Source organism: Stegostoma tigrinum, chromosome 6 (assembly GCF_030684315.1).
Source record: "Stegostoma tigrinum isolate sSteTig4 chromosome 6, sSteTig4.hap1, whole genome shotgun sequence".
Taxonomy (NCBI): domain Eukaryota; kingdom Metazoa; phylum Chordata; class Chondrichthyes; order Orectolobiformes; family Stegostomatidae; genus Stegostoma; species Stegostoma tigrinum.
Window position 1 is genome coordinate 25,669,657 of NC_081359.1, and position 60,948 is coordinate 25,730,604.

The following is a 60,948-nucleotide window of genomic DNA, read 5'->3' on the forward strand; positions in this document are numbered from 1 at the left end:
AACTAACAGGAATATCTTTTGTTCTACAGTTCTTACGTTTTTATCTAATCATTTGGAGATAAGAGATCGTAATAAACATTTTCATAGATATGAGCACAAAGTATTCTTGCTTTCAATCCTTCATATTTTAACATATGACATTACAAAGCAGTTAACGCACAAAGATTGATAAATTTTGTCCATGTATTTTCTGAGCAGATACTGTTAAATCAGGGCTTGAGCAGTAGAATAGTTTACTGATTAGCTGTTTAAACTGTAAATTGTCAATAAATTGTTTAACGAAAGTTCTCTTGACAGATTTTAAACAGTTGAAAAGAAAGAAAGATTTGCATTTTTAGGCCATAAGAATTTATAGGTCATTTTCTGAAGGGTCCTGACTTGAAACGTCAACTTTCTTGCTCCTCTGATGCCACCTGGCCTGCTGTGCTCCTGCAGTTCCACAGTGTTCTCTGACCCCAGCATCTGCTGTTCTTGCTATCTCCCTTTGCATTTTTCTGGCCTCTTTGATGACTACAGTGCCTCCCAATGTACTTTACAGATAACTATTTACTTTTGTAGTTACTGTTGTAATGGAGAAAGCAAGGCAGACAATTTCACATTGCAAGATTGCACAAATGGCATTGTGACAATGGCTTAATAATTTGTCTTTCTTAAGGTTGAGGAACCGGTGTTAATCAGGACAGCAGGAGAAGTCTCCTGTACCTTGCTGAAGATTTAATTGTGGGAGCTTTTATAATCAGCTAGCAGTTTCAATGATGCCTTTAATGTCATGTCATATCTGAAAGATAGCATCTCCAAGCCTACAGCAGTTTCCCCCAATACTGCATTGGAGTGTCAACTGATATGACTGTTTTCGTTTCTGGAATAAGGCTTGAACCCACAATCTTCCAAATGAAAGGCAAAATTGCTACCCCTGAGTTTGACATAGTCATACGATTGTTACAGAGATAGTAGGAACTGCTGATGCTGGAAAATCTTAGAAAACAAGGTGTAGTGCTGAATGAACACAGCAGGCCAAGCAGCATCAGAGGAACAGGGTCCTGACTCGAGATGTTAACTTTCTTGCTCCTCTGACGCCACCTGGCCTGCTGTGTTCCTCCAGTTCCTCTGATGCTGCTTGGCTTGCTGTGTTCATCCAGCTCTACACCTTGTTATCTCGTAGTCATATGATGTTCTGTTCAGAATGTCAATTTCTTTTTTCCACACTCATCCTCAATCTCTCCCACTTGTGAGAAAGCAAAAAATAATCCCAAAAGTTAAGAATGCTCTACAGGTTTTGTGTAATGCTGTACAAGAAAGAAAAAATAAGATGGTGGTAGAGATTTTTGGTAAGTCTCTCACTGACTTAATTAATTGGATCATAGGTCATCCTTCACTTGCTTTTCAGCTACTGACATGTCAGTCACACCATTTGAAACTTCTGATCATCTGCAAAGGCTTGTTATTCAGCCTGTCAACACTCCACTCACACCATTTGTACGATCTTTTGACACTCTCAATTACATAGAATTATCTTGCAATGATCTCTTCGCCTATAAATTCTGTGCCTGTGCGCTTCACCCCACCGATGGAGAAATGCTCCAAAATTTGTGATTACAAATAAACCTGTTGGACTATAACCTGGTGTCATGTGACTTCTGACTTTGTCCACCCCAGTCCAACACCAGCACCTCCACATCACGTCTATAAGATAAACTGCAGAAGTTCACCAAGGATCCTTAGATAGCACTTTCCTAACCCATGACCACTACCTCTAGAAGGGCAAGAACACCAGGTACATGGAAACAACACCATTTGCAATTTCACTTCAAAGCCACTCACTGTCCAGACTTGAAAGATATCATCATTCCTTTAGGTCAAAATGCTCAATTCCCTCACTAATGGCATTATGGGTGTACTAAACTACAATAGGTCTAAACCAAATGGACTGCAGCATTTCAGTAAGGCAGCTCCCCACCACCTTCTCAAGGGCATCTTCTGATGAGCAATTAATGCTGGCTTAGCTAACGATACCTACACCGTGTGTACACTTTTCTTAAAACAAAAGCTATTTTAATATTTAACCTCCAGAAACAGGCACACAAAATAACTCATTTAATTTCTCTTTCAGAATTAGACAAATATAGTTCTACAATTTTTGAGTTTCCTGTTGACTATTTCTGGTCCTTGATGCTACTGTCACCTTATTCTCAGTTAGTGAAGATTTACATCTCTCACAAGCTATAGATGAGAGATTCATAACAATGATAAGCATAAAAAATCAAATAAATCACTTGTCCAGAAGTTAAATTCAATAGACAACCTTGGTTGCAAAATATTCCATAACAAGGGGTCAGTGATGGTGTACTGATAATGTCACTAAACGGGTGCTTCAGACAGCCCCACCCCCTACCAGTATAGTGGTCCAAGACATGGATTCAAATCCAAGCATGCAGAAGAAAATGTGAAAAATAGGGCTCTTTTGGCACAGTGGTACTGTTCCTGCCTCTGGGCCAAAATTAAGTTCTGGTAATGTCACAACATGTCCAAACAAGTTGTTTTGGGTTGACTTCTGTGTGATTGGCTACTCTGAATAAAACAAGGCTATGTTTTACTGGGGCTCTGTGGCACAGTGATACTGCTCTGACCTCTGGGCCGGGAAGCCCGGGATCAAGTCACACCTGCTCCAGGAGTCAGCCACAACATTTCTGAACAGATTGAGTAGACAATGTATCTTAGCTAGTGGGAACAAAGCTCTCAGGTATTGACATCATCAATGCTCATAGATCATATGATTGTTACAAGTGCCTTTTATTGCTTAAGATTCACTCAGGAAGTTCACAAACATGGCATGCCAGTAGGTAAATCTCTTGCCTCTGAGTCAGAAGGTTGTGGCTTTAAGTCCTATGTCAGAAATTTTATGGTGGTAGTAGGAATTCACTGGTAGATATTAGAAATGTAATCATCAGATTGGAATTTAGTTTTGTCTTGTAATGCAGATAGAATGGCAAGATCAGCAATAGTTAACAAGTAATCTGCTGTAAGTGGATGCTTGATAAATGCTGACAACAAGAAGATGATTAAGCAGTCGCAACTTGTTTGACTCTCAAAAAGCATGCATTAAGGCCTTATAAGTAAAAGCACAGAACTTCGTTGCTAAACTCGATGAATCACAATTGGTGAGAATCAACAACAAAAGAGGGCTCTGAGAATCCACTTACAGTAAAATCTGAGAAACTAAAAGAGGCAGCGGGTAAGAGAGGGGGATAGAAAGAGAGAGAGAGAGAGAGAGAGAGACAGAACAAAACAAAGGGTGGTGTTTTCTCACAACCAACCTAAGTACCGTGGTTGAGAATTTGAGAACTTGAGTGATATAATGCAGGAAGGTAGCATTGAGGAATGTTAAAATCCCTGTTGACGCCATTACTTTTAAACAAAATACTAATTTCCTAATGACCAAAGTAAAGGGTCACATTATGAAATTGCTTGGTAGTACAGAACTTAAATGTTGCTGCAAGGAGACATAAGGTAAAAGCTTTTCATCTTGCATTCATCAGGCCTGATACACAAGAAAACCAACTTTAGAAAGCAAAGACTAATGTATACAGTGCAAGGACTGGCTGCTGATTGAAGGTAATATTTTTGACTCAGTAATGCAGCAGGAACTATTTCTTTCAATCAACCATTCAGACATGTTCCAGTGCACCTTTGGAGCCAATGGGCGTTGAACCCAGGCCTCGTGGTCCAGTGGGAGGGGCACTACCATTGTGCCACAAGAGGCCCAGCAGGAACTTTTTTGAACCTATTGTTTTCTTATCAATCTGTTCAGAGATGTTATTACACACCTCTGGAGCAGGTGGGATTTGAACCCGAGCCTCCCATCCAGCAGTAGGGACACTACCACTGCACCATAAGAGGATCCTTAGCAGGAACTATTAAACTGGTTAATTAATTCAAATGAATGTAGCATCTAACTTGCATAAATTAGTTACACTGCGAGCTGGACTGATGGTTTTCAGCATAATTGACAGTTCAGGCCCCAGGAAGGAGGGATTACAATTACACAGAGGCATTGGAGAGCCTCGGATTACTTTGCTTTCAGCAGACAGACTGCAAGGATATTTGATAGAGACGTTTAAAGACATTTGGGGGAGGAAAAAATCAGGGATGTTGTGAATGAGTGCAAGTGGTTGGATTGCTTTTGAGAGAATCAGTATAGGCTTGGTAGGTTGAATGGCCTTATTTCTCTGTCGTACTGTTCAATGGTTCTATCAAATACTTTTGAGGCAGGTTGTAAGGAAAATTATTTACTCTCCCTCCTGGAACATTTCTAGTGGAAAACTTTAAACTTTATAGTGGAAAATGAAGACTTGCAGATACAGTGTACTTGTAACCTACGACTATCAGAATGAAGACTATGAAGAATATGATAGAATGAAGACATCTTGGAGTAGGAGGCATTCCAAAGTGGGTGGGAGGCAGAGGAATAAGTCACTGTAGGTGATTAATGACTTGAGAAAATGCAAGCATTCTGGAAAGCCCCACAGGGTTTCTTGCCTGGTTTGTTCTAAGTTTAAGGAAAGTCACCAGCTTGAAAGAATATTGGAGAATGAGCAGAGTGATCCAGATGTTGTGGTTTACATCAGGGTCAATAACATCAGGAGGGGTAAACAAGAGGTCCTCCTTGGAAAGTGCCAGGATATAGGAGCAAACTTAAAGAACAGTGCTTTGGGAGTTATGATCTTTCAATTTTTTGCCTGAGTCACAATCATATGGATTGAGGAGAAGAATACATGTCTGAAGGTGTGGTGTGAGAAAGAGCAGTTTCATTGCAAAGAGAGCAGTTTTGGGGCAAAAAGGAACACTGCCTCTGCATAGTTTCCACATTAAACTGGGCTGGACCCATGAACAGGAAAGAATAAATTGGGCAGCCACAAGGTTATTAAACTGGTAAGTTGGGGGCACAGAACTCAATTGGTAAAGGTAGTATTATTCACTTCAACTGTAATTCAGAAACAAATGAATTGGAAGTCGGTGGAAATAACAACTGAAATTACAGGTAAATAAAAATGAAAAGATGTAAAGTGATTCAACCAGGTAAGAGGAATAACAAACTTGTGAACAAGACATTAACATAAAAAGAGCAGGGTAGGATGAGCTAAAATAAATGCCTTTTATACAGACATTCAGTGTATCTTGAGTGAATTAAATGAATTGCAGGTGCATATTTAAATTGGCAGATTGACATGGTAGCTGTAAAACAGCCAGGAGTGGGAGCTGACTGCACCTGATTATAAAGTCTACAGGAGAAATAGGGAGGAAAAAATGTGAATGATTAAGGATAGAAATACTTCCATGATAAGAGTCTACTGAGAAATAAGCAGGCAATTGAGACTTCCTAATAGAATTAAGTAGAAGAGGATTTCAGACTCACTAATAGCTACTGTGAAGTGGTAGATTGCAAATTACAAAGATTAGATGAGCAAGTAATGAAGAGAGAGTGATAATGATGAGAGTTTTACATTTCATATAGATTGCAACCATCAGACTAGACTAGAGCATATCAGAAAGGTAGTTAATTTCTCAAGTGTGTTAGGAATAGTTCTTTCGCAACAATACGTTCTGGAATCAATAAAGAACCAACAACATTTTAGATTCAGTTGTGAACAACAAGACATCATTAATTAACAGCCAAATGTTACCTGAATAAGGAAGGCAAATGGAATTTTGGCATTTATTACCAAAGGAATAGAATATAAAAGTAGGTAAGTGTTTCTATAACTGTGCAAGGCTTTGCAAGACCATACTTGGAGTGCTGCATACATTGTTGACTCCCTTACTTGATGAGGGAATTAGTTGTATTGGAGACAATGCAGAGGCATTCACTAGGTTAATTCCAGAGATGAGGAGTTGTCATATTGAGAGATTGAGCAGTTTAGGTCTGTACTCTCTAGATTTTAGAAGAATGAGAGGAGATCTAAATGAGGTAGATAAAAGAGTCTAAAAGGGGATTGACAAAGTGAACATAGAAAGGATGTTTCCTCATGTTGGGCAATCTAGAATGAGTGGTCATAGTTTAAGTATAAGATGCAGCATATTTAAAGCATATGAGGATAAATTATTTCGCTCAAAGGGTCACGAATCTGAGGAATTCACCGCCCAAAAGTGCAGTGGATGCTGTGGCACTAAACAAATTTAACAAGGAAGTAGGCAGATTTTTAATTTGTAATGCGTTGAAGAGTCATTAGGAGCAGGCAGGAAGCAGAGTTGAAGCAAGCATGATCATATCGAATGGAAGGGGGGATTCAAGCTGATGAATTGTCTACTCCTGTTCCCAGATTTTATATCCATATATTCTTACATTTATCTAATGGTGGTCATTACATTATAAAGTTCAAAACAAAGTTTGAAAGAGAGAGAAGGACAAAATACATGCTTAAGATTTTTGATTTAGGCAAGGCTGATGTCAATATTCTGATTGCCTGAATTGAGCCTTACAAGTCTGTTAATGAACAAGTCAACAGAGTATCGATGAAATGTGTTTTAAAAAGAATTTAATGCCATACAAATTAAATTTATACTCTGAAACAAGGGAGCTACTTGCCAAGACAAAATACAGCAATTGATGACAAAAAAGTATGAAAAAACATAAAATTAAAGCTTTTTAGGTTGAAGCATATTGTTATAAAGTCATATACATAATATTACAGAACTTGATTATTGCTGGAAAAAATTTCATTTCATTATATTGCACTCACCAAAACAACACACCTGAATACCAATAAAGGGGAAAAGCAACATTTATATATTTTCATATCTGTTCAGCGATGCTCTTATACACCTGTAGAAGAAATGGAACTTGAGCTTAAGTCTTCTAGCCCAGAGATAGAGATAGTAGGAACTGCAGATGCTGGAGAATCTGAGATAACAAGGTATAAAGCTGGACGAACACAGCAGGCCAAGCAGCATCACAGAAGCAGGAATGCTCACATTTCAGGCTGAGCCCCTTCTTTAGAAATGAAGGTTTCTGAAGCATCAGCTTGCCTGCTGTGTTCATCCAGCTCTACACCTTGTTATCTGTCTTCTAGCTCAGAGATAGGGAACACTATCATTGTGCCAATAACCAACACTGAAACTGCATGAGAAGGGAGTGCTAAATAGTTGGGAAATGGACTCTGTAGAAGAATTGTTGTGGAAAATGCACCAGTTAATAGTGATTGACAGTTAATTGTCAGGCTTTATTTAGATTTTTATCCAGACAGGTTGACTCTGGATGGCCAGGGCACTGCCCTGAGAAATGAACTAACGAATGCCTGCAACTGTTTTGATGATTTGAAACAGGTGTGGTGTGTATACGTTAACTAAGTACGGAGCTGGATGAACACAGCAGGCCAAGCAGCATTTTGTGTATATGCGTTCTTTCTGAACTGACCTGCACATTAATATAGGCAGTTTTCAGTTCACACAAACGTGATTGCCGATCTTAAACAGCTTGTCATTGAAACACTCAGGATTATGCAGTAACTGTTGTTCAATTCCAGATTCACATCTAAAGTTGTGAGTTTTGCAAGAGTTTCTTAAAAAAAGCAAACTGAATGTTGATTCTCCGAAGAGTGAGGATAGGGAGGTAGTTGTAGATAATAAGGAAACAGAAGATGAAATGACTAGATATATTCCTATAGATAATTTTTTTTAAATCCCAGAAGTAGCCATAAGTGAGGAGGTGGAAAGAAGAGTGGAACTTAGTAAAATTAAAATTACCAGGCAAGTGATGCTAAGCAAACTGATGGAGCTTTAGGCTGGCAAGTTCCTGTATCCTGATGGACTTCATGCTATGGTATTAAAAGAGATGACCGATGAGGTAGTAGATGGGTTTGTGTTATTTTTGGGGCTGAAACAGGAAATCATAGGCCAGTTAACTTAATGTGTCTCAGGGGACTGCTGCTGGAATAAATCATTAAGAGGTTATAGCTGGATGTTTAAAAATGCGCAACATAAATAAGACAACTTAGCATGGCTTTGTGAAAAAAATTACGTTTAACTAATTTTTTGGCATTCCTTGAAAACATAAACATGGTCCATTCATTTGAGACTGCTTGTTGACGAAAAGACACCACATTAAAAGTTTGTGTGCAATGACAAATTATCGGGAGTAAATTACAGCTGTGGATAGAAGTTTGGCTGGCTGGCAGAAAACAAATAGTTTACATATTCTGATTGGCAGGGTGTGATTGGTTGGGTTTCCGTTGGGTTCTGTGATAGGCCTTCACCTTTAAACTTTAAACTTTACCAATGACTCAGATGAGGGGTACAAAGGCATGCTAACTATATTCAAAGATCACACAAATACATGCAGGAAAGTGTATTGTGAAGAGTACATAACAAGCTTGCAGGCTGATATTGATAGGATAAGTGAGTGGACAAAAATCTGGCAAATGGAATATAGTGTGGGAAAATGCAAAGTAAGTCACTTTGGCAGGAATAATAAAAATGCGCAGTATTACTTAAACAGAGCAAAAGTGCAGAATTCTAGGGTAGAGGGAGATCTAGAGGTAACAGAGTATGGAGCTGGAGGAAGACAATAGCCAAGACAGCATCAGAGGAGTAGGAAAGCTGACAGTTCAGGTCAGGACCCTTTCCTGCTCCTCTGATGCTGTCTGGCCTGCTGTGTTCCTCCAGCTCCACATTGTAATCTCTGACCCTAGCATCGGCAGTTCTTACTATCTCTACAGGGAGATCTAGGTATTTTAGTGCATAAGACGCAAGAAGTCAGTATGCAGGAGAAATAGATAATTAAGAAGGCTAATGGAATCTATCCTTTATTAAAGAGAAATTAAACATAATAATAAGAATGTTTAGCTTCAATGTACATAGCATTGGCAAAACCTCATCTCAAAAACTGTGTACTGTTTTTAGTGTCTTTATTTACTATTAATGTTTAAAAATCAGAGGTCACCTATTTAAAACAGAGATGTGGTGATTTTTTTTAACAAGGGTTGAGTCTTTGGAACTCTCTTCCTCAAAGGTTGGTGGAAACAGAGTGCCTGAATATTTTAAGACAAATATAAGTAGAGGCTTGTTAAGCAAAGGGGTGGAAGATTATTAGAGATTGGTGGAAATGTGGATTTGGGGTTACAATCAGTTCAGCTACGACCTTGTGGAATGGCAGAGCAGGCTTAAGGGGCTGAATGGTCTAGCCTTGTTCCAAGTTTGTATGTTGCGTATTAAATGCCCTATATTGATGCTTATGTTGTTGTTGCTAATGGACCCCAGTCAATAAACAGCCTTGCACAATGTTCAGAGACTACCTTTTAGACTTTTTGTTTTGAATAAGTCCAGTCCAAAACAAGTGATTAATCTATGTCAAAGGCAGGTTGCATTGCAGATCATTTATGTCACAGTGCTAAGTTATTAAGTGTATAGTATGATAAATGGCATTGTTTTGATTCTTAAGTCATTAAATGCAAAGAAGCTAGGATTGCATATTTTGCTATAAAATTTGTCTTGGCTGGAAAACTCCACAACTGCCTCAACCGTCTACCATAATTGTCAGGGATTATCCATGTTGAAGCTTTTATTTGTCAGGTAACAACAGTTTAAATAAGTAAATATGACTGCATTGCCTAAAGCTGAAATTTCTCCCCACCATAATACTGCAATATTAGTGGGTCCAGTTGTGGTCATGTCCCTACCACTGGATCAGGAGGCACAGGTTCAAGTCCCAACTGCTCCAGCAATGGATAATAACAGCTCTGATCAAGTTGATTAGGAAATATTAGGAAAAATAGCACTGAAATACAGTTCATACTTACTATAACTTTTAAAATGTTCCACACAAATTAAAGGACCTCTTTACAAACAAAAACTCAAAAGGTTAATATTTATGGTTTACCATTATCTCTTAAATATTTGGCAGCATATTATAGAATTATTTGAAATATTCTGCCTTATGTAGGCAAATGCAGCCAGTATTATAAATATTGTAATATGGATCTAGATGGGAATGCCTCAAATTGCAAAACTTCCAGGTGAGAAGAAATGAACCAGCCTTGCTTCATTATTAACCGGTTCCCTTGGTTGACCACAACAAGGTTAATTTACAAAGGATCCCCTCCCTTGTGGATACTTTTCTCCCAGAACAAGTGAATGTATGTATGAAGAGGTGTTAATTTAACCATGCTTTTGTGAGTTAACAAGTTAATGACCATGGGAAGAAATAATAATGCAACACACATATGCACAGATTAGAAATGAGAAGTAAGTCCATAAAGAAGGCAAAAGTTTAATGAAGAATGTGGGTCAGTCTTTGGGCTGTTTATAAAGAATAAATTGTAGTGTGTTAATAGTCAAACAGTAACTTCTGTGATCTTGGCTTTGCAGATTAGGTGAAATCTTTTCACTCCTGTTTTCTTTTGGTTGGCTTTCTAACTAAAAAGCTTCTAGCATTGACAGCAAGATCTATTTAGTTCAATGCAGGCATGACTAATGTTTGATATGTCCAGAGGTGACTCATGTTATGATCTATGGTCATGACACGTGGAATGTTTAGTGTTCATTTTAATCATCTTGCTAGCTGGCTAAAAATTGTTTTCTCATCAAGGAATATAAGCACCTGGAAACATTTGCCACCAAAATAATTATGGCAGAAATCAGCAGAGCCAAAATCTGGGTGTTTGCTAGATGTCTCAGCCCAAATTGTGATCCATGACTCAAAGGTTTAGGTGAAGATTGGGGTAAAAGAACAGAAACTTCCCGTTCCTGGCAGCGTCTCCTCAGCTGCTGCTCCTTCACCCAGCTTGCCTCACCATTGCCTTACCACTCATACCTTCTCCACCATCTGCCCTGCCTGAGGTGAGGCTCTTCCTAGAGCTAGGAGAGCATTCCCTGGGTAGGAGCAGAGACTGCTGCTGTTTTGCATTGCTACCTTTTTGTTCAGGCGCTTGGCAGACAGTAACAGCCATGCTCAGCCACCTCACAATGAGAAGGAAGCCCCACTTAGGGCAGTGAGGTGTGTAGAGATGGCAAGCAAGAATGGTGAAGGAATGGTTGTTGAGGAGAGATCAACGGGGAAGGGGAGAGCTCTTCTTTGTAAGCCTCAGCCTCTATCCCCCCACAGCTTCCCTGGCACTCTCAGCTACAGGCTCCGTCACTCCCTCAACCCTGGCCTCTTTCCAAACCCCAAGTTCAATCATTGGAAAGGGAAGCAAAGTCAGCAACACATACACATTTCCATATAAGCTTCAATGGGCTGATATCATTATGGAGGGACTGTCTTATCAGGAGAGGTTGGACCTGAGCTTATTGGAATTTACAGGAATGAGAGGTGATCTTATTGAAATTTTTGAAGCCAGCAGAAATAGGTCCTTAACTTGTTAACTCACAATTTCTCTACCATTTCTCTTAATATCTGGAAAGCTTTGAACATATTATCCCTCAATCTTCTAACATCTAGAAACCACAACTTTAGCTTGTGTAATTTCGCATCATGGTTTAGACCTTGGAATCTATACTTTGTTCTGGTAAAACTTATACTGCACTCCCTCACGGCCAATGTATTCTTCCTGAGGTATAATATCCAAAGCTGCTCAAGTATCCCTGCTGTAGACTATTCAGGACCTTATACAGTTGAAAAATCACTTCTAACCCATTGTGGCATAGTCCTCTTGATATAAGGAACTGCATTCCAATCGTCTTTTTGATTACTTTGCAAACCTGCCCATAACATTTTAATAATAAATCTACCCAGCCCAGCCCTTAAATCTTTTTGGATCTGCTAAATGGATCTTCATCATTTACAATGTATTCTGTTTTATGAACAAATTTGGTGCAGAAGTAGGTCATTTGGCATCATCAAGCCTGATCCTCCATTTAATAAATTCATGGCTGAAATACTTGTGTTTTAAGCTCCGCGTTCCCATCTCGCCATGATAACCTTGGACACCCTTATTTATCAAGTATCTATCTGTCTCCTGTTTAAAAATATCCAATGATCCTGCTTCAACCACCTTCTTTTACTTCTTGGAATCCCTACAGTGTGGAAACAGGCCCTTTGGGCCAACAAATCCACACTGACGCTCAGAAAATCCCACCCAGACCCATCCCCCTATAACCCACCTAATCTACACATCCCTGAACACTATGGGGAATTTAGCATTGCCAATCCACTCAGCCTATACATCTTTGGACTGTGAGATGAAACCCACACAGACATGGGAAGAATGTGCAAACTCCACACAGACAGTGGCCAGAGGATGGAATTGAACCTGGGCCCCTGGTGCTGTGAGCCAGCAGTGCTAATCACAGAGTCACCATGTCACCTGAAGGCATTTTTGCCTTTTGAGGCAAAGAGTTTCAAAGTTGCACAACCGTCTGAGAGAAACAATAAAATCTCTTCAACTCTATTCAAAAACGGCAACCATAATTTGAAAACAAAACAGCCTACTTCTTGATTCTTTGAGGGGAAATATCGTCTCCATCTATCATGCCAAAACCCCTCAGGATCTTATACGTTTCAATTAAGTCATCTCTTCATCTTCTAAGCTCCAATGGTTACAAGCTTAGCTTTTTCAACCTTCCTTCATGAGACGACCCCATAATGATTGTACAATTCCATTAGGGAGGGAATTCGAAGATTTTGACAAATATTGATGAAACAGCGATATATTTTGAGAAAAGGATTTTGAGTGGCTGGGAAGGGAACTTGCAGTTGTGGTGTTCCTATGAATCTGCTGCCGTTGTCCTTCTTGATGCAATTGGCCATTGGTTTGGAAGGTGCTGTTCACAGTACTCCAGATGAGGTCTCAACCAGTGATCTTTATAACTAAAGCAGATACTCATACTTTTGTATTCAATTCCCCTCCTGATAAATATGAGTATTCTATTATCTTTCTTGTTAACTTGCCACACCTCCATATTAACTTTTTCTGATTCTTGCACATGGATACCCATGTTGGCCAGGGCTGGAAAAGGTTAAAGCTCGAATGGAGAGTTTGCAAATTGCTCAAACTGAACAAGGTGATGTGCTAACAGTCAGGTACACAATGCCCCTATTACCTGGACCAATCAAGGAAAAGGATAGCAGTTGTGGTACTTGATTGGAGGATCAGCACTTCATAACACGAGGTAGATGGAAGCTGATAAGAGGAATCAGGAATAAAACACAGCATAACCTAAGCCTTCTAGCGTCTCTCTCACAGAGAAACAGCACATAAGGTGAGGTGAAACAGAACAAAGGAAATGTGCAGCCTGGCCAGCTGAACATTCTTTGGTAATGTGTTTCAGTTTAACTGCAGTTATTGAGTTAGTAGAAGGGTGACTTTCTTTTAACTGTTTATGATTTGTATTTTGGAATCTTTAGATATTTTTTATACTTTGAAATTGATTTTTTTGGAAGCATAATATTTGAGACTCTTGAGAATAAAAGAGTGAATTAATTAAGTTGATGAGTATTCTGTGCCTTCTAAACTCACTCTCACTGAGGTTAACTGTTGTCTGAGACAGACACAGGCAACGCCAAATCCCTCTGCATCCATTTTAAAAAAAAGTCTAATGATCACATAAAATCCTTGTTAATAGCCTTAAAATCCATTGGTTCATGAAATGGTTCTCCAAATGCCCTTTGGAGAAGGAAATTGTCATCCTTAACTTGTTGGGCCTACATGTGACTCCAAACTCTCAGTGATGTGACTAACTCTTAACTGCCCTCTGAATTGGCTTAGCAAGTCACTCAGTTGTATCAACCACTAGAAAGAAGTAAAAGAATTAAATTAAAAGGCACCAACTAAGGCACCAGAAATGACAATGGCAAACATAGTCCTATCAACCTTGCCAAGTTTTCATTACAATCATCTGGGGTGTGGTGCCAAATGTGAGGGAGTTCTCTCACAGACTGGTAAACAGCAGCCTGATATAGTCAAATGCATGGAATCAGACATTGTTAATAATGTCCCAGACACCACTAGCATCTCTATTCAAAATCGGCAACCATAATCCGGAAAAAAAACAGCCTGTTCTTTGATAACGGGAAATATCGTCTCCATCTATCAAGCCAAAAGCCCTCAGCATCTTCTGTTTCAATTAAGTCATCTCTCCATCTTCTAAGCTCCAATGGTTATGAGCTTAGCAAGGAATGTCAGAGTCATGGCGTCACACAGCATGTAAACAGACCCTTCGGTCCAAACAGCCCATGCTGAACAAAATCCCAAACTAAACTGGTCCCATCTGCCTGCTCATATCTGGCCCATATCACTCCAAACGTTTCCTATTCATGAACTTATACAAATGTCTTTTAAACACAGTAATTGTGCCCACAATCCACCACTTCCTCATGAAGTTTATTCCATATGCAAACCACACTCTGCATAAAAAAATGCCTTTCATGGCCTTTTCAAATCTCTCTCCTCTCACCTTAAAAATGTGTCCTCTAATCTGGAAATCTTCCATCCTAGGAAAAAGACATCTGCCATTAATCCTATCTATAACCATCATGATTTTGTAAACATCTATAAGGTTAATTCTCAACCTCCTATGCTCCAGCTAAAAAAGTCCCAGCCTATCCAACCTTTCTTTAAAACTCAAATCTTCTATACCCAGCAGCATCCTGGTAAATCTCTTCTGAATCCTCTCGAGCTTAATAATATCCTTCCTATAATGTCCTGCCATATTGACAGGACAGGCACAGCAGAAGTGGCAGGATAATACAAATAATATCAAAAAAAAACAAGAGGCATTTAATACTGGAAAGGCTATGGGCCCTGACAACATTTCAGCAATAGTACTGAGGGTTTGTGCTCCAGTACCTGCCATGCCCCTAGTCAACTGTTTTGACACAGTTACAACATTGGAATCTACCTGACAATGAGGAAAATTGGCCAGGTATATCCTGTACACAAAAGGCAGGACAAATCCAACCCAATCAATTATCATCCCATCAGCCTACTCTCATTCATCAGGGGAGTGACTGAAGGTGTTATCAACAGTCCTTAAACAATGTTTCCTTAGCAATAGCCTGCTTACCAGTGCTCAGTTTGGATTCCACCAAGACAACTCAGTTCTTGGCATCATTACAGCCTTGGTTCAAATGTACAAAAAAATTAAATTCTAAAACTAAATTAGGGTGACATTAAGGCTGCATTTGACCAAGTGTACTATTAAGGAGCCCTCACAACACTGGATTTGATGGGATTTAGAGTCATATCTGGTACAAAGGAAGATGATTATAGTCGTTGGAAGTCAATCATCTCAGCTTCAGGATATCACTCTAGAATCACTTAGGGTTGTATCCTAGGCCCAACTATCTTCAGCTACTACATCAATGATTTTCCCTCCATCATGAAAGTCAGAGTGTAGAAGTTCCTTGACGCTTACACAATGTTCAAAATAATTTATAAGATAACAAAGTGTGAAGCTGGACGAACAAAGCAGGCCAAGCAGCATCGCAGGAGTAAAAAAGCTGACGTTTCGGGCCTAAACCCTTCATCAGAGAGGGGGATGGGGAGAGAGTTCTGAAATAAACAGGGAGAGAGGGGGAGGCAGACCGAAGATGGAGAGAAAAGAAGATAGGTGGAGAGGAGAGTACAGGTGGGGAGGGGATAGGTCAGTCGAGGGAGGACGGACAGGTCAAGGAGGCGGGATGAGGTTAGTAGGTAGGAAATGGAGGTGTGGCTAGAGGTGGGAGGAGGGAATAGGTGAGAGGAAGGACAGGTTAAGGAGGCAGGGACAAGCTGGGCTGGTTTTAGGATGCAGTGGGGGCGAGGGGATGAGCAGGGCTGGTTTTGGGATGCAGTGGGGGAAGGGGAAATTTTGAGGCTTGTGAAGTCCAGCCCAGCTTGTCCCTGCCTCCTTAACCTGTTCTTCCTCTCACCTATCCCCTCCTCTCATCACCTCTAGCCGCACCTCCATTTCCGACCTACTAACCTCATCCTGCCTCCTTGACCTGTCCGTCCTCCCTCGACTGACCTATCCCCTCTCTACCTCCCCACCTATACTCTACTCTCCACCTATCTTCTTTTCTCTCCATCTTCGGTCCACCTCCCCCTCTCTCCCAATTAATTTCAGAACCCTCTCCCCATCCCCCTCTCTGATGAAGGGTCTAGGCCCGAAACGTCAGCTTTTGTGCTCCTGAGATGCTGCTTGGCCTGCTGTGTTCATCCAGCTTCACACTTTGTTATCTTGGATTCTCCTGCATCTGCAGTTCCCATTATCTCTGTTCAACATCATTTGTCACTTTTCACACACTAAGAATGCCATTCCAAATGCAACAAGACCTGGATAATATCCGATCTTAGGCTGGCAAATAGCAAGTAACATATGCGCAAGTGCCAGGCAATGACCATCTGAACATCAACTCTTAATGTTCAGTGCACATCCATCACTGAATTTCCCACTATCAAGATCCTGGGGGTTACCATTGAACAAAAGCTGAACTGGACTATAATCACATAGAGTTGGTCAGTGGCTTGGAATGCTGCGGCAAGTATCTCACTTCTTGACTCCCCAAAATCCTGTCCACCATTAACAAAGTATAAGTCAGGAGTGTAAGAGAATACTCCCCATTTTCCTGGATGATTTCAGCTCCAATATCACTCAAGAAGCTTGACAAAATCCAGGGCAAAACAGCCTTCTTGATTGGCACCACGTCCTCCACCACCAATGCTCAGCTGCAGCAGTGTGGACCATCATAAGATACAGTACAACAATTCACCAGGGTCCTTAGGCAATATCTTCCAAATCGACAATCACTACCATCTAGAAGGACAAGGGCAGAAAATATATGGGTACATGACAAGAATGTCTATGAGATGGCTTTTTGGAGCAACTCATGGTGGAGTCCACAAGAGAACAGGCAATACTGGATTTAATGTTGTGCAATAAGGCAGACTTGATAAGGGGGCTTATGGTAAAGGAACCTTTATGAGGCAGTGATCATAAAATGATAGAATTTAGTCTGCAATATGAGAAGGAGAAGATGGAATCAGAGGTAATGGTATTACAGCTGAATAAATGCAAATACAGAGATATGAGGTAGGACCTAGGCAGAATTGGCTGGAAGAGAAGCCTAGCAGGAAAGACAGTAGAACAGCAATGGCAGGAGTTTCTGGGAGTAATTCAGGATACACAGCAAAAAATCATCCCTAGGAAAAAGAAGCATGGTAGAGGGAAGATGAGGCAACCATGGCTGACTAAGGTAGTCAGGAATAGCATAAAAGCAAAATAGAAAGCATATAATGTGGTGAAGGGCAGTGGGAAACTAGAGAACTGGGAAGCTTACAAAGACTAACAGAGGGCAACAAAGAAAGAAATAAGGAGGGAGAAGATTAAATATGAGGGTAAGCTAGTGAGTAATATAAATGATGACTGTAAGAGTTTGTTTAGATATATAAAGGGCAAAAGAGAGGCAAAAGTGGACATTAGACCACTGGAAAATGATGGTGGAGAGATAGTAATGGGGAACAAGGAAATAGCTGAGGAACTGAATAATTACTTGAATCAGTCTTCACGGTGGAAGACATGAGTACTCTCCCAAAAATTCAATAGAGTCAGGGGTCAGAACTGAGTATGGTGGACATCACCATGGAAAAGGTGCTGGTAAAACTGATTGGCCTTAAGCTGGATAAACCACCTAGACCAAATGGACTACACCCCAGATTTCCAAAGGAGATAGCCGAAGAGACAGTGGAAGCGTTAGTGGTGGTCTTTCAGGAATCTCTCGAGTCAGGAAGTGTCCCAGAGGACTGGAAAATTGCTATGTGCCATCCCTGTTTAAAAAGGGTGTGAGACAAAACATGGAGAATTACAGGCCAATTAGCCTAACGTCAGTCATGGATAAGATTTTGGAGTCCATTGTAAAGGATGCGATTTCTGAATATTTGAAGGTCTGTGGTGAAGTATGGCAAAGTCAGCATGGTTTACTTAAGGGGAGGTCGTGCCTGACAAATCTGTTAGAATTCTTTGAGCAAATAATGAGCAGGGTAGACCAAGGAGAGCTAATGGATGTTATTTACCTTGACTTCAGGAAGACCTTTGACAAGGTGCAGCACAGGAGGCTGCTGAGTAAGGTAAGGGCCCATGGTGTTAGAGGCAAGGTGCTAGCATGGATAGAAGATTGGCTGTCTGGCAGAAAGCAAGGTAATGGAATAAAAGGGTCTTTCTCAGGATGGCAGCCGGTGACAAGTGGTGTTCTGCAAGGGTCATTGTTGGGACCACAACATTTCACTTTATACATTCATGATGTAGATGAAAGAACTGTGGGCATTCCGGCTAATTTTGCAGATGAAACAAAGATAGGTGGAAGGACAGGTAGTATTGAGGAGGTGGGGAGGCTGCAGATGGATTTGGACAGGTTAGGAGAAGAAGTGGCAGATGGAGTACAACATGGGAAAGTTGAGGTTATGCAGTTTGGTAAGAAGAGTAAAAGCATGGACTATTTTTTAAATGGGGAGAAAATTCAGAAGTCTGAAGTGCAAAGAGACTTGCGAGTGTTAGTCCAAGATTCTCCCAAGGTAAACTTGCAGGATGAGTCAGTAGTCAGAAGGCAAATGCAATGTTGGCATTTATTTTGAGAGGATTTGAATATAAAATCAGGGATATACTACTGAGGCGTTACAAGCTGTGGTTCGGCCACATTTGGAGTATTGTGCGCAGTTTTGGGCCCCAAATCTCAGGAAGGATGGACTGGCCATGGAGCGCGTTCAGAGGGGATTCATGAGAATGGTCCCAAGAATGGAAAGCTTAACATATGAGGATTGTTTCAGAACTCTGGGACTCATTTGAGTTTAGAAAGATGAGGGGGGATCTAGAAACTTACAGGATACTGAATGGCTTGGACAGAGTGGATATTGGGAAAATGCTTTCATTAGTAGGAGAGACTAGGACCTGAGCGCACAGCCTCAGAGTATAGCGAAGATCTTTTAGAATGGAGATAAGGAGAAACTTATTCAGCCAGAGAGTATGAATCTATAGAATTCACTGCCACACAAGGCTGAAGGCCAGGTCATTGAGTATATTTAAGACTGAGATAGATAGGTTCTTGATTATCAAGGGGATCAAAGGTTATGGGGAGAAAGCAGGAGAATGAGGTTAAGAAACTTATCAGTCTTGGTGCAGCAGACTTGAGGGCTGAATGGCCTAATTTCCGCTCCTATGTCTGAAGGTCTAACCACCTGCAAGTTTTCTTCCAAGTCATTCATAATTCTGACTTGAAAATATGTCGCTGTTTCTTCAGTGTTGACAAGCTTAAATCCCAGAACTGCCTTCCTAATGGCATTGTGGATGTACTTCCACCAAATAGATTGTAATGGTTCAAACAGGTAGCTGACCACCACCTTCTCAAGGGAAACTAGGTATGGACAATAAGTATTGGTTCAGCCAAAGTTGACAATATCTCATGACTGAGTAAAAGAAACTGAGCTATTAAATTGCCCATTATTTATATAACGAAAGCCTTTTTATTCTTTCGGCCAGTCAATACTTTTTAAGATGATAATTACATATTTTATTACATTGTACTTCATTTGCCACATCTTTGCTCACTCAGTCATAAATCTTTTTGTTAGCTTTCTTGCATCCTCTACACAACTTACATTTCTACCTATTTTTACGCTGTCAGCCAATTTGGAAATAGTACCTTCTGTCCCTCCAACTCATTCATTAATATAAATTGTAAAATGTTCAGGCCACAACACTAATTCCTGTTTTCCTCTATTCCTTTTTGAAAAAAAACATTTATCGTGAGTGGCCGCTTTAAGTCAGCTGGCCAGTCTTCCATCTAAAGCTAATTTATTCCCTGCAAAACCATCAGCTTTGTCTTTTGCAATAACCTTTGATGTGGCACCTTATCAAATCCCTTCCTAAAATCTAGTACAGTACATTCACTGGTTCCTTTTTGTCCATAGCATGTGTTACCTCTTCAAAGAAGTCCAATCCATTGGTCAAACATGATTTTCCATTCCCAGAACCATATTGTGTGATAAACTTGAACTTTTCAAATTCCCTGTGATAACTTTTTTAACAATAGCTTTTAACATCTTTTCCATTACATATGTTGAGCCTGTATTTTCTTGCTTTCTACCTTGGTCCCTTTTTGAATAATGGGCTTAAATTCACTGCCGTCCAATCTCACGAGAGTGTCACCAACTAGAGGGACCTTTGGAAAATCAAAACAATTACATCAACTATCTCACTTGTTATTTCTTTTTGAAAGCTAGGATGAAGTGTAGCAGTACTCATGACCATGTCAGACCACAGTTCCACCAATTTACTCAGTACTACTTTGATGGTGATGTGATTTTCTTCCTCCTTTCAATTTCCTGATTTATTCCTACTTCTGCGATTTTACTTGTAACTTCCATCATAAGGACTGATGCAAAGTACTTGTTCATTTGTCATTTGTTTATTTTCCATTAATTCCCTTGTGTCATTGTTTGTAGGACCAACACCAGTTTTTTTTTCATCGGTAAGTATTTACAGAAACTCTGTCTGATTTTTATTTCTGGCTTGCACTGTAATCACTCCTTCGCTACTACTTTTGTAGACATTGTTTGCTTTCTTTCTGTTCCATCCCAAATTCTGACCTCCAACCCATCTTTGCATACTTGTATGCCAGTTCTCTTAGTTTGTAACTATCTTTACAATTTCTAGTATACCACAAGTGGTCCATCCCTTGGAATAATTCTTAATCGTTGGAATGTATCTGTTTTGTTCCTGAGTCCACTTGCAAGTTGATTGTATGCAAATCGGAACACAATGCATGGCACTATAAAGCAGCCACTTGTAAGTACTGGAAATGTTTGTAAGCCTGATATTTAAAATTACAGTCCTGTTTGGGGTTCACATTGGTAAGCATGAGAGTTTGTAATTCTGATGTTCAAAAGTTGGGGACTTCCTATACTGTGTGAATTCTGAAATATCACTTAAAATATCTGCTACAGTACTTTTAAATTCCTGAAACAGACCAACACATTTCACAGGAGTACTAGCAAACATAATTTTATTTGGGATACAAGGAGATATCATGACGGCAGAGAGGCAGGTTTGACCAGTTAATGTAGGACAGAAAACAAGAGAGATAAATAGGAAAGATTTGCAGAGATCAGCGCGTAGGCACGACTGCCAATGGCAAATCAGTTGGGATCAGGGGTGCCTAAGATGTTGGTTGGAGGGGAGCAGAGATCTTTCAGAGTTGAAGAGCTGGAGATTGTTCTAGACACAAGGAGGGAATGAGATCACGAACGGCGTGTCAGTCATGTGGAAAAACATCAAAATTGAGACATTGTTGGAATGGGGGTCATGTAGGCCAATGAGCACTGGAGAAAAATTAAAACTTCCAGTGGTTTATCAACACAAGTTGTTCTACCCTTGAAAGCAAATCCAGCATCTATTCATGCACAGTAGAACGTCTAAAGTGAATTCTGCGACACCATCCCACCCCCGCTCCCCACGCATTTGAACTGCGGTGGCACCTGACCACTAACGTTGGCCTGATTCAGTACAAGATGTATTCATTACAATTACTCGGAGCAGATTTAAATTATGGTACTCATAAACTCCGTGGTGTCCATCTGTTCCTACATTCTTGGAAACCCTACGGCAGATTTGTGTTTTTTTTTCATCCGGTTACGAGTCTAATCGAAACAGTGAGAAACTTTGACGGCACTCCAAAAGTGCACTTCCACTTAAAAATTGGGAAGGATTACTTCAATCGCTCTGAATCCCAATAACAGGTTCGGATGTTTGAAACCAAAGCGGTAGTTTTTTTGGGGGGGGAAACACAGTTTCTGGGGCAAGCGGGACTTAAACCCGAGTCACCTAGCCTAGAGGGAGGGATATTACCGCTGTACCAGCGCAGCCTTGAAACATCTAAGTAAACGTTACCTCAGCACATACCTGGTGAGTGAGCGTGTAACCTGATGCTTCCAGGAGAGCCCGCCTCCCCATCCACTGGTGGGGGCTGATTGGTGAGTGCGCCCATCGCTCGGATGGGGATCTGGATCCTGATTGGTGGTTTGTGCTGTCGGTCACGGTTGTGGCCGGAGTTTGGCGGGTGTGGGGGAGAGGAGGGTTGGATGCCCGGGTGTCCCGGGGTGGAAGTGGCAGGAATGTTTGGAGAGTCGGCAGTCAGTGGGTGCGAGTGAAAACTGCGGGATCCCGGGCGGCAGGCAGAGTGTTTGCGGCGGATGCGGATCTTATACTCACCACACGCAGAAACGCACTCCCTGTGACCGTGTGGAGCAAATGGCCTGCGGTGCAGTGAGGGGCAGTTTGGGCGGGGGCAGCTCGGACGAGCCTGTCTTCACCCAACTCAAACCGGTAGGTCTTCAGGCGGAGGAGGCGATGTTCGACGGCATGAAGAGTCCAGCGGCGAGGATGCTGGCGACGGACGACTTAGCCCAGGTATGTCCCTCTAAGAACCCCACTCTCCTCACTGCAACCGGAGCAAAACTGTTCCCTTCAGTCCTTGAAAACACGAAAGGTCGTTGAAATAAGTATGCAAACTTAAATAAACCCCTTTACAAAATGTTATCTCCCCACTCACCCCATCTCTGTAACACTTCAATGAGTTTCCTGAATACATAGAACATAGAGTAATCGTATTTCTTTTCCACATTGTATCGGCGTCGGAAGGCTTTTTTTCTTGCTTCTGATTTGCAACTATTTTCTTTCACGACCCCAACTTGTATTTAACAGTTACCCCCCCCCCCCCCTTTCTTGGAGGATTAAACGCCGCACGTTTGCGAGGAAGAGTGCCCTCTCTCCCTCCCGCCTGTTTTAACTTTTTTTTAAAAATAACGTTCATTGGAGATTGGGATCCGCAAGTGCTGCTTATTGTGAATGGGAGCGATGATAAGGAAATGTGTGTAAACACTGCGAGGGTGAATGGGTAGCAGCTAAAAGTTGTTGCTGTTGTGATCCCGGAGTCGCGCTGTTGACATTAGACTTTAGATCAAAAACCGAATTCTTGTAGGAAAAATGAAACTGAGAAGTTTTATTGCCGCTTCTCCATATTGACCGTTCTCGGATTTGAAGGCGTTGGTTTTAGGTTCACTTGTTTTGTTCACGTGAATTATATAGAATTTGTTCGTAATACATATTTTAATGTATATTGATATGAAGAAACAATACATTTCGACCAGCAATTCCACGATTACACTTCCACTTCCTCCCAGTTACAGGTGGGAGTGGCTCTATAACCTGGTAGTGCTGGAATGGCTAAAGTGTGTGTTGAGGGCGGCGTGCACTCAATCTTCCCCCGTACTCGACAATGCGCAGTATGCACCAGGCGTGGGTGAGGATGTGCTGTATTTTTATTTTTAATTTAGGTTTTTTTTGGTCAGTGGGTGAGGGCCGCAGCTGGTTTAGCACTTGCTATGTCGCGTTCAAGCATCTGACTTTTTCCTCGCCTACAGAGCAAGTCATTGAGACTAGAAAAAACTTCCCAGCACTTTGAAATTCTCCCTGAGCCACTGCACCGAAAATATGCCAACGACAGCTGGAAGATCTATAATCGGAAAACTTTGAACGTGTGGCCAGTCCCAAACTTTGCAACTTCTTTTTCAGGAGTTGGTGGGATCTGAATTTGCTGCATAGTTGTTCTCTCTGAATAATTGATCAGATTTTCCGCCAGTCAGCTGATTATTATTAGCGGGAGGGGTAGGGGGAGGGAATGCTCAAATATTTGGCATTATCGTGGAGTTTTTACAGATGAAAGGGGAATGTAGCATTTGTATCTTCAACAGCAGTGAGCATGATGAATATTTCCCTGATGACTCTGAGCATTCACCACCCCCAGGCTGTAGTGATATGTGTCTAACTATTACCCAAAGGTGTTTTCTATTTAAATCATTTTGATCTGTTTTGGAAACTATTTGAGCAACTATTTTGCAGTTAAGCTGCAACTTTTTTTCTACCTCACAAGGAACGTGTGGCATTATTTCACCTTTGCACATTAAAGTTTTGGTTGTATTTTAATGGAATGTTTTTAAACTTAATCTGCCTAGTGTAGATAAGTGTGCAATTGCATTTTAAATGGTAACTAACATCATAATCCTCAAATCATTCCTTCACTATTTATGTCAATGGTTATTGTAAGTGTGAAACAAGTAGATATATTGCAAAAAAATCTTTTTTAAGCCATCCTCATTTTCAAGTTTGTGTAGTTCAGAAAAGCAAAGAAAATAAGTGAAAGAACAAGATGCAGCTGGATTAGGTTGATGTTATGAGAGTGCAGTGAAATGTTTCTGGTATGTTGGAGATGACTGCTAATTCTTGGTGCCAGTTTCAGATGACTCTGTACAATCCTTTTCTAAACAAATGAAATGGCTAGATTTTCAAGCAATCAAAAGTTCATGTGCATGGTAGACAAACCCCTGTTTAAACCCGTATACACAAATCCCTCACCTTCCAGGACCCCTCAATCTCCATCTCAGGCAACCAGCTTGTAACTGATGTCCATTTCAAGCCCACCGACTCCCACAGCTACCTAGAATACACCTCCTCCCACCCACCCTCCTGCAAAAATTCCATCCCCTATTCCCAATTCCTCCGCCTCCGCTGCATCTGCTCCCACGATGAGGCATTCCACTCCCGCACATCCCAGATGTCCAAGTTCTTCAAGGACTGCAATTTTCCCCCCACAGTGGTCGAGAACGCCCTTGACCGCGTCTCCCGCAATTCCTGCAACACATCCCTCACACCCCGCCCCCGCCACAACCGCCCTAAGAGGATCCCCCTCATTCTCACACACCACCCCACCAACCTCCGGATACAATGCATCATACTCCGACACTTCCGCCATCTACAATCCGACCCCACCACCCAAGACATTTTTCCATCCCCACCCTTGTCTGCTTTCCGGAATAGACCACTCTCTCAGTGACTCCCTTGTTCGCTCCACACTGCCCTCCAACTCCACCACACCCGGCACCTTCCCCTGCAACCGCAGGAAATGCTACACTTACCCCCACACCTCCTCCCTCACCCCTATCCCAGGCCCCAAGATCACTTTTTCCATATCAAGCAGAGGTTCACCTGCACATCTGCCAATGTGGTATACTGCATCCATTGTACCCGGTGTGGCTACCTCTACATTGGGGAAACCAAGCGGAGGCTTGGGGACTGCTTTGCAGAACACCTCCGCTCGGTTCGCAATAAACAACTGCACCTCCCAGTTGCAAACCATTTCCACTCTCCCTCCCATTCTTTAGATGGCATGCCCACCATGGGCCTCCTGCAGTGCCACAAGGATGCCACCCGTAGTTGCAGGAACAGCAACTCATATTCCGCTTGGGAACCCTGCAGCCCAATGGTATCAATGTGGACTTCACCAGCTTCAAAATCTCCCCTTCCCCCACCGTATCCCAAAACCAGCCCAGTTCGTCCCCTCCCCCCACTGCACCACACAACCAGCCCAGCTCTTCCCCTCCCCCCACTGCATCCCAAAACCAGTCCAACCTGTCTCTGCCTCCCTAACCTGTTCTTCCTCTCACCCATCTCTTCCTCCCACCCCAAGCCACACCTCCATCTCCTAACTACTAACTTCATCCCACCTCCTTGACCTGTCCGTCTTCCCTGGACTGACCTATCCCCTCCCTACCTCCCCACCTATACTCTCTTCTCCACCTTTGGTCCGCCTCCCCCTCTCTCCCTATTTATTCCAGTTCCCTCCCCCCATCCCCCTCTCTGATGAAGGGTCTAGGCCCGAAACGTCAGCTTTTGTGCTCCTGAGATGCTGCTTGGCCTGCTGTGTTTATCCAGCCTCACATTTTATTATCTTGGAATCTCCAGCATCTGCAGTTCCCATTATCTCTGATACTATTTTAACCTCACTGCGAAGCCTCTTCCAGGGATGCCTAACCTGAAGAAGTTACCCTCCTCCCTCCGGACCAACCTCAGGGAATCTCTCTCCCATTGCTTCGGTCCGCCTCCCCCTCTCTCCCTATTTATTCCAGTTCCCTCCCCCCATCCCCCTCTCTGATGAAGGGTCTAGGCCCGAAACGTCAGCTTTTGTGCTCCTGAGATGCTGCTTGGCCTGCTGTGTTCATCCAGCCTCACATTTTATTATCACGTTTTATTATCTTGGATTCTCCAGCATCTGCCGTTCCCATTATCACTTACACAAGTTTAGTGTATACAATATTGTCACTGAATGTGATAAATGTGTTAATTGCTGTGTGAGAAAAGCAGCACTTGAGGCAATGTATATGCAGTTTGGATGGTGCTCCTAATTTGTTACTTAAGTGAAATCTGAAGTGTAAGGCTGGTAACCATCAATTCTTCATGTCAGTGTTGTGTAACTCACTTGGTGCTGATGCAATCTATAAATACATTGCTGAACTTTTTGTAGTTTCACTGGATTTCAGCAGATACATTGATATGCCAACCGTTATTGCACTGAAATCTTTGTGACAACAGTGAACTGCTGTGTGCCATCGGGAACTCGGCTGGCTTTAACCCTTCTGATGCTGCCACTAAGATACCTGCCTTGTAAGGAACAACACCAATCTTCAAGAATGTTATGGATTGTGCTTGAGGTTTGGTCAATGCAAAGCTTTTTCATGAAATTGGTTATGAAAGTGGATTGTATCAAAGTTAACCTAAAACTTACTGCACCGTTTGTGAATCTAGTCATAAGATCTCTTCCATTAGTTGTGAACTTTTCAAGGGTACAGAATTTTTAGTTTTAGGTTATAAATTTTGCATCATGTGGTCATTGCCACACTTTCATTCCACAATTTGAGGAACTGAAAAATGAAGCGTTTTTGGCATCAGTGTGCATATTTAGGAATTTGAAGTTAACTTCTCCTAATTACAGTTATAAATAAATGTGTTATTTGATAAAAGTGACCAAGAAATTTTGCTATGTTTTCCAGAGTATCAAGTATAAGAGTTTGGGGAGGGGGTGGTTTTGCTGGTGCGATTATAAAATACCGAAGTAGTACATTCAGCTCTGGCCACCCTGTTACTGGGAGGATATGCTCACATTAGAGAGGGTACAGAGAGATTTATGACCCTGACTTGGAGCTAAATCACTGCCTCTGGGTCAATCCTGGGACTTGCATCTGAACAGTACCCGATATACTGCCATTAGATGGATTACAATGGTTTGAAAGTGTGGCTCGCTTCCACCTTTTGTTTTTCAAGACTAATTAAGACAGCCAACAAATGCTGACATTACCAGCAAATTCCAGATCCCAGGAAAGAAAAAAGAACGATGACAGGAACGGAGAACTTCAGGTATGAGGCAAGATCGGAGAAATTGGTGTTGTCATCTTTGAAACAAAAGTGGTGGGAGAAATAATTGAGGTGTAAGAAAACAAAAATTGAGGCCTGAAAACAACAAATGGGAAGAGCCATTTTCCATTAACCAAGATGTCAATAATTGGGGTGGGGGGCATAAGTTTAAACTAATTAGTAGGAGGGTAAGTGGATTTGGATAGTTATTTCACCTGGAGAATGACAATAGTCTGGTATCCACTGTCTGGAAGGGGAAATAAAAGCTGGTCACATTCTTCTAAAAAGTATGGGTGTGCACTTTTGTAGTTGAATATACTACAGGGCTATGGACTGAATGCTTGAAGGTGAGACTAGACTAGATGTCTGTCTTTTTGTTCTGAATGTTTACTTTCTTGTTATAAGTCTTCCAATGTTTCTGAAATACCTCACCATTCTCCACTAACAATTGGAGTTCCAAATGTGATTATATAATTTCAGGGTCGAAGCTTGGATTTTCAGCAGTCTATTTTTACTGTCTTAATGGGGATCTGATTCTGGCCGATCTTGGATGCTGACTTCTGGAAATTATTGTGGTCTGGTTCACAGTGATCACTTTTAAAAGCTCTAAATCTGGGCACCTACATAGTTTAGGGTTTGTGCACGTTTAAAGTTCTAATCTAAATGTCCAGATCTCTCCATGGACCCAACCACCCTACATTTCCAATCTCTAACTTTCTCCAGGTCTGTTGGCCTCAGATCTATATGACCCATCACTTCTGTTATGTGCACCACATTTCTGTTTCTCACTATTGGCAGCCCAGGTCTCTCTCACGTTCAGCGTCATCACCTCTTGTGCCTTCTCAAAGATGGTCCTCCAAAGCCTTTTTGAAACATGTAGGGTTCTTGTGGAGGGCTTGACAGTATAGGTATTGCTTTTTTTTGCGAAGAATCTAGAACACGAAGGCCTCCACTCAGAACATGGGAATTGCCCGGTTCAGACACCAATAAGGTTGCGCCTCATTCTTTTAAATGCTGATGTGTGGGCCCAACCTACTCAATCTCTCTATACCTGAGATTAGCTTAGTGAACTTTCCCTAGACTGCCTCTAATGCAGTCTTTCTTTAGGTAAAATAACCAAGACTGTTCATAGTATTCTACGTGTTGTCTGACTATTACCATGAATAGTTTTAGCAAGCCTTCCATATTTTTATACTCCATTTCTTTTTGCAGAAGAAACAACATTCTGTTTGCCTTCCCCATTACCACTGAACTTGGATGCTGACCTGTTCTGATTCAAGTGCAAGGACTCCCAAATCCTCCTGTGATGCAGCTTTCTGCAGTCTTGCTACCTTTAAATAATAATTAGCTCCTCTATTCTTGACAAAGTGAATAATTTCAAATGGAGAGGTGATGAAATAATTGTATTATTGTCTGCTGCAAACTTGGCGGTAGTACATTCACTTCCTGCCCCCAAGTGATTACTTTGCATTGGAAATATTTTTGCCCCAGCACTGATCTTTGTGACACAGATTACCATCTGGAAATGCACCTGTTATTCCAACTATCTGCCTTTTTATCAATCAATCCTCTTATCCATTCCACTATACTACCCTCACACTGTGAACTCTTTATGGTAATGTGTATAAATCTACTTATTGGATGCCTTTGCCAATCCCAAGTCAGTTACATCTACTGGTTCGCCTTAATCAATTGTTATCAAAGAATTCTAATCAATTTTTTCTGATGTGATTTTCACTTTCATGAAGCAATGCTGACAATGCTTGAATGAGTGGCTCTAGACCTATTGACAAATGTAGAAAGTTGTGGAAATTAGATGAGAGTTTGGCCTTTTCTTGCACACTCTCTAGGTGATTGTAAGCCTTTCTAAACATCAACACATTTTGCAGTCTTCAGCTGCTTTTCCATGCTTACATCAATCCTCATTCCATAAGCCCATGTCCATCAGCCAGTTCCTGAGATTTTTGTCATTAAGTCAGTTTTCTATAGCTCGGAGGCAGCCTTTAAGTGCCAACTGAAATGTACATTTTTTGGAAAACTGGCTGTATTTGTGTATAATAGCTGACTTTAAAATATAATGAGAAATTCTCAATAGCTTTAGAAGTATTTAAATCTTACTTCTTTCATAAAGATTCTTAAATTCTGTAAATGGAAGTCTAGCTTCGTGGCCAATAAATAGAATTTAATAAGTGTTGAGACATGAGACGTTCGGTTGAGGTTGAGAGACAGAGTTTCAAATGGCCAATCAATGAAGGACTAAGAGGTAGTAGTTATTACTTAGGCTTTTGAAGGAATAAGACTTGTGTAATAAAATGATACAAGGATAAATTAAGTTGGATTTTAATCAAGCACAATATATCTTTCACCCATCATGATTACTGTTCAAGATCTGTGTATACTATGGCATGAATAAACATTTCTGCCAGTGATTTCCAAGTGACTAACAGATTTAACTAAAGGTCATTCACAACTGTGTGAAAAGATTGCTTAGTAAAAGCAACAGGGAGAAACTAATCTAATTGGCATTGTGGTAAGAAATCCTACTGAGGGAATAGTATTTTTAATGGCATTCAAATGTTTGCCCACTAAATGTTCCATTTTTGTTGTTCTTCCTTCTCCATTTGCGGAGTGTTCAATTCAAAATTATACAAGCAAGTTTGAAAATATCTGAGATAATAAAATGTGAGGCTGGATGAACACAGCAGGCCAAGCAGCATCTCAGGAGCACAAAAGCTGACGTTTCGGGCCTAGACCCTTCATCAGAGAGGGGGATGGGGGGAGGGAACTGGAATAAATAGGGAGAGAGGGGGAGGCGGACCGAAGATGGAGAGTAAAGAAGATAGGTGGAGAAGGTGTGGGTGGGGAGGTAGGGAGGGGATAGGTCAGTCCAGGGAAGACGGACAGGTCAAGCAGGTGGGATGAGGTTAGTAGGTAGCTGGGGGTGCGGCTTGGGGTGGGAGGAAGGGATGGGTGAGAGGAAGAACCGGTTAGGGAGGCAGAGACAGGTTGGACTGGTTTTGGGATGCAGTGGGTGGGGGGGAAGAGCTGGGCTGGTTGTGTGGTGCAGTGGGGGGAGGGGATGAACTGGGCTGGTTTAGGGATGCAGTGGGGGAAGGGGAGATTTTGAAACTGGTGAAGTCCACATTGATACCATATGGCTGCAGGGTTCCCAGGCGGAATATGAGTTGCTGTTCCTGCAACCTTCGGGTGGCATCATTGTGGCAGTGCAGGAGGCCCATGATGGACATGTCATCAAGAGAATGGGAGGGGGAGTGGAAATGGTTTGCGACTGGGAGGTGCAGTTGTTTGTTGCGAACTGAGCGGAGGTGTTCTGCAAAGCGGTCCCCAAGCCTCCGCTTGGTTTCCCCAATGTAGAGAAAGCCGCACCGGGTACAGTGGATGCAGTATACCACATTGGCAGATGTGCAGGTGAACCTCTGCTTAATGTGGAATGTCATCTTGGGGCCTGGGATGGGGGTGAGGGAGGAGGTGTGGGGACAAGTGTAGCATTTCCTGCGGTTGCAGGGGAAGGTGCCGGGTGTGGTGGGGTTGGAGGGCAGTGTGGAGCGAACAAGGGAGTCACGGAGAGAGTGGTCTCTCCGGAAAGCAGACAGGGGTGGGGATGGAAAAATGTCTTGGGTGGTGGGGTCGGATTGTAAATGGCGGAAGTGTCGGAGGATAATGCGTTGTATCCGGAGGTTGGTAGGGTGGTGTGTGAGAACGAGGGGGATCCTCTTGGGGCGGTTGTGGCGGGGGCGGGGTGTGAGGGATGTGTCGCGGGAAATGCGGGAGACGCGGTCAAGGGCGTTCTCAATCACCGTGGGGGGGAAGTTGCGGTCCTTAAAGAACTTGGACATCTGGGATGTGCGGGAGTGGAATGTCTTATCGTGGGAGCAGATGCGGCGGAGGGGGCAGGAAATGCTACACTTGTCCCCACACCTCCTCCCTCACCCCCATCCCAGGCCCCAAGATGACATTCCACATTAAGCAGAGGTTCACCTGCACATCTGCCAATGTGGTATACTGCATCCACTGTACCCGGTGCGGCTTTCTCTACATTGGGGAAACCAAGCGGAGGCTTGGGGACCGCTTTGCAGAACACCTCCGCTCAGTTCGCAACAAACAACTGCACCTCCCAGTCGCAAACCATTTCCACTCCCCCTCCCATTCTCTTGATGACATGTCCATCATGGGCCTCCTGCACTGCCACAATGATGCCACCCGAAGGTTGCAGGAACAGCAACTCATATTCCGCCTGGGAACCCTGCAGCCATATGGTATCAATGTGGACTTCACCAGTTTCAAAATCTCCCCTTCCCCCACTGCATCCCTAAACCAGCCCAGTTCATCCCCTCCCCCCACTGCACCACACAACCAGCCCAGCTCTTCCCCCCCACCCACTGCATCCCAAAACCAGTCCAACCTGTCTCTGCCTCCCTAACCGGTTCTTCCTCTCACCCATCCCTTCCTCCCACCCCAAGCCGCACCCCCAGCTACCTACTAACCTCATCCCACCTGCTTGACCTGTCCGTCTTCCCTGGACTGACCTATCCCCTCCCTACCTCCCCACCCACACCTTCTCCACCTATCTTCTTTACTCTCCATCTTCGGTCCGCCTCCCCCTCTCTCCCTATTTATTCCAGTTCCCTCCCCCCATCCCCCTCTCTGATGAAGGGTCTAGGCCCGAAACGTCAGCTTTTGTGCTCCTGAGATGCTGCTTGGCCTGCTGTGTTCATCCAGCCTCACATTTTATTATCTTGGAATATCCAGCATCTGCAGTTCCCATTATCTTTGAAAATATCTGATGCATTTTTCCTGAGTGTGACTGTATTCTGAATTTAAACACTTTTTCCCCCATTGAATGTAAAGCTCTTCATTTCTCTAAACAGCAATAACTTTGGCTGAAATATTCAAAAAGACACATTCTTGTTTACTATCAACTATAATGGTATTTCTGTAATTTTTCCAATAAACACTTACATCCAGTATTGGGCAGGATCTCCTTTTACACTTGTGTGTTAAATCGCACCTGTTACATATGTGCAAATGGTTATTATGAAGTATTGAAATGGGTTATTCCACAGGATAGTGAAGCACCGCTTCCATAAACTAATTCAATAATGTGTCGTCATTTTTCCTGTTCCACAATTCATAAAAAAAGTTTTAATTCTGTAAAGAGCCAGTCATAATTTTCTCACTGACAGTTGTACAGTGAATGGCTGAATCGATATTGTTTTAAATGTGTATTTGCACACTTTATATCTTTTTTCCCAAAGTTTACTTTTTGGGATAGAGTAAGGCGAATGCACAAACAAAAAAACAAATCTGTTCAGGTAATGCCGAACATTGTGGTTAAAAGTGAACTTACATGCTGCTTTCTTTCAGTAATTTTTTTAGTCATATTGAAAATGATGGTAATCAAATATTTTCCTACCTTCTGATCTTCCTTCTTTGCCACCTATTGGTTAGATCACTTTTGGAATACTTCATTCAATTCTAGTGTCCCTGCTATAGGAAAAATGTTAAACTTGAAAGGGTGCAGAAGATATTTACCAGGATGTTGCCAAGGTTGAGCTGTAGGGAGATGTTGAATAAGCTGGGGCTATTCCTCCTGGAGCATTGGAGGTTAAAGGGTGACCTTTATAGAAGTTTATAAAATTGAGGGGCATGGATAGGACGAATGGCCAAAGTCTCTTTCCTAGGATGGGGGAAGTCTGAAACTAGAGGGTATAGGGTTAAGGTGAGCGGGGAAAGATTTAAGAGACCTGAGCGGTGTCTTTTTGTGCGTGTATAGAATAAGCTGCCAGAGGAAGTGGAGGAGTCCAGTACAGGTACAACATTAAAAGGCACCTAGATGGGTATATGAACAGGAAGGGTTTTTGAGGGATATGAGCCAATTGGGACTAGATTAATTTAGGATATCTGGGTTGGCATGGATGGGTTGGATTGAAGGGTTTGTTTCTGTACAATAGCACTCTGTGACTCAATGACTCATTCATGAGCCATATGCAGTTTTAAAGTGATTAGTCTTAAGTGGTTTAAGAAAGAAACAAAAACATTAATTTTTTTCATGTAAAGTACAAATAAACACTTGGGATTTCCTAAAACTGCCTGTAATGCAATTGATTTAACCAATTTGAGGCCAGTTAAAACTGCAAAATTATTCTTTTTTTAAAAAATCTGTGTCTGTACAGCTCTGCTGTTTAACCTGGCCATTTTTTTAGTGTTATCCTCAATCATGTTTTCTTGCCCGTGTTTTCTCCCATTCGAGGTGATGTATGCCTTTAAAATCATACATGAAATACTTAATAAAGAACATTATCATTTTGTTCAAGTCCCCATGATTTTTGAAAAGAAAAGCATGTTGGATAATGGGACAAACTGGATTGCTTTTGAAAAGAACAGGCACAGACCTGAGGGGCTGAGTGGCCACCTCCTTTGTGTTTTTCCAATTCTATCATTCTAACATTTAAAAAATGCTTCCAAAGCTTAACGAGAACTGCAGCCAAATGTTGTTTTGTGACCCCATGAGTTTAGAATCTATTACCACATTCATCATTTTAAATTATTCTTCCATTGTTTTTGTTCCTGCATCTGTATCAGCTTCATTAAACATTAACTTTAACATGCAGTAGCATTTAAAATACAGTTTATGGCTTTAAGTGACTGCACCTGTACAGATAGGTTTATTCCCTAATCTGAATTGTTTGCAGATTTGACATTATACCAACTCTCTTCCAACTACTTTTTGAGAAGAAGTTGGAAAGGTGAGCAATTGAAACGTAATTTTTTTTATTTATTGCTATCTGTTCATCCCTTGGGGAAACTGTACACGTAAAATTCATGCTTCTGAAAAAATGTTGATATTTATTTCACCCTACATGCTACTTTCTGGTTAGCTTTTATATAGAGAAAATGTGAGGTTTTGTTGAATAGGTGAAATATGTATATTAAAAATGGATTGGTGTCTGGATACCATTATCACAAGATATTTCACTGTTTCTATTTGGGAAGTTTCTTTCAAACATCATGCCTTGTAAGCTCATCCCAGTTTGCTTCTGGTTATATTTCTGTTTCGATTGTGTATTGTGGAATAATTGCTGTCTTACATTTTGTGGCAGTCATTAAATAGTTTCTTTGCTGTGTTTTTTTTCTTCTTAACAGTTAGCGCAAATATTGGCTGGGTTCTTCTGTAGAATTTGTAGTGATCTTTGGGAATTTCTTAAATCTGAATGGTGAATCTAACTTGGTGCCAATATTTGAATGCTGGTTCTTCAAAATAATTTAAACATCAGATCTCTCTCCAGATCTAAACTCCAATTTTAAAAGTTAAATTGTTTGTGGAAAATCATGTTATAAGAAGTAGTGAGACAGCAAGGTGCAGAGCTGGATAAGCACAGCTGGCCAAGCAGCATCAGAGGACCAGGAAAGCTGACAATTCGGGGAGAATGGTCTAGGCCCGAAACATCATCTTTCCTGCTCCTCTGCTTGGCCTGCTGTGTTCATCCAGCTCTACACCTTTTGTGGTCTCAGATTCTCCAGCATCTGAAGTTCCTACTATCTCTTATAAGAAATAGTGCCTGTATTCCTCAAGATCTGCTTGTATTTCACAAACAACTTAAGATTAGTTTCCTCTGCTGTCTGACCTGCTGTGTTCCTTCAGCTCCACACTGTGTTGACTTTGACTCCAGCATCTGCAGCTTTTGCTGTCACTGTTAACCTGATTCCTTAGGAGTTTAAGGTCAGAACTTCCTATAGTTTATATATGGAACATAGTCTATTATATTAAATCCCCAATCATTGTTCATTCTTTTTTATTCATGTGGTGGGGTTTTGATCCACCAATATCTCGGACATTGTTAGACAGATGTCAAACTCCTGAATCTCCAACCAAGGAGAAAGCAGTCAACTGTTTGTTCTGAAATCCCATAAAATGATCACTTTTTATTATGATTTATGGTTAGCTTCCTGCTTCTCAGACTTGCAAGAGTTGATTTCCTAGTATCGGTTTGCAAAGGTAGTATTTCAGATTTTATGCCAAATGGTTTTCACCTAGACCTTGGCGTAGTGCACCTTCGGTTTGAATCAGTTTGATTCCAAGTGCTGTTTATTTGCTGACCAAGGAAAAAATTTCCATTTAACTCATACCCTAAGCAATCTGTGCATAACTATATGTAGTCAGGAGCTACTATGGCCTTAAGCTTTGTGAAATTAGCCAGATGTGATGCTTCTATTCTACTGATAAGACTATGCTTGTAATTTCCCCAAAGTGGCTTGTTGGGATTGGAATCTTGAACTCCAGGAGCTTACAGACACAGATCAATTTCCTCTGACTCTATTGCAGTGCCACCCTGTTCAGAAATGATGCTCACCATGGTGGGTTACCTTTTTGAGACTTGAAGTCCATGGTTAATATGTGGCCATTTCTATGTTACCTAAATTTTCATCTAGAATTCTCAAGTTTAAGTGGAGGAAGTCTTCTGACTTGTGCACAAGTGTGGTTAAAATTCACTTTGTTTCGTGTGCTGAGCCGGTTTTTTTTTCTCTGGTAAAACCTTTTTAAACCAGCCTTAATTTATTCAACTTAACAGCAACTCTAGCTTCTGTTAACCTTATGAAAGCTGACGTGCTTGTCCATCTGTTTGTGTGATTACATTGAATGCGCGCTTCCTCCATGAGGATTGGAATTAGTGAGTGATAAACTCTTGGTGAGCATGGCTTCTTAAACTTTGTTTTCATTTGTTGTAATGCAATTTGAGTACAAGTTTTCTTTTATGCTAGTATTCTAGATAATGTTCAGTCCAGTTTCATTTTAGTTAAAGAAAATGTATGTCTGTTGTTTTAATTGGAAGCTGAATTAGCAGAATATCGTCTGCTAATTCATTGGCAAAGCAATAATGTGTTACTTCAGCCAAGGAGAAAGAGCTATGTAAAGAAACAAGGTCAAAACTAGCAAAACAATTCCATGAGTATTTAGTAAGATGATTGTTCAAATTAGTGTTGTGTGCTGATTTTTAGCTTGCCCTGGTTGTTATTTTATGAGCTAGTGAAAAGAAAACTTGCATTTGTATAACACTTTTTTTCACAACCACTGAATTCCTCCAAAGAACGTCATGGTTGTCATCACAGTGGCAGCGTCGATACAAGTAGTACAAGGTAAGATAGGTTATTAGACACTGGCATGGTTACTGAATAGCCAGTGAGTTAGGACAATTGAGGATCACTACCTAGTTGAGCTTTTTGTCAACATATGGCTCATTATTGATAGAAGGACACCTGTGGCCAATATACAACAAAACGACTTGAATTTAGAAAGTACAAAAACAGAATTGCTTTAAAAGCTCAACAGGTCTAACAGCATCTGTGAAGAAAAATCAAACCTGAGCTTTTCCAGCACCTTCTGTTTTTGTTCCTGATTTACAGCATCTGCAGTTCTTTTGGTTTGAATTTATGTAATACCTTTATTAATATAGCTAAACATCACAAGCAGCAGCTTAGGAGTATTATCCGATGACATTTGACTGAGCCACGTAGAGACGTGAGGACAGGAACAACAAGGCTGATGACAGTGAGGATGACTCTCTCTCCCTTTAGTATTTAAGTCACAGTGTCCTGTTGACTTCGTTGGTTCTTATTTAAGATTTAAGCAAAGCAGTCTTTGAATATATCATATTCAGCTGCAACTCCTTCTGTGTTGGCCGTTGAACTGGGAGCTTCGGGTGCTGCATCACTTTCCCAGTGATTCCATTTCCTACCTTTTGCATTGATTCTTGCCAATTGTTTTGCTTGTACCCAGAAAGAGTATTTGGAGTATCTGAAATTTGACTCTACAGCCACCTACTTTACTTATCTTTAGATATTACATTGCATTAATTTTCCCAACAGCGATGTAACACATGCCCTTTTTTTTCTTGCTCTATCTCTTTGAACTCCTGGGGCACAGTAAGGCCTGGATCTTGACATGAATACACAGGTTCTAAAACCTGTAGACAAACAAAAAAGCTCTCAGAATTTATTTTGAGACAAGTTTCAAAAAGTAATCATTAACTTGAGTTATAGAGATTAACATCAGTTTCATTTCAAACAGGATTAACTGGAGTACTGCATGCATCTCACAGCTAATGGTGTGCTCATTTTCACCTCTCTGCAGTCAAATAAATTTGGTAAATAGTAAATGTATACTGTTACAACGTACATGCACACCAAATTTTTGTTGACTAGACTGGACCTTCACGGCTGATATTCAAGTTAGATGGTTGCCTTTTGAAACACTCTTCTCAGCATCTGAGATCATGACTGCTCTGGCATAGTTCTGATTTGCTAAAATATTAAGATGTTGAATGACTGTGTATCGCAAAGCAGGAGCTCCTTCAAGGCTCCAATTTGGAAATGTTTTGGTAATTTTGTTAAAAGTTAGACTTAAAATGCTGTGTCTTTTGTGTCTCCTCTGTTCTTTTTGATAGTTCATTAGTGATACCAACTTAAATATGCTTTTTTTTTACTTTTTATCTTATTTGTTTACTTCATGCAGACGAGATGTGAGATGGAGAAGTATTTATCTCCCCAGTCACTGCCAGCCCCAGAGGTGAAGAAGTATAGGAGGGACAGTGCCTCTGTGGTTGATGAATTTTTCCAAGATGAAAAGGCCTCCCCGTACAGCGTCAACATCAACGTGATTCTTCCTGACATCACTTACCTGCGAACGGGCCTCTGTAAGCCGCAAAGACCACCCATGGTTCAGCCCCAATCAGAAGCAGTTAGCACTTTTACACAGGCAAACAGGACACTGACAACCCAGGCTTTACCAGAATTCACCAGCGTGTTTAACACCTCACAGGCAACAGATGTCAACACCGCGTTCATTAAGCAGGAGCTGCCTTCTCCTGAAATGCATTTGCCTGCATCCCCGCAGCAAGGTCAGTTGTACCAACTACTAAGTTCTCCGGACTTGGTTGGCATTCCCGGTAACACTTCTCATGCACAAGGTAGCGTGGCATGTATGGGAAACCTTGCCAATCCGTCCGTGTCGACAGGAATGACTGGCATGAACACGCTAGCCACTGTACACCCACAGATGGCAGTGAAGCACTTTCATTCTATCTCGACCGGCACGTTTGTGCCAGCACAATTCTTCCCGCAACAGCCCACCTACCTTCCGCCTTCTCCACCGAATTCTGAACCCGGAAGCCCCGATAGGCAGCCAGAGCTACTGCAAAACATGACACCACCACCATCGTATGCTGCCTCTATTGCCTGCAAGCTGGGCTCACCCACAGCAGCCCATGCCCTTCCAGCAACACTACAAGTAGCACAACACAATGTTCCTCTGCCCAAATTCAACCGAAGAAACAATCCAGAGCTGGAGAAGAGAAGAATTCATCACTGTGACTTTCCAGGTAATTCCTTTTAAGATTGTACTGCGTACAAATTACACTGTGTTACGTAAAATATACATCACAGAAACTAATCTTTGCCAGTGTTTCTGCTCCACCAATTCTTTCACCCATCTTATTTCATTGATCAGCATTTTTTACCTACTACTCATGTATTTATTGTGCTTCGCTTTAAATTTCCCCAATTAATTCATCCTGATTACTCCTTGCGGCAGTGTGCTCTTCATTCTTAACCATTCTCTTCTGGGTAAAGAATTCCAATTTTAAAAACTAGCTTGAATTCACTGCCTCTGGTTTTGCTGTCATCCATAAATGTTAAACGTGTTCTCTTTGGATGTAATAGTCTTGGCTTTTATTTCAGAAAGGAGTTTAAATTAAGATGAGCTAAATAAAACTGGGAAGAGAATCCATGTAATGCTTTTCTAAATAATAATAATTAAAGTACAATTGTTTTGGGAATTGGTTCACTTAAAAAATTGGTGGATTTCCTTTTAATAGTCATTCATGTTGACCAATAAGTCTATTTGAAAAGGATTTTCTTGGCAGTTAGCAAATAGAAATGGGATAGCATCATCAAAGAACAGACAAATTGTGTTGCTAACAATTTTGTAGGTCAGGTCTTATTGCTAAGATGCAGAAATATGTATTGAGTTAATTACAGTTTGAATACTCTCTGATCCACGCAAGCAGTACAATGTGGCTGTATACTTTGTGGCATTTCTTGCAGGGTGAGCTAAAATCCTTCCTTCTATGGTGTTCAGATTGTGCATTGGATTTGTTGGGTAGTGATTTTTGTCGTGACAGCTAAATAGCAGTAGGGAAATGGATTCAGTCTACATCTTGCACACTGACAATTGTTTTCAGTTCTTCACTGAAGTATTAAGACTTTTTTTAAGGAAGAGTTGTGTATTTAGACTCTTGGTGCCCCTTGCATCACTTGCATTGATTGACAACTGTCTCAGATGATTTTATTATAATATATCTTGTAAAGGAATTTTGGATTGTTCTACATCTGTGACGTACTCCAGTCTGCTGGGAGTCAGGAGATTGACTAAAATCGTAATTCTTTAGTCAAGTGGTTGAGCAGCTGTGAGAATGTGTATCTAGGCATTGCACACAATAGTAACCATCCTTGCCAAACTTTCAAGATTTCCATCTAGAAGGACTGAAGGAAAGAACAAGGCTACCTGTCATTAGTGTTAGCCCTGGATAGTGACTATACTTAGTAATTCTTACTAATATTTGGGTATAGAAGTTTCGCTTGAATTGTCTGAGATTTATTGGTGACTCACGTCTATTTTATGACCTTTAGTTTTGTTCCCCCTCTTTCCTGAGGGGAAGCATCACGTCCACCCGAGTAAACCCATTCTTAATTCCCTAGATCTCTGTTGTGGCAGCTCTTCATCTAAGTGAAAGTCCTTTTTATTTTATCATATTTTTTCATTTGTTTGTTTTGTTTTTGAATTGAGAGACTTATTGTAAGGAGTGTGGTATAGATTTTTTTTTATCAAACTGTTCAAACATGTCATGACAAACCTCTACAGTAAATGGATCTTGAACCCGGGCCTCCTGATCCAGACACTGGTACTTTGCCAGTAGTCACTAAAAGTGTTTCTAATCGATTTGTTCAGACATACCTCCAGAGTAAATGGCAGTTGAAGCCAGAGGTAGGAACGCTTCAATTATGCTATCCGACCAAAAGATATAGGAGCAGAATTAGGCCATTCAGCCCATCATGGCTACTGTGCCAATCGATCATGGTTGATTTATATTTCTCAACTCCATTTTCCTGCCTTTATCCTGCACTCTTTTACTAATCAAGAAATCATCTCTATCTTAAATGCGCTCAATGATTTGGGCTCCACGGCCTTCTGCGTCAAAGCAAACTTTGGCTAGTAGTATAGTATGAGTTGAGAAGAACGTGTGTTTGTTTTTGTGCCAGTCCTTATTCCCCGCTTCAGAAGGTTGCCCCTCTAACCAGTTTTAGCTCATGACCCCAAAATTTGTGGCAGATTTTTGGGCATTGTATTGACCAGGACCAGTGAGTAGAGGCAGGATGTTTTTGGAAGGAGTCCTTCTTGACAAAGAAAGCTCCATCAGATAAAGTTGACTTGGACTTGGTGGTAAAATCATTAGAACCTAAGGATTTTGAAACATCTAAGCTAATTCTGCTGCTAATATGGAATGAAGCCAGAAAGTTCCAGATAACCTCAGCAGATCTGGCAGCATCTGGGGAGAGAGAGAAATACAGTTAACATTTCAAGTCCAATATGTTTCTTCTTTAGGTAATGTGGAGCTTTGCAGAGAGACTCTGTGATGACGGTAGTTATTTGAGTTCCTCCTTGTTTGCTACCTTGTACAGTGTTCTTCATGTGTAGTGTACATGTCTAGAACATTTGGTGTTTTCTGTCCTGGAAACCCAGTGCATTCATGAACATTAAGTTCAAATATCTTTTTATTAAATTCAGTAATTATTGGCGTTTTGCACTTAAGATATGGGACCTGTAAATTGGCCATCATTATGAAATTGGAAAAAGCATTTAAAATCATGAAAATACATTCCAGCGAATAAAGTCCTATTATGCATTGAGCTGTATTGATTTTAAGTTTGCCTTTGACAGTTATCCATCTGGTTTCATGTGTCGATTCAAAGCTGGCTCACATGTCTATTCAGTTTTTATAGATTAAGGGTATTGTTATCAAGGCCAACATTTGTTCCACACCTTAAAATACCTTTTGAGATGATGGTAATGACCCACCTCGCTGAACTGCTGCAGCCTATGTGGTACAGGTACGCGCAGAGTGCTGCTAGAAAGGGAACCTCTAAGACTTGAACTAATGCCAGTGAAGTATGAATGGCATGGAGGGGAGCTTACAAGTGGCAGAATGTAACACCATTCTGCATTCAGTTCTGGATTGAGTTCCGAACCTCAGTAGATTTAGCTCAGCAAAGTTTGTTAACACAGCTGTTCATGGACCTGTATTATTATTTATCTTGTCTGACCAATGAGCACCTACGTTTCATTTTTGAATCAATTTTTTTTAAGTTTGATAGTTTTATGAGCGTTTTGGCAACTTTCCAACGTGACTGTGGGGCTCAAGAACTCTATACTGCATAGGTGGAAGGGTATGGGGATTGGATGAATAGATGAAAAGAAATGAAGAAGTAAGGCCTGGGGACATAGTGATTTGATGGATGGTGCTGGATGAATGGGTTAGGCGGTCTTTAAACCTATCTACAGAATTGTGTCAAAGTGCCAATGAATAGAGACGGGCCTTCAAATCTGGTTGGGATTTACATTTCTGGAGCTTTCACTTTTTCCACAACAGAGCTGAGATATTAGCTTCTCAAAATATTAGCTTCTCAAAGTAAAATATTTCATTCTGCAAGATTTTCTTTAATAGTCTGCTGCAGTTTCTGTTGCATTGCTGATGTCTATCTGATTGAATGGATTTGACTAATGTCGTATCACAGCATGCTAGTTACATAAATTGCTGGTCCAGCAGTTTCAATGATGTAAAACAATTGCAATATCCAGGCAGATTTATTAATTCTACAACTTCCATCACCATTCCATTGTTGTGTGCTGAAAGCTTTACACCTGCAGGTTTCATCATGGTTTCCCAAGTCTGTGGTCACATTTGTTTTTTTAGAATTTGTAATGGTAGCACTTATTCTGTTGTCAATCTTAAGCTATTAGAAATATTCTGCAGTTCCTAGAGGACAGTCTGCAAAACAGGGGTTTGCCTGTGTATCAGCAAGCTGATTTTTTTTTTTAAACAGCATGCAGGAGCAAATCACGAGATTAAGGGTTATCTGATGCACCCAAAGATATTAATAAGCAAGATGCTATTGCTTTGTCACTACCTGGAGGAACAAAGTATTTGACAAATGGGACTGACGGCAGAAAATTCCCCATAACCAGATAGCCAGTATCCAAGAGTTCCAAAGAGATGAGGAAGCATTGGCAGAAATATTGAAAAACTCACTGGATTGCCAGAGAATTCCATGAAAAATTGAAAAACCGTTAATGCGATTCCCCTATTTAAAAAAGGGAGGGAGACAGACAGCAGGAAATCTGTTTGCTTGCTGCTTTTTTTCTTTACCTTTCTCATTATATACTTTTCCCTTTCTGTTTCTCACTCCCTAATCATCTCTCTAAAATGCTGCTGCAGGTAGGCTGTGAGGGTGGGGATAAAAAGGCTTTGTATGTTCCTCGATTCAAGGAGCAGCAGATCACTGGGTATATCCATAATGTAACGTACTAGATTACTGTGTAGAATAGAGCAGTAGTGTTTGGTAGCAATTTACTTCCGTGTTGGCTTCCAGACTGTAAATAATGCACACATCTTTGTTTCCTCTTCACTGCAGTCCGAAACAGCTTCATTCTACTTTGTCACTTCCCATCTTTCAGCAAAAACTGGTAGAACAGAATGCGAGGGGAGAAATGAAAATTGTCCGCTTTATTGCTTTTTGTGTTGCTAATTCAAACGTTCCTAAAGGACGCTATCAGCAAGGTAACACATTTTGGAGAGGAAATTGAGGTCATTTTCTCACCTCTGTGCCATGGATAAAGTTATTCCATTAAACTCAATGGCAAAAGCGTGAACTATCTCATAACAGGACATTGGATGGCATTGAATTTGAATTTTCCTTTGGGTAGAATTGTAATTGAATTCTAAACCTTTATAGCCTGGAGATTTGCTCAGAAACCAGAATGGTTTAGTCCTTTGGTGACGGTGATTGTTTGCCTAGATTTAAATCTCAGTGGCATTCTTGTCCTCGAGTAGAATGTTGAGGGAGCAATCCTTACTCGAGATGCGTGAGCACGTAATCCATGTGACACTTCAGTGCAGTACAGAAAGAGAGCTATGTTGTCAGAGGTGGCACCTTTTTCAAATAAGATGTTAAGCTGCTCCATCCCTCCTGTCTCAAGAGGAAGTAAGAGATTTAATCTGCTGGAAGAAAAACAGTGGACTTTTGCTTGGTGCTCCTACCAGCATGTAACTCTGTAGACTGCTTTTGGGGATGTCTCCCGTTTGTGGAAGATGCAATATAAATGTCAGTTTTGTTTGCTTGCATTAAACAGCGATCACATCAGAAGTCTTGAAAAGCAGAATTTAAATACTGGCCTGTTCTTCACTGTAAGTGCTGAGAATGAAAATTAACAAATCACTGCAAGAGAAGTTTCTCCCATATTTCCCAGTTGGAATTTGTGGTAATTTTTTTTACTGGCAATTCAAAATGCTTTGAATGTTCATGTACCTTGCCATGTACTGATATTTAGTATGCATGGAAAGTAAATGAATGCACTTGAATATACAAAGAATAGCGCAGCATCAATGTGCTGAAAACAATACAGTCTGGTGTCTTATCAGCAGTGTTAATGGGCAGTCAATAGATATACAAATTTAATAGATGCTATAGGTTCAAGGTGGTCTAGTAGTTTAAAAGCATGTAATAGTCTGAAGTGTATAGTTGAATCATGCATTTAACCTATTATTGTGTTTCCTAGGCTGTTCTAAAGTGTACACCAAAAGTTCCCACTTAAAAGCACACTTGAGAACTCACACCGGTAAGAGTCTTTTAATAAAATACATTGTTTGTAATAGGTTATAAGGGTATTTAAGTTTAAAATAGAGATAGCTAACCTCTGAACTTGCATTGTTTTGATGTTGTTTGGCATGTTGTTTGAGGGCAGCCCGAGAGCACACTAGGAAATGAACAGCGATGCCAGAAGTGCTGATGGGTGTAGCCTACATAGGTCGGTGCCTACACTTCTTTTTTACAAATCAGTTTACATTGCAGCAGTTCAGTTCATCCAATGGTATGCAACCACAAGGGGATCAATAAGTAAAGCTTTGGATGCTTGAGCCTTAGCATGCAGATTGCCCAGAATTGCACTTTGCAGTGGAATAAGAGCAAAACAAATGAAAATGGACGAAGAGGTAGACTTGAGAGAAAAGCTGAACTCCAATTTAACCACAACACTTGCATTAAAAAGCAACTGTTTCTTGTGACTGTTTGTAACATTTCAGCAGAAATTAAAATCTTAACTCATTATTGAAAATGAAGCATTTTTATCTGAGAAAACACTGAAAATCGCACCAAACTCTATAATGTTCATAAGGCATGTGTTTTAGGCTGCTTAGCCTTTATTGATAGTAAGGGCCTCACTGTCAATACAGTTGTGTCACGTGTAAGTTTTTTTTGTTTCTTTTGGTCTGGTCAAAGTTTGAGTAAAGTGAAACTTTCTGATATAGAATGGCTCACTACTTGATTTCTGTACATCTACCCTCACAAACCCTTAGTTTTAAAGTCTGTCTCATTTTCTGGAAGAATGAGCCTTAATCTGTTCAGTTTTTAATGCCTTCTGACTTCAGGGAAGTTGGTGTCAAGGAGGTGCCTAGCTGTTAAGCTGATACGCAGAAGACTTTGTTTGGAATCCAGAGGAATGTTTCCCTGATAGAGGTGGCAAGGTTTTGGTGTCCTGTTACATGCGAAAAGCTGTACATAAATTTAAAATGTAAATATGATAAGCATTTTCTTCACCTGGCTGGTTCTCAATTTTGCTTGGCAGGCAAGCCCTTGCTGCCCCCTTACTTTGGTCTCCAGTAAAAATGTTCTCAATCCCATCATTAGTCAGATTGGTAGTTTTTAAAAAGGATGTCACTGGCTTATGGTGCCTTTATTTATTTTCAGTCAGTAAGTTCACAGTTGGTCACACTTGGGCAGGGAATAAGTTGATAATTGAGTGAGATTGATCCCACTCAGCCCTTGAAATTTAGGTTAGATTTATATCTGGTGAGCTCACATTGGCAATAGAGACAACAGGCTGAGTGCCCAGAGTATATGCCACCTCTGGATTGAACATTGTGGCTGTAGAGGCTGATTTTTGGGGCTGGCACTTTGGTTCAAGGTTGATTTATTAGTTTTTTTCTCCCCCTCCTGCCATATACTATACTGCGTAGCTTTGGGAAAAATGTGAAATGGGTGATCGTGAATCAGCAGCAAGTTTTGCCTAATTTTCTTTTCCATGGACAGTGTTCCAACCATATTAAAGTAATATTGAAGCACCTCTTTATTATACTTGTCATACTCACACACAAATAATTGTCACCATTTTCAACAAGCAGTTACTAAATGTGAATAATTAACTCAAAATATAAATGTGCCTGTGGATAATTGTTTCAATGTGACGCTAACATGGTTCTCTAACTTGATCTAAGTAAAAAGCAAATTCTGTTCAGATCTGTCATTTTTCATATTTCTGCATAAACTCTTAACTGCAAATAGAACATTGAACATTACAGCGCAGTACAGGCCCTTTGGCCCTCGATGTTGCACTGACCTGTGAAACCAAACTGAAAACCCATCTAACTTACACTATTCCATTATTATCCATATGTTTATCCAGTGACCATTTAATTGCCCTTAAAGTTGGCGAGTGTGCTACTGTTGCAGGCAGGGCATTCCATGCCCTTACTACTGAGTAAAAACCTACCTCTGACATCTGTCCTATATCTATCACCCCTCAATTTAAAGCTATGTCTCCTCATGCTAGCCATCTTCATCTGAGGAAAAAGGCTCTGCCTGTCCACCCTATCTAATCCTCTGATCATCTTGTATGTCTCTACTGGGTCACCTCTCAACCTTTTTCTCTCTAACAAAAACAGCCTCAAATCCCTCAGCCTTTCCTCATGAGACCTTCCCTCCATACCAGGCAACATCCTGGTAAATCTCCTCTGCACCCTTTCGAATGCTTCCACATCCTTCCTATAATGCGGCGACCAGAACTGTACCCAATACTCCAAGTGTGGCCACACCAGAGTTTTGTACAGCTGCAACATGACCTCATGGCTCCGAAACTCAATCTCTCTACAAATAACACTTAACACACTGCCTTCTAAACAGCCCTATCAACCTGGGTGGCAACTTTCAGGGATAAAAACACAAATGAGAGACTAAGATTTTTTTTAAAATAACCTCATTACCAAGTTTAACTGACGCCATGAGGGTTTGTATGAACCTCAGCTTTCTATCAAAACAGCAAAATTTGCAGCTAAAAGAATATGAATGCCATGAGTCAACAGTGAAAGTGACAAAATAATGCAAGTAACAAATTTATTTTCAACCACTGTGATCAAGCATTGCAACGTTTCTGACTGTGGCCCATGTTCCTGACTTCACTGTATAAGCTGATGTTTTAATGTACAGGCTAAGTGAGTATAAATAGCATCTGAATTAATTTAGAGTAAATTCTACTCCATAATCAGTTTGTAATTTGCTTTTAAAAGGTAAGCTTGCTATTGATGACCATCTCTGCTTCATCTAAAGTGCAACTACAGTTGTTCCCTGACAGCATGATTTTTGGGATACTGCTCTTGTCTGTATACTGCAGAGGGAAATAAGGAGCAAAACAAGGAAATTGGATAGTAAAAATGAATAGGCAGTGGGGCAGCAAACAATTTGAGAGAGCAACTCTAAAATAATAATGTCATACACATTGAACATTTTTATATGAGCTTATGTCATTTCAAATGAAGTGAAATTAGCTTGCTGCCAACTTTAATCCTCTTGAAATCTTGACACTTCAAAACAACCGCACAGACTACATGTAGGGCTGCAAAGCAAATCTTTCATACCATAGTGAAATGACAGCTTAAGTGTCCGTGTGGATTCGTGGTGCCTGAGGGAGCAAAACAAAATAAAATTGTTACGTTCTCAAGTCAATCTTCAGCATTAGACAGCTTTTCCCATGTAGAAATCAATGCTGGTGCTGTGCAGCAAGTCTTTTATTTCTGCCCACTTCTGGTGAGTGGCACTATTTTTGTGTGCCTTGACAGAAATTCAGAACAAGTACAGTGACTGACTTGTCATGCTTTTTTTAAAGTTTTCATCTCAGTTCTTTTCTAGATCCACGTGGTGACTTGTGACTTGCAATTTCTGTTTTCATTAAAATACTGAAAGTGATCTGGTCTTTTGGGCAAATCCAGGAAAAACAGATTACTGGGATGAGGAAATGCCTTTTTGTTTATTGCAATTTAGAGTATTGTATTTTAATTATTGCAAATTGAAACGACGACATCTCTGTTTGTATCAGTTTTATTTGCTGTCCATGTTTACCTCAACAATAAAGTTGCAGAGCATATGAGAAAATGTTGTTGCAGGGGCTTCAAAGACATGTGTGATCCTGCTGGCATGTTGACGGCATTTGCTTGATCTGTAGCAACCAGAAAAACAAGGTGAAGGGTACACCCTTCAGGTAAAATTTAATGCTGAATTAAGTTTTACAAGTAAAAGAGGAGAGACTGGATCTTTAACACAAAAACAAAAGTCTCTGACCCAAAAAATATAAATTTGCAGTTATTTTCTGGATATGTGCAGTTTGATCATTGCACGTTTATCTTGGTAACAATTGTTTCTAATGCAAGTAAGCATTGGAAGATCATTATCAATATCAAAGTACAGTTTGGAGTTTTCTAAGATGATCTGTTAGTCAGCGTATCATGGAAATGGCATTGAGGCACTCGATGGCAGTCTAAAGTCTGCACGCCACAACTTTGTCTCTAGATGTTTTTCTAGCTTTGGGGTGAAGTTATTTTTGCCCTGTGTAAAGGAGTTTTTGCCCTCTTCTACAGAATAAGACCATAAGACATAGGCCATTCATCCTAGCGAGTCTGCTCCGCTATTCAATCATGGCTGATAAGTTCCTCGACTCCACTCTCCCGCTTTCTTTCTGTGATCCTTGATTCCCTTGATAATCAAGAACTATCTATCTCACTGTTAAATGTTGTGGTCAGAAGTGCATGTTGCACAGGAATTGCTTGTGGTGCATTATGGGAAGTGTTTTTCATGGTGTGATTTATCCTGAATTATAGATGTGACTCCATTCTGGGGGTAGGATTAGTGATTGAAATTCAGAGAATAAGATTAAGTGGTTTCAAACAAAATTAAGAGGGCAGATTTTTTTTTGTATGATAGATGTGCATTTAGGGAAATGAATCTGATCTTGAGTCTTAACCTATCGATTAGAAAATACACTCGGGTCTCCATAAACCAAACCAAAATGATTCGGTTTATGGAGGTTTTCAAAACATGACAAACAGGGAAACGCTGTGTGACAACCTGAATTCTTTAAAATTTTGAAGTACCATTTGAAGTCTGAATGCTTCTCTAAATCTCTTTTCTTTAAATTTAATGGCAGAAGTGCTAACTTTCTGATGCAACGTTGAACTGAAGATCTCATCGGCCCCCTCAAGTGGGTTACATGGAAGTGCTAGAGGAACTCTTGGTGACCCTGCCCATTAGTGATCCATCATGAATGTCAGCAAAGCTGATGTTAGTTGAATAATTGCAGTCTGAGACTTTTAGTTGTAAGCATTTGTCCATAACAACAAATTTCACAGATACCTTACGGCTGAAAGGTGCTGAGCAGGACTAAGGTCATGTAAAACGGCATATAAACGAAAGAGGGAAGGCAGTGAAAGGGTTTTGAGTTTGAAAGTACATGTGAATAGGAAGGAAAGGAGTGGTGTCTTCCCAGGGGGCAAAGGGCATCTGCCTGATGATTGTACCCTTCCCCTTCCGCTTCCCTTACTTCTGTTTTAAGCATCCATTTTCCTAAAAACAAGTGGAATTACACTCTCTTGCCTGCCCAAGTCAACCATCAATGGCATGGCCAACATACTACTTGGAATAATGATACTTTTAACAAGCTGGCACTTTTAGTTACTTAAATATAATGGTCAAGATGTTCATTTTGGTGAATACTTGTCCCCTCATAGGGGTACGTTCATGGCTGAGTGAGAAGGTGGTGGGATAGCTACCCAACCTAAATTACCCCCCCCCCCACACTAAATGGGGTGCGCAGTTAGACCATAAGATATAGGAGTGGAAGTAAGGCCATTCGGCCCATCAAGTCCACTCCACCATTTAAATCATGGCTGATGGGCATTTCAACACCACTTCCCTGCACTCTCCCCGTAGCCCTTGATTCCTTGTGAGATCAAGAATTTGTCAATCTCTGCCTTGAAGGCATCCAACGTCCTGGCCTCTACTGCACTCTGCGGCAATGAATTCCACAAGCCCACCACTCTCTGGCTGAAGAAATGTCATCTCATTTCAGTTTTAAATTTACCCCCTCTAATTTTAAGGCTGTGCCCACGGGTCCTAATCTCCCCGCCTAATGGAAACAACTTCCTAGCGTCCACCCCTTCTAAACTATACATTATCTTGTAAGTTTCTATTAGATCTCCCTTCAATCTTCTAAACTCTAATGAGCACAATCCCAGGATCCTTAGCCGTTCATCATACGCTAAACCTACCATTCCAGGGATCATCTGTGTGAATCTCTGCTGGACACACTCCAGGGCTAGTATGTCCTTCCTGAGGTGTGGGGCCCAAAATTGGACACAGTATTCTAAATGGGGCCTAACTAGAGCCTGATAAAGCCTCAGAAGCACATCGCTGCTTTTATATTCCAACCCTCTTGAGATAAACGACAACGTTACATTCGCTTTCTTAATTACGGACTTTACCTGCAAGTTAACCTTTAGAGAATCGTGGACCAACACTCCCAGATCCCTTTGCACTTCTGCTTTGCAAATTTTCTCACCGTTTAGAAAATAGTCCATGCCTGTATTCTTTTTTCCAAAGAGCAAAACCTCACATTTACTCACATTGAATTTCATCAGCCATTTCCTGGACCACTCTCCTAAACTGTCTAAATCTTTCTGCAGCCTCCCCGCCGCCTCAGTATACCTGCCTGTCCACCTATCTTCGTATCATCGGCAAACTTCGCCAGAATGCCCCCAGTCCCTTCATCCAGATCATTAATGTATAAGGTGAACAGCTGCAGCCCCAACACTGAACCCTGCGGGACACCACTTGTCACTGTTTGCCATTCCGAGAAAGCCTTTTATCCCAACTGTCTGCCTTCTTTCAGACAGCCAATCCTTAATCCAAGCCAGCAGCTCACCTCTAACACCATGGGCCCTCACCTTGCTCGGCAACCTCCCGTGAGGTACTGTATCAAAGGCCTTTTGGAAGTCTAGATAGATAACATCAACTGGGTTTCCCTGGTCTAACATACTTGTTACCTCTTCAAAGAATTCTAACAGGTTTGTCAGGCATGACCCCCCCTTACTAAAACCATGCTGACTTGTTTTAATCTGACCCTGCACTTCCAGGAATTTAGAAATCTCATCCTTGACAATGGATTCTAGAATTTTACCAACTACCGAGGTTAGGCTAATCGGCCTATAATTTTCCATCTTTTGCCTTGATCCTTTCTTAAACAAGGGAGTTAAAACAGCAATTTTCCAACCATCTGGGACTTTCCTTGTCTCCAGTGACTTTTGAAAGATCACGACCAAAGCCTCCGCTATTTCCTCAGCCATCTCCCTCAGAACTCTAGGATGTAGCCCATCGGGGCCAGGAGATTTATCAATTTTTAGACCCGTTAGCTTTTCTAGCACTTTTTCTCTTTTGAAATGCCTACCGTACTCAATTCTGCCCCCTGACTGTCCCTAATTGTTGGCATACTACTCATGTCTTCCACTGTGAAGACTGACGCAAAGTACTTATTAAGTTCTTCATCTATTTCCTTATCTCCCATCACTAGCCTTCCAGCATCGATTTGGAACAGCCCAATATCTACTTTTGCCTCTCATTTGTTTCTTATGTATTGAAAGAAGCTTTTACTATCATTTCTAATATTACTAGCTAGCCCACCTTCATATTTGATCCTCTCTTCCTTATTGCTGTCTTTGTTATCCTCTGTTTTTGTAGCCTTCCCAACCTTCTGATTTCCCAGTGCTCTTGGCCACTTTATAGGCTGTCTCTTTTTCTTTGATATATTTCCTGACCTCCTTTGTCAGCCATGGCTGTCTAATCCCACCCTGGATAATCTTTCTTTTCTTGGGGATGAACCTCTGTACTGTGTCCTCAATTACACCCATAAACTCCTGCCATTGTTGCTGTACTGTCTTCCCTGCTAGGCTCTGCTTCCAGTTGATTTTCGTCAATTCCTCCCTCATGCCCCTGTAATTACCTTTATTTAACTGTATCACCATTACATCCGATTTTGCCTTCTCTCTTTCAAACTGCAGACTGAGCTCTACCATATTATGATTGCTGCCTCCTAAGTGTTCCCTTACTTTAAGGTCTTTTATAAAGTCAGGCTCATTATATAGCACTAAGTCCAGAGTAGCCTGCTCCTTTGTGGGCTCCATCACACGCTGTTCCAAAAAGCCATTCTGCAAACATTCCATGAATTCTTTTTCTTTGGATCCACCAGCAACATTATTCACCCAATCCACCTGCATATTGAAATCCCCCATGATCACCGTGACCTTGCCTTTCTGACACGCCCTATTTATTTCTCGGTGCATCTTGCACCCCTGGTACTGATCACTGTTAGGAGGTCTGTACGTAACTCCCATTATAGTTTTTTTTTTGCCTTTGTGGTTCCTCAATTCCACCCACACAGTCCACATCTTCTGACCCTATGTCATTTAGTGCCGTAGATTTAATTCCATTCTTAACTAACAAGGCAACCCCACCCCCTCTGCCCACCTCCCTGTCTTTTCGATATGTTGTGAATCCTTGGATGTTTAACTGCCAGTCCTGAGCTCCCTGCAACCATGTCTCTGTGATGCCTACCACATCATAATCATTCAAGAGGATATGTGCGGATAATTCATCTACTTTGTTGCGAATACTACGAGCATTTAGATAAAGTGTCTTGATGCTAGCTTTCTTATCATTATTAGAGCAGTTGGAAATCCCAAGATGTCTTCAGCTATCCTTCCTTTTTGCTGTATTCCTAGTCTGCCTCGAACTTAAATCCACCTGTACACATGCTATCCTGTTGCTTATCTTTCCATTTAACTCCATACTCCCTGCCACTTTCACTCTCTCCCCCCACCCCCAACTCACTAGTTTAAAGTCCTACTGACCACCCTATTTATCCTTTTCGCTAGAACACTGGTTCCAGATCGGTTCAGTTGGAGACAATCGCAATGGTACAGATCTCCCGGTTCCAAAACTGAGGCCAATGCCCCATGAAATGGAATCCCTCTTTCCCACACCAATCCCTTAGCCACGTGTTTACTTCCCTAACTTTTTCTTTTCCCTATGTCAGTTGGCACGTGGCTCGGGCAGTGATCCGGAGATTATGACCCTTGAGGACCTGTACTTCAATTTCTTTCCTAGTGCTTGATAATCCCTGAACAGGTCCTCTACCCTAGCTTTGCCTATGTTGTTAGTCCCAACATGGACCACAACGACTGGATCCTCCCCCTCCCGCTCCAAAATCCTTTCAACCCGGTCTGAGATGTCCCGCACCCTGGCGCCGGGCAGGCAACACACCATGCGGGACTCCCGATCCGGCTTGCATCGGATACTATCTGTCCCCCTAATTATAGAATCCCCTATAACAACTATTTGTCTTTTTGCTCCCCCCTCTTGAATGACCTTCTGCGCCACGGTGCCGTGGTCAGCTGGCTCATTCTGTCCACAGTTCTTTGCCTCAACCGTACAGGGAGCAAGAATCTCATACCTGTAGGACAAGGTCAAGGGCTGAGGCTCCTGCACTCTGAATCCCCCTACCTGCCTCACTTACAGTCACACACCTTGTCCCTGAACACCTTCTGAATTTGAGTTATTTAATCTACTGGGTGTGACTGCCTCCTGAAACAAAGTGTCCAGGTAACTCTTCGCCCGGATGTGCCGCAGAGTTTGAAGCTCAGATTCCAGATCACTTGCTCTGATCTGGAGTTCTTCCAGCAACCAATACTTGCTGCAGATGTGGTCACTGCTGTTCACAATGGGATCAGCCAGCTCCCACATCATTATGTAATATCTGGTCCTAAATCTGACACTTGAAGACATATTATGCAGTATGAGTGCAGAGTAACTTTCCATATCTATGGCATGCATTATGCAGGTCTCATTTGATAATTGCCCCATTATGGCAAAACTGTACTGCTTGATTACACTTTGGATATAGTTTTTTTTTAACTTCAGATACGATTTGGTATATAGTGGTATTTTTACTACATTTGTCTTCAAATATACTTGTGGTTATATTCTTATTTTTTCAGTGTAAGAAACAACAAGCAGTGAAGCACAACATTAAGTATCTAGTTTTTATATCAGTTGCCCTGCTGGTATGTAGTAACTGTATAAAAGTTGCCATTTTGATTGCAGGGTGGTGGGCTTTGAGAGATATTGAAGTTAACCAATCCAAATCCTATTATTTTTGTGTTCATTATTAACAAAAACAAACAAAAATTCTATATTTCTACCAGGCCCCAAGCACTTGTAGTGAGTGCACTCTGATCCAGCCATATCAGATTCCATCACGCTATACCTCTTAATTTCCTTTTCATGAAATGCCATTTGTGGTTGCACATGAAGTGAAGCGTAAGCATTTCAGTTGAACACTTTTTAGTTCTTAACGTACTGCCCTAATCTGATTCCATCAGTTTAGATTTGTGACTCAGTTTGTTGTTAGTTGCAGTGTCAGGATTTCCACGGGAGTGTTTCCTAACTTAGCTTACAAGTCATCACATGAATTGCATGCTGAGTTGACTTTTTTAAGTAAAGCCAAAATTCCCTCCATGAAATCCATTGATCACCAAAATTATGCAAACAGTAAAGGGACCTCTGAATTTTTGCAGACTGTCATCTGATGTGACTGTAGATGCCACTGAAACCATTTCATTAATTAAAACTGATAGCACAGGATGCAGAAATGTTATTGGGAATGAATCACAAGTTTTGTTGAAAATAGATTAGCATTGAATTTTTAACTTTTTCTCAATCCACATGATCTTTTTTAATTGGCTGTAAGATAATTATGGGATTCTTACTAATTGCAGATTTTCCTTAATAGAATTTTAAAACAGAATTGAATTGAAATACTTTATCTAGAAATGTCTGAAACTTCTGTAGTATACTTGTTTATATGTATGGATTTATCTTCCATTCTTTCTTGTGGTGAGAACATCTGTTCTCTGCTGAAGTCTCATGTTAGGGCAAGATTATATATTATGTATTTCTGTGGTCATTTGATTCTAGAATTTTGCATTTCCGATACTACTTCCAGCCATTATGGTCATAGTCATAGTAGTAGAATCACCCAGGTTTCAGAACACAATCGTCATACTATTTGTGTCTAAAGTACATTTGGATCGTGGTGTTTCACAAAGGGATTTGTTAAAGTAGGTTATAATACTGCCCAGGTATCTGAGTTGAAACCCCCCCATTAAACTGGCACTTAACGGCTAACATAAAACAGTAATTCATATGATTGTTCTACTAATAATCCTCTGTCACAGATGCCATCTTCCATTGGTGTCATCTCATTTAGAAGTTACTTGTGATTACCATACATGTAGAGTAGTGCTTATGAAACATCTGCATAATACTCAGGAACCATTGTTGATGTTGTGTGATTGTGTAAAATGGGTGATCCACAACTCTTTTGGCATCTTACTGATTTTGAGTCAATTGATACTTGCAAAATTTCTCATCTCTTCTTTGCACAAAAGTTGAATCATCTGATAAAGATTTCCATGAAAATTATTGGAAGCAATAGGCCCAATAAGATTTTATGAAATGAGTAGATGTTCTAATGAGACTGCAGGATCTTGCCTGAACCAGGACTGACTGAGTTGTCTCCTTCAATTGCAACTTTAGATCTGCTTAAAAAACCAGAGGAATGATATTGTTTACAATGCTGTTTGGATCAGGAAGATTTGCCAAACATTATAATATTAATTGTCTAGTTATGTAAATCAAACTGTATGGTTGGGAGATGACAGTGACATGAGTACCCTAAATGATTTCACAAGGATTGCTTGGTCACTTTGAAATGGAGGCAATTCCATCTTTTGGAATGTTGTCTCGTTAGTAGAATAAAGCTGCAGCCCCAAAATCAATCTGGTGACCATTTTTAATGTGACTGCAGAGCTGTTGTGGTGCAGGAATAATGCCCTTTCCCCTAGGCCAGGAGTTCAAGTTTCACTTGCTCTAGAGATAGAACCCTTCCAGTGTGGAAGCAGGCCATTGAGCTCATAGAATCCACACCACCCCTCCAAAGAGCATCCTTCACGCCCACACCCTTGTCCTATGCTTGTAACCCCACATTTTCCTATGGCTAATCCACCTCACCTGCATCTTTGGTTCCCTTCCACAGTCCAGAGGACCCGGAGGGGAAACACGCAGACGTGGGGGGGAATGTGCAAATTCCACACACAGTCCCCCGAGGCTGGAATTGAACCCTGGCACTGAGCAGCAGTGTAACCACTGTGCCACCCTTGTGTATATCTCTGAACAGGTTGATTAGAAAATACCTTTAATGTGACTCCTGGGCATTTTTATAGAGGTCTGAGTAATGTGAACTATGGGGAGATGTGTAGTTGAATTGAAGAAGTCCCATGAGGCCCATCTTGATGTTGAGATCATCTCGCCCTATCTTCTATGCTTTTCACAAACAACATCAGGAGATTCTCACTGGACAGTGGCAAATTACTAATTGAAAGTAACTAATGCTTGTTAAGGACCTTGTTTGATAGCCCAAGTCAACTCATCAATACTCTGGTCATGATCTTAACCAATAAATATTCTGGTTGTGATCTTACTAGCCCAGATAAGAGATATTAGGAAGACTAAACTGGAAAAAGTAGACTTGGTGGTTTGCTTGCAGCTTGCTTCACATGACCTCTATGTTGGACACCTGGCACCTTCAATTCAGGGCATGCCTTATGTCACTGGACATTGACATCTAATGTGCCAGCCTCTAAGAACCAATTGACTACACCTCTGATCCACTTCTACAATGGTTCTGCACTTCAGTGCTGCACCATAGGCTGCAATAGCAATTATCATTTTTAATGCTGATGTACAAACGTTGTGCCCAGTCTGCATTTCTGGGCTCTTTGCTCGCTGTCACAGATTGAGTGAACACAAATGGAATGCTCGCAGCATCTCTTGATTTGCTTTTTTGCACTTTGCCCCATCAGTTAGAGAGAGCATGTGAAGCGTGAGGATCTCAAAAAAGGAGGTTCAGAAGTATTTTGGATGGTGTGGCATTTTTGTACTTGAATAACAGAACAAGAACGTTTAGAAAAATTAGAGGGAATCTTATAGAAACGTAAAATCACGAAGGGAAAAGGTAGTTCTAGTTTCACTTGCCAATGGAAACAAAGGGGCAGAGCCTCAAAATAAGGGGGAATAGATTTAGAACTGAGTTGAGGAGGAACTTCTTCCCCCAAAAGGTTGTGAATCTGTGGAATTCCCCGCTAGTGAAGCACTTGAGGCTACCTCATTGAATGTCTTTTAAGACACCTTTTTTTGTTTGAACAGTAAAGGAATTAAAGGTTGTGAGTAAGTGGAGCTGAGTGCACAAAAAATCACCAATTAACAACTTGAATGGTGGAGCAGGGTTGATGGGTCAGATGGCCGCCTCCTGCTCCTATTTCTCATTTTCTTATAACATGGAACCTGTCTCACCTCCATGAGTTACTATATAGTAACAGATACTCAGTAAAGGTCACTGCTTTGACTTAAAAGGGAGAAGTGAGAAGGTAAGTCCAAGTGTGTTCTTTTCTTGAAGCTAGGATGGTATTTGTAGAAGGAAGGTGGCCGCTTGCTCTCATTTAATGAATTGGAGTATGAGTGACATAGTGAGACCTGAAAATGAAAGTAAACATAAATAATTGAGCACATTTAGAAAATAAATTCTAATTTTGTGTATGATTTAAGTAGGAGTAATTAATCTTCTAGAGGAAATTTGAGTCCAACCACATTTGGGAACATTTCCAGTGCTTGGGTACTAACTGCAATAAATTGGGATGTGCCTTTTTTTTTGAAGTATTATGTTTCATCCTCTATAGATCAGTTTTTTTTTTCTGTAAATTGAGATGTTATTCAGTTGGTTATTCCTTGGTTCTTGTCCAACTATTAGTGAGAGTAATGTTCATGATTTCCAGGGGAGTTTCTTGTGGAATGGGATCCAAGAAATTGGCCAAAACCACTGCTTATTTGGCATGCCATTAGATTGTTCAGAGTGTCATAGTTTTCATGGAATTTAAAGATGTAAAATGATCAGACTGTTTTAACTCCAGGTAAAGGCACTAGCTATTCTCTGAATATTATTTAGTGAAATCGCCAACATTAAAACCACTACTATATAAATGTGTGAGCCTTGGAATTACAACATTTAAAGCAGAGGAGGATACCAGTTAGCCCATTAATCCCCACCCAATGCTAATTCTTCAACAGTTGTCTGTTTTTGAAACTAAGTTCATTATCTGGTCTTCATATTCTTTTCATGTCCTACTTTTTTCACTGTCTAATCCCCATTTCTCTCTGCAGTTCTGATGAAACATCATGGACCAAAAAACACTAGCCCTATTTTTTGTGTACAGATGTTGCCTGACTTGTTGAATATTTACAATTTTGTGGGTTTATTTCAAATTTTCAGCATGTGCAATATCTTGGATGGTTTCTTCGCTTTTAAGTGACATTATAGTTTCCACCTGTCAGTTGTGATCAAGCATTTTCTTCATCTTGAATATGAGGATGAATCTGGTTTGTGTCATTCTCTGGGGCCTTAACTTCAATTGTTCAACATGAATTTTCCTTTGAAAAATAGAGCTTTTTGAAGGATGTAATCAAGGTTTTAATGAAGCCTGTATGCTTTTAATGATGTGCAGAGGAACTGTCTTTTTTAATGCCATTTGTGCAGAATGGTAATATTGCTATAACATAATTAATGTTTGAATCCTTTCATTCTAGGGGAGAAGCCCTATAAGTGCACCTGGGAAGGCTGCGATTGGAGGTTTGCACGTTCTGATGAACTGACTCGCCATTTCCGCAAACACACTGGAGCAAAACCCTTCCAATGCACAGTGTGCAGTCGCAGCTTTTCACGCTCTGACCATTTAGCCCTGCACATGAAAAGGCACCAGAACTAGAAGAATGAATCATCCCTGAGGCTGATGTTCATTATGCAAACAAGACATTGTTTCCCAAACAAAATACTAGACGACCATTGTGTATATGGTAATCTCGCTGCCAGGTCTTCCATATTTCTGTATAGAGCAAGGACGTTTTGAAAAGCACAGGCATGATTTAAGGGTTTAAAACTGGAACCCTGTATATTTTGTACATATTCACTGGGAATTATGAGCTATGTTTAATTGGAAAACTTTAAGAAATATCTAATTGGAATTACACTTTTCTTTGATCGTTTTAGGTTTACTTTGTGTATAAACAAAACTCACGTCCATTTCATAGACACACTTGCACTACAGTGTAGTGGGTTAGTACTGGTATTTACATCTGCCAAGTTTGCAGCATTGAACTTTTTTACTAATGTTGTGACCAAAGCACTGAATGGTCTTGACAGTGTTTAGTAAATGTAGCCAAAGACATTGGAAAAAAAAGTCCCACAAAGGGCAGTGTGAACTAATATAGGTAATATTTTCTGCTGAACCCAAAGTGAATTCAACCTCCCTTTAATACGTGAGGTGACCAAATCACTTTATTGAAGTCCACATCTCATCAGGATGTGGGGTGTTGAATTTAACTGTATAACTTTAAAAAAAGCCTGGCTAAGCCAGATAATATGTAATAAAAAAACTGCAGAATCAGCATACATTTTGGATGATTTTCTGTAAACAATGATTGGAAACCGAATTGATCTTTGAGATTTTTGACAAGCTGATTTACTCTGAGATTTGCCCAATCTGTTGTAGGATCCTTGTCCTGAAATTAACCCTCCAAGCTCTGACGTTCTGACGTGGGCTGCCCCACATTAGGAAATGGGGTTTAGTCCTGTTTTCCAAAGACCTTGTTTTTAAAGTTAGAGGAAAAGAAATCCCTGCAGTTTGGGCTTCATACCCCAATTTACTTCACTCCAGTTCCATGTGTCTTTTGGGAATGTAATTGTTTATCTGACTAGATATTTACACTTCAATTTTAGCATCATGGTGAGGCTAAAGTTGGTATGTAAATATAGCTGAAAATAGCCTGTAGATGCACTGGAAATTCCCAATGCCTTGCGGAATTGGATTGATTCTTCAAAAGGCTGACTCTTGAGTTTATAGTTATTTTAGCACTCCATTCCAGTTTAAAACTACTACTGCAATAAAGATATTTATATAAATATATATATACTGTACAGGCAGTGGCACTGCTGCTGAGTAGAACATCTCATTCTGCACTCAAATAGTGGAATCCTTTTTTATATATAAAGGATCTTTTCTGATTTATTCTTGTTTTTAAATACAGTTGATATGACTTTTTTTAATTTCTAATGCATCTCCTCATCTGTTAAGCCTTATCAGGGATCCAGTATGCTGAAATCTTCAACAATTGTTTTGTTTTGCATACTTTGGTAGCTCTGAATAAGGGGTTTGGGGGTCGGAAATTCTCAATTCCTGTTGTAAGGAGCTCCAAATCTTGTCACTTCTGAAGGTGTCGTTCATTTCATGGGGCTGGCTGGAAAGCAGGAGAGGAGATGGTGTAGTTTTTGTTTCCAACCATTAGTGCTGTAGTGCTGTAACTCCTCGCATGTAATGTCAAAATGGCTAAAATGCTTTTCTAGTCAATTATGAATATTATGCATTTGAGGTGTGGCAATTATCATTAATTATGGGGCTGTGCAGGCTTGGACTAGCTGATTTAAAGACGGCATTTGAAATCATAAGCTAATCTCCACTGGGATCTGACTATTGTGACAAGAGAAAATGCTGAAAAGATAATAATCTTTTATTTATTTCTAATCATGGCTTTCTAATTGGATCGTTTACAAATCTGTTTAAATTATGGTGTTCTTCATTGTAATGGCTTGGCAAGAAAAGGCAACAAGAATATGTAAATAGCATTAAAGGATGTATATAATTTTATAAGATGCTGCAAAATTTATACTTTCAACAAAGGGGCAAATGTGGCTGTGTCATTTTTGCCTCAGCTTGATTTTTCTTCTTCGTTACATTGTATTTCCTTTTTAGGTTTTGTGGTTGTATATTACTTTCTACAATCGGCATTGAAAAGAAGGAAAAGGTTTGTTTGGGGGGGGTATAAGGTCTAAAAAAAACTTCAGTAATAAAATGTTTTTAAAACAAAGTTAATTGTCATTATTCTTTGTTATCTCTCCTAAATTGATGTAATGTGCTTCTGTAAGTAGTTGGCAGTAACATAGTTTGAAATACTGAACAGTGGTAGAAATGCAAGTCTTTTTATAATCCCAGTATTCAGGGACAGGAGCAGCTGCCAGACTTAAGGACACATGCTGGTCCTTTTTTTAATGTTCACTTTTCTTTTCGTAAAAAC

The 60,948-nt window shown here is 40.8% G+C and overlaps 1 protein-coding gene across 2 annotated transcripts; it reads left to right on the forward strand.

The window, feature by feature from the left end:
* Positions 1-22,016: 22,016 nt before the first annotated feature.
* On the forward strand, positions 22,017-60,712 carry klf5a (Kruppel like factor 5a). Of its 2 annotated transcripts, none has more exons than XM_048533616.2 (4): positions 22,017-22,368; positions 37,736-38,600; positions 44,114-44,173; positions 58,408-60,712. In XM_048533616.2, exons 1-4 carry the CDS (start codon positions 22,210-22,212, stop codon positions 58,584-58,586), a joined length of 1,263 nt encoding a protein of 420 aa, XP_048389573.1. In that variant the 5' UTR covers positions 22,017-22,209; the 3' UTR covers positions 58,587-60,712. The 2 variants fall into 2 exon arrangements, with proteins under 2 accessions (XP_048389573.1, XP_059502474.1); XM_059646491.1 differs by lacking the exon at positions 22,017-22,368 and adding an exon at positions 23,152-23,260.
* The last annotated feature ends 236 nt before the right edge of the window (positions 60,713-60,948 follow it).

What these genes read in the sequence shown, in the direction of transcription:
- klf5a (XM_048533616.2), top strand. Translation starts at nt 22,210, where the DNA reads ATGGCCTGCGGTGCAGTGAGGGGCAGTTTGGGCGGGGGCAGCTCGGAC. An exon ending in TCATCACTGTGACTTTCCAG is followed by an intron (nt 38,601 to 44,113) that starts GTAATTCCTTTT and finishes TGTGTTTCCTAG; the next exon opens with GCTGTTCTAAAGTGTACACC. An exon ending in ACACTTGAGAACTCACACCG is followed by an intron (nt 44,174 to 58,407) that starts GTAAGAGTCTTT and finishes CTTTCATTCTAG; the next exon opens with GGGAGAAGCCCTATAAGTGC.